The 67,966-nt window shown below is 34.3% G+C and overlaps 2 protein-coding genes across 4 annotated transcripts; both read left to right on the top strand.

Annotated features, from left to right (window-relative positions):
- The first annotated feature begins 19,041 nt into the window (after nt 1–19,041).
- LOC131800377 (uncharacterized) lies at nt 19,042–53,611 on the top strand. 3 transcript variants are annotated; one of them, XM_059121409.1, is made up of 8 exons: nt 19,042–19,208; nt 28,621–29,294; nt 42,426–42,795; nt 45,077–45,486; nt 48,858–48,979; nt 49,071–49,186; nt 49,275–49,392; nt 51,343–53,611. In XM_059121409.1, exons 2-8 carry the CDS (start codon nt 29,063–29,065, stop codon nt 51,826–51,828), a joined length of 1,854 nt encoding a protein of 617 aa, XP_058977392.1. In that variant the 5' UTR covers nt 19,042–19,208; nt 28,621–29,062; the 3' UTR covers nt 51,829–53,611. The 3 variants fall into 3 exon arrangements, with proteins under 3 accessions (XP_058977392.1, XP_058977394.1, XP_058977393.1); XM_059121411.1 differs by lacking the exon at nt 19,042–19,208 and adding an exon at nt 19,317–19,449; XM_059121410.1 differs by lacking the exon at nt 19,042–19,208 and adding an exon at nt 19,388–19,512.
- Nucleotides 53,612–57,628: 4,017 nt separating this feature from the next.
- Nucleotides 57,629–59,604, top strand: LOC131802073 (PITH domain-containing protein GA19395-like). Its single transcript, XM_059121428.1, has 5 exons — nt 57,629–57,897; nt 57,962–58,083; nt 58,255–58,359; nt 58,592–58,677; nt 58,735–59,604. The coding sequence occupies exons 1-5, from the start codon at nt 57,700–57,702 to the stop codon at nt 58,857–58,859; spliced, it is 636 nt and encodes a 211-aa protein (XP_058977411.1). The 5' UTR covers nt 57,629–57,699; the 3' UTR covers nt 58,860–59,604.
- Nucleotides 59,605–67,966: the final 8,362 nt, after the last annotated feature.

Consider the following 67,966-nt stretch of genomic DNA (forward strand, 5'->3'; position numbering starts at 1 on the left):
TGAAAAAATTCTGTTACAATTTTAAAAATACCGAAGATAGTAGTTATATTGTGGTGTATACGACGTGGACCTACATGGGCATTGTTTGCCATTAGCCATTACCTTCAATATGGTAATTCGAACTTGAAATAAACGGTCAACAATGTAGCTAAAATAATCAAAATATCGTATATAGAGAGGTACCGTTATATCGGAGCTGTGCGAAGACCTGGACCAACATAGACAATTTTCTGTCACAGGTTGTAGCATCCATTACGAACTTCAAATACAACATCTCAAACAATTTCAGTGAGTATTGTACCTAAAATCGTCGAAATACCGAATATACGGAGGTACTGATATATGAGGCCTATACGAAGACCTGGACCTGCATAGACAATTTTCTGTAACAGACTGAAGTTCCCATTACGAACTCTAAATACGTAATTTGAAACAATTCTGGTGAATAATGACGCTAAAATTATCAAAATGCCGAATATTGGGAGGTACCGTTATCTGGGGGCTATATGGAGACGTGGACCTGCACAGACAATTTTCTGTCATAGGCTGTAGAATCCATTACGAACTTCAAATACCAAATTTGAAACAATTCCGGTTAATAATGTCGCTAAAATCATCTAAATGTCGAATATAGGGAGGTACCGTTATATGGGGGCTATACGAAGACGTGGACCTACACACACAATTTTCTGTCTTAGGCTGTGGTATCCGTTTCGAATTTCAAATACCAAATTTTAAACAATTCCGTTGAATAATGTCGCTAAAATCATCAAAATACAGAATATCGGGAGGTACCGTTATATGGGGACGTGGACCTACATGGCCCATTTACGAACTATACCTGCCTACTGGAAAAATAATGCCAAATTTTAGCATTCTATCTCAATTCGTTCGAAAGATAGCGTGATTACAACAGACAGACAGACAGACAGACGGACATCTCTAAATCGACAGTCTGCACAGGATCTGATAAAATATGTTCGCTCGACAACAAGCCTGAAGGTGGTGTCACATTATCATCATTAAGTGAAATATTTGAGTTTTCAGGAGGTAAGGACTGAAGACCCATAGCAGGGGAGCAATTATCACTGATTGGAGATTTTAGGCGGTCAAGGTGCTTTTTTATGGTGGTCAAACACCAATGGTATGCAATAAATGCATTATCGTATTTATCCTCAACGACATCAAAATGGTCAGCCTGTGCAGTCTCGGATGACGTGAGATAGTTTTTTCACTCAGTGTAAGTGTTCAGAACCTTTTCGCACAAATCTCGAATTTCCGAATGCCGAATTTATAGGCCGTGAAATGTGTGACATCAATTTGTTCAAAATAATCTATACTCTTCAGGAAAATGTCAACGGCTCTATTAAACATTACATAGCTATATCGTCTCAGCTCGGCGAGATAGGAATATACACACATACTTTCTTATGTGGGAAACCAATATTTCGAGGTGTTACATAATTTTTGGCCCAATCAAATTTGTAATACCCCCCAATATATAGTGTAGGTATAAATATGTATCGAAGCCAAGTTTCACCAACATTCACTTCACTCTATTTGGGCTGATATTAGTCATTATTTGCCCAATAAACCTGAAATCGGATTAAGGATATGTATGGAAGCTATATTCAAATCTTAGCCGATCTCGATAACATCTGACAAAGAAATTTCCGAGGTCTATAAGATATCTGGTACCAAATATCATTGTTGTAGTATGCATATTACGAATGTTATGGACATGAAAACCAAAGAGGATGAAACATATGTATGGGAGATAAAGCTATATCTGAACCGATTTTCTCCAAATTTTATGTATTTTTTCAAATTTTCGATTTTTACCAAATTTCATATAATTGTTTCTAGATTGAATCCCATTGGATGTACCAAAACTTAGGTCATTTGGATTAATATTGGCCTTTTAGTGCACAATTAACCCGAAATCTGTTTAAGATATATATGAAACCTATATCTAAATTTGAACCGATTCTCACGGCTGGAAACCCACAAGTGGCTATCGTTAGAGCACTCCAGCATTTAAATGTGAAAAAATCGTATGTGTCTCGTACCATTGCTCGTTACCATGATACTGGTAGCGTAGCCCGACGTCAAGGAAGTGGACGGAAGAAAACAGCGGAAATGGTTCGAAAAGTAAAGAAGCGACTTGATCGAAGCCCGAGTCGCAGTGGCCGAAAAATGGCTCGCAATATTCCATTCGGCAAACATTGAAAAATGAGCTCGGGGTAAAGCCTTTGAAATTCCAAAAAGTGCAAGAACTTACACCGCAACAGAAAGAAAATAGACTCAAAAGAGCTAAAGAGCTGCTTCGCTTGGCCGAAAATGGTGAACTACCAAATTTGTTTTTTTCCGATGAGAAAACATTTGTTGTCCAGCGGTTTGTAAACAAACAAAATGATCGTGTTTACTTGCCAAAGTGATCTGCTGAAAATATGCACCTTCGGTTGGCCACCAAAACTCAAGCGCCGGCCATGGTAATGGCGTGGGCCGCCATAACAGCCGATGGCCGCTCTCCGACCGTGGCATCATAATTATTGCGGAATATTATCGCGAAAATATTCTGGAGGGTGTATTAAAGCCTTGGGCATGCAAATATTTTGGCCCCAGACCTTGGACATTCCAACAGGACTCAGCACCATCGCCCTCAGCACCCGCCACCCAGGAATAGTTACAAAATGAGATTCCTCGCTTCATTTCCAACACACAATGGCCACCAAAATCTCCGGATACCAATCCGTTGGACTATTGTGTCTGGAGTATTTTGGAAAGCAAGTGTCGATCTCCTCAAGCAAGCGCTTCGTTTCGGGAATGGGCCAAAATACCGCAGAGCAACATTCGGGCAGAGTGTGACGGTTTCATTGGTCGTTTGAAGGCTATAATTTGTGCCATAGGCAACCAATTCGAACAAATCTAAACTTATTCGAAAATTTGATGCTATTTCCGGCTTTTTTTCATTCAAAAAAAATTAAAAAAAAAATAAAAATTATGAGGTTTGACTTTGCTGCAGTTTTTTTATCTCACCCTTAATAATTTTTTTTATATTTTTATTTTTATAATAGGACTACAATTTAAAAAGGTGAGAAGAAAGATATGTTATGAAATTCATACTCTGATTTCGAGCAAACGGACAGAATTGAAATTTCTGTAAATAAATAGTAATAATAGCAGGAAAATTTGGAAATTAATGCCCAATTTTCTAAGGTCAAGAGCAAACATTTGGTACCCTTTCTACAAAATATGACGTTTTAAAAAATCATTACTCTCATAAAAACAGAGCACTTATATTTTAGTTCTCTTAAAAAAATCGCTCAATTTAATATTTGTACTAATTGGTTTAATTGCCACCTTACACATTTCCTACCTCCAAAACACTGTGCTTTTCTTAATTGAAACACCCAATATGTTTATTAAAACAACAGACCCCCATAATAATTTAACCTGAACACACCTCAGAACAAACTCGAAGCGACAAGGAATGGCGGGTATTTCCTGTTGTTTCCTTTTTTTCTTCAATTCCTTAACTTTTTAATGAAGACATACACTTGAAGTTACCACAGCCAACCTGAACAAATGGTCTTCAAGTTCAGATAGTGAGTAAATATTGTAAACACTACGGAAACAATATGGCAATTTACATTGCACCGGAAACGAAGATAATTCTCATGTCTTAGAATATTATCGTCCATGACCAGCAGTTAAGGAAGGGGTACGGGGAAATATACATAAAATTTGTTGGCTTCGTCTAAACGACTGAATTCGGATACAATGACAATTTGTAACAACTGTGGCCAAATTTGAGTTACTAAAATTCGAAATCTATGGACTTCTCTACCTTTTGGGTGGGTTAAGTATCTTAGGAAATTTTAAGTTTGGAAGTCATGGTAAAAAACAAAATATGAAGAAGTATGACAGTTATCTTTTGCAAAAAATTTAAATACAACAAAAAATATTTCCACTTACTATGCCTTCTTGACAGCTCGCACAATCTGCAAAAATATAAGGGTGCAATATTAGTATTTAAATATTAAGAAAAATAATTTAAATCATGATTTGATATCCTCTCAAAAAAAATCCTCATCTTTGGGAGCTGATGGTCCGTTAATGAAATATTCTTAAAAATTCAATTATCTCAAAAATTTACGAGCTTGAAAGATTTAAAAAAAATATTTTTTAAAAATCCACGTTTCTGCCGGTCCTTGAAAAAATGTTTTTTAAAAATCCACACTTCTGTTGGTTCTTGAAAAAATATTTAAAAAAATCCTCGCTTCTGTTGGTACTTGAAAAAATATTAAAAAAAAAACGTTTCCGTTGATCTTTGAAAAAATATTTAAAAAAAAAATCCACGTTTCTGCTGGTCCTTGAAAAAATATTTAAACAAAATCCACGCTAATTTTGGTTCTTGAAAAAATATTTACAAAAAATCCACGTTTCTGTTGGTCCTTGAAAAAATATTTAAAAAAATCCTCGCTTCTGTTGGTACTTGAAAAAATATTAAAAAAAAAAACCTTTCCGTTGATCCTTGAAAAAATATTTAAAAAAAAATCCACGCTTCTCTTGGTCCTAAAAAAATATATTTTAAAAAAAATGCACGCATCTGTTGGTCCTTGAAAAAAATATTTAAAAAAACGCTTCTGTTGGTCCTTGAAAAAATATTTTTTAAAAATCCACGTTTTTTTTGGCCCTTGAAAAAATATTTTTTAAAAATCCACGTTTTTGTTGGCCCTTGAAAAAAATATTTAAAAAAACGCCTGTTGGTCCTTGAAAAAATATTTTTTAAAAATCCACGTTTTTTTTGGCCCTTGAAAAAATATTTTTTAAAAATCCACGTTTTTGTTGGCCCTTGAAAAAATCTTTTTTAAAAATCCACGTTTTTGTTAGTCTTTGAAAAAATATTCTTTAAACATGAACGTTTCTGTTGGTCTTTGAAAAAATATTTTTTTAAAAAATCCAAGTTTCTGTTGGTCCTTGAAAAAATATTTTTTAAAAAATCCAAGTTTCTGTTGGTCCTTGAAAAAATCTTTTTTAAAAATCCACGTTTTTGTTAGTCTTTGAAAAAATATTCTTTAAACATGAACGTTTCTGTTGGTCTTTGAAAAAATATTTTTTAAAAGTCCACGTTTCTGTTATCCTTGAAAAAATATTTTTTAAAAATCCACATTTTTGTTGGCCCTTGAAAAAATATTTTCAAAGAATCCATGTTTCTGTTGGTCCTTGAAAAAATATTTTTAAAAAATCCACGTTTCTGTTGGTCCTTGAAAAAATATTTTTTAAAAAATCCACGTTTCTGTTGGCTTTTGATTTTTTATTTTAATTTTCCTCCTTTCCACTACAACAGTTCTGAATTAATTGTCATGCATTTGTAAGTGCATCGGTGTGTTTCATATCTTTACTTCATGAGAACAACTTTTTAGAAGAAAATTTTTGTGTGTGTATGTCTATGTGGCTTTTCTATGCACTTCTTTGTCATAGTAATTCTCTGAAATTCAAAGAACGCACGATTTTAAGTAATTCACGTACTTGTAGTTTGCGGCAGCAACCAGATTTTTGATTTTTGATTTTTCAAATACCAAACGGATATTAACTTAAGGAAGAGCAAAGTGAGAACTATCTTTGAGCTATTTGTGTTTGGGAACAAAGTTAAAATATGAAAAGACAATGATGGTATGCGTTTCAAATTGATATGAAAATGCAAGTTTGGAAGATATTTATGAACAAACGAAGAGATAATACAGGAGTGCGATCAAAAAATGTATTGAAGAAAGGTAGTTTACATAGGTTTTTAATTCAATCAATATTTTTTAAGGCTGGTATGAAGAAAGAAAACAGAATTTTCTATTTTTTTAATTATTTTATATAATTATTATTATTTATTTATTTATTATTATTATTTATTTATTTATTTATTTTTTATTATTATTATTATTTTTTTTTTTTTTTTTTTTTTTTTTTTTTTTGACTTGAATTACACGCAACAGTTGTAGGTAGGTTTCTTGTTAATTCACTGTCGTAACGCCACATAGAAACTTTTTTTGTACTTAAATTTCTCAAAAAGTAGTTAAATTTATCCTTTGTTGTTTGCAGGGTGATTCCGTTTTCTGGTGATGTACGGGTGGAATCTATGCTATCCATAATACAAAGTATTAAAACACCCTGCAATGTGGTTAGAGTTTCACAACAAAGGAGGTTTGATTTTTCCTCTTTAAGGTTTATGTATGAACTTTCGGTGCTTAGCAAGCTTTGTGAAAGCTTGTAGGCAAACGAATTTAGAGTCACGCAATAAAAATATTAAATACTGGGAAACTTATGTTAATTTAAAGATTTTTTTGGCTTTCTATTGAAACCACAATCTGACCCAATTTATTCAATGTAGAGATTTGAAATTGGCAAAAAAAAACTTTACATTACGGCCAGGATGTTTCCAATAGAAAATACATAGTACGGTTTAGATATAGCCCGTATTTAAGAGTACCTCTGATTTTTTTGTAAATTAAGTTTTCAGACCAAACCTTCAACCAAATCAGATGTATGATCTCCATACCCGTTTCCAAATTTATTCTTCATAAAAAATATTTAAGAAAAAAATATACGTTGGTGGAATCTTAAATATATTTAGAAATCCCTGAAACCTACGTTTGTGGAAAAATGGGTTCGGTGGAGTCCATAAAATATTCACGTTTGTAGGTGGCTGAAAAAAAATTAATAACATCCGCGGGTTTATTTAAAGAATCCTAGTTTATGAAGACCTTGAAACATATGTTTAAAAACAAATATTTAAAAAACCAATGTTAGTTGGGTCCTTGAAAATAATAAAATATAAAATAATATAAATGAAATAATATTAAAAATACAAAAAAAAATCAGGATTCATTCCTTTTAGAAAATATATAAAAAAATCGTGATTGTCAAATCCTTGAAAAATATTTTTAAAAATTCAAGCTTGAAAAAGTATTAAAAAATTGAGCTTATGGTATCCTTGAAATAATATTATTTTAAAAAACGGCGTTTGTGTGGTCGCTGAAAAAAAACTCCTTGTTTAAAATTTTGTTTTAAAAAATCCATGTCTTTGAGGTCCTTGAAAAAATATTATAAAAAATCCTTGTTTGAAGGATCTTTGAAATTTTATTTTTAAAAATCCACGTTTGTGTGATCGTTCCCGAGTGAAAACGAGAAAAACTGTGGTCTGATATAAAAACACACAGTTTTTCTTGCTTTCACTCGGGAATGAAACTTGCTCACGAGAGAGAGTTTTATGTGGAGTTTAATCTTCACTTTTTTTGAAGTCGGGGCGCTCCCAAGGCGCTCCTGTTTAAAAGTTTATAGTGGGAGCCGAATCTCTCGAAATAGAGTTAAAAAAAATAATATTTTTGTTGTTTCGTTCATTTAAAACGAAAGCATAACAAGTGGAGACAGATGAAAATGTTTACAAGTGCAGTTGTAAGATTTAGAAGATTTTCGAAAAGTATTCTAGTTTTTTTTAAAGTGTTTTATCATAGAAGTTATTTTTAAAATAACTTCTGGATAGAATATCCCAGACAAAGAACCAAGGGAACTGATGAAGATTGGTGGCACTTTCCGAAACCTAGGTATTCCCTACCTTACCCCCTGGTAAACATTACCATCATTCTAATAAACAAACGTTGTTTTCATAAAAACAACAATAAAGGGATAAAGTCTGACCAAATTTCAGAGAGACTAGACCGGATGGCAGATCGTCTGAGATTTATTTTCTTATCATGAATATACAAACTTTATGTGGTTGGAAATTTTATTTAATTTAATTAATTTAACCCACTAAATATTTCTGCTCTGTTCCAAACTCTGATCATATATTAAATTACTCATCAGCAGCAAAATCAGAAAAAATGGTCCTCTTTGACACCTTAATTTTCTGCGAACACCAAAAAACAGTAGGCTTCTTTTCTAAACCTAACCCTTACTCCATGCAAAATTTCATGATCATCGGGCCATAATTGTGAGCTTTAGAATGATTACCAATTAATCCCTAATAGCTAGATCAAATCATCTCATCGGAACAGGAGTATCGATATTCTACATGGAGGGTCTGGGACCAATATTTGGAGGTGTTACAAACTTTCGGACCCTATCAAATGTGTAATAGTCTTGTAGTTTATAAAGTTTCCATAATGGAGGAAAAAATATAATCGAAATATAGCCTTATAAACTCCGATTTTTTTCATAAAGGCTCTTACTTTAAAGTAATCATACTTTTATTCCAGAAAGTTCCACAATATGTTGTCCAAAATACCCAAATTTCACCTCAAATAATTAGTCAAACAATTAGCCTCACATATTTTATTCAGGGATTATAACTCGAAATATACACGACAATAACCACCAAAAGTTAATCTAACAATTAGCCTCACATATTTTATTCAGAGATTATAACTCGAAATATACACGACAATAACCACATTCGGAACTCTGGAAAATCAGTGCCTTCAGGTCATGTTCATTATTTTTTTTTTCAAATTTGTAGCAATGAACGAATCTCAAGGTCAAAATGGGAATATACTAGTACCCACCATTTTGGTCTGAAATTTACCAAAATATTTTTAAACAGATGGCAAGTATGTAGTTGCCAAATTTTGTTTGTACAGTTTGATGCTACTTATTGTTGACACAAACCCTAATTCCAAAAGCTTATAATTTCCTTCTGCACAGTTGCTTTATACCGCCTAAAAATATGCTACAACATATACGAAAAATAAAAACAAAGATTAACCATTTCCACACAGTTGCTCCGGATGAGTAGTGTCATTTGTAATGTGTACATTTATTGAGTGCAAAAATTGATTGTTCGTTTTCCTGCAACGCAAATTAATACAATTAGCAAATAAATTCAATAAATTATTAAATAAAAGTGAGGGAAATCAGTGAAAATAGTTTGTGTCTATTGGAAAATCGTTAAACAATTCATAAAAAGTTAATTTGAGGGCAAAAAACACGTCCCCAAGGCATGACCATTACGCCGCTGAGACCTCATCATGTCTCGTGGAATGAAGAAAAGCTTTTTTAATTTGTTGTAAATTTTCCGGCATAACAGACGTAAATTCGTCCTCTGTAAACGTGCAAAGCGACAGAAAACAAAAAAAAAATATAGTCACAGCTCTTGAGACAAATGAGAAGAAAATGAAAGAACAATCACAAAAACAAAACAAATAATTAAAGTCGGAAAAGGAAAACGCAAACACAAAAAGGAAGTGAGTTTTCTTCATTGGAAAAAAGTGTGTGAAATAATAATTAATAAAATAACAAGTTGTGAATAATTTAATATTTCAACAACCTTACGAATCTAAATGCTTCTGAGATTAAATTATAAAAATCATTCGAATTTCCGAACATCCAATCCAGCAAATTTACATTGTGAAGGTATACATTTTTTTTCCTTCATTGCCACCATCAATATTACATTGACTAGCTACTCCGGGTGTTGTGTCCCCCATCATTCTCATTCCATCTAGTCAGTATCATCCAGCAACAACCACTCACCAGCCCTCCAAGAAACACATCCCAACTAATATCTATCTATCTACGCTACCTCTATGGCGTCGTAAGGGGGAAGGAAGATTATGGATTTTCTTTTTCCAGAGATACATACGATTTAACTAACAACCGAGTGTTGTTTTTCTATTTTCCTGCAAAACCCTTGCACCCGGCCAGGAGCCCCGTTGACGTTCCATGAAATTCCATCCATAAATCTACTAGATAAATGACAACAACAACACAAACATTTCTGTAGATTTAAATCAATTTACGAATCTACTTCGTAAGTGAATGTATTGGACCACGAATTTACGAGCAGATGCCGGAGCTATAAATGGCGGGACAGACTGGTGCTGCTGCATATTTCTATTTGACGAGTAGTATTCTGGGTAGATTTGTGTGAGTGTGTGTATGCCAGTCTATGTTTATTTGATTTGTTTTTGCCTACCGGCATTTTTGCTTCATTTCTGTGCATGGTTAACTGACAACAAATTGTATTTGCTTCGCAGAGGTTTTGCTAAGTTTTTGCTTCAAGAAGCTGGGTGGGAAATTTTTTGTCGTTCCTATAACTTGGAAAACCTGAGAAGGTCCCGGCGACCACTTGTTTATGTAAGGTTAGGCGGGTGTACCAAAAGGTCGGACCTATATATCCAACTTTACATACGATCATGTTGGCACAAAAATTGCAATGTGTGAAATCTAAAGCTTTCCCATTTGAAATATGACGGGTTTGAAGAAAACTTGAAACTGATTTCACTGGTTCTAAAAGTTTTTAACCTTTTGAGAAGAGGTACAAGAAGCATTGTGGCAATATATACCATTATCGCTCCTAACCTAATGTTGATAAATAACATTTTTATGGACCAAATTCGGACTATATCTTGAAATTTCGCATGTGTGTCAATGGTGGTGTGTAGGAATCATCTTTGAAAATTTCGAACTATAAGTGTACTAAAAGTACTTAAAGGTACAAAAAATGTAATACTATATTTTTTATAACAAGTTATAAAGTTTCAGTCGGTTTTGCCGACAGGTGCATACCCTCAACCAAAGTTTGATTTAAATATATTTAGACTTCTGTTATTATACCCTCCACCAAAAAAGGTATGGAGGGTATATTAAGTTCGTCATTCTGTTTGTAACTCATCGAAATAATCATTTTAGACCCAACAAAGTATATATATTCTTGATCAGCGTAAAATTCTAAGACGATTTAGCCCTGTCCGTACGTCTGTCTGTCTGTTGTAGTCACGCTACAGTCTAAACGAATTAAGATAGGAAGCTAAAATTTTGCACAGATCTCTCTTCTGTCTGCAGGCAGGTCAAGTTCGAAGATGGAGTATATCGGTCCACGATATCGTATAGCCCCCATATAACGGTACCCCCGATATTCGGTATTTTGATGATGTTAGCCACATTTTTCAACGGAATTGTCTGAAAATCCACACAAGGAGTTCCTTGTGGGTACTTTATACCTCGGCAGAGAATTATCTATATAGGTCCACGATATCGTATAGCCCCCATATAACGGTACCCCCGGTATTCGGTATTTTGATGATTTTACCCACATTTTTCAACGGAATTGTCTGAAAATCCACACAAGGAGTTCCTTGTGGGTACTTTATACCTCCGCAGAGAATTATCTATATAGGTCCACGATATCGTATAGCCCCCATATAACGGTACCCCTGATATTTGGTATTTTGATTATTTTATCCACATTTTTCAATGAAATTGTCTGAAATTCCACAAAAGGAGTCCCTTGTGGGCATTTTACCCCCTCAAAAAGAATTGTCTATATAGGTCCACGATATCGTATATCCCCCATATAACTGTACCCCCCGATATTTGGTATTTTGATGATGTTAGCCACATTTTTCAATGGAATTGTCTTAAAATCCACACAAGTAGTTCCTTGTGAGTACTTTACCCCCTGAGAGAGAATTGTCTATACAGGCCCACGAAATCTTATATCCCCCATATAACGGTACCCCCGATAATCGGTATTTTGATGATTTTACCCACATTTTTCAACGGAATTGTCTGAATTCACACAAGGAGTTCCTTGTGGGTACTTTATACCTAGGCAGAGAGAGAGAATTGTCTATACAGGTCAACGATATCGTATATCCCCCATATAACGGTACCCCCGATATTCGGTATTTTGATGATTTTACCCACATTTTTCATCGGAATTGTCTGAAAATCCACACAAGGAGTTCCTTGTGGGTACTTTATACCTCGGCAGAGAATTATCTATAAAGGTCCACGATATCGTATAGCCCTCATATAACGGTACCCTTGATATTTGGTATTTTGATTATTTTATCCACATTTTTCAATGAAATTGTCTGAAATTCCACAAAAGGAGTCCCTTGTGGGCATTTTACCCCCTCAAAAAGAATTGTCTATATAGGTCCACAATATCGTATATCCCCACATATCGGCTACTTCTTATATTAGATATTTTAAAGATTTTAAAAGAATTTTTAATGGATTTTATTTTATTTATTTATTATTTTTTTTTTTTTTTTTTGAAAATTTTCTAATTCGTTCCAAATTCAAATTCAATTCAAAGTTCGGCCCGGCCGAACTTACTGCTTTTTTACTTGTTAAATCTTGAGTCCTATGTGGGGGAGATAAAAGAAAATATGGTCCGATCTCTGCCATCTTTATAACAGATCTTGTGCTCATAGGAATATTGAGATGTGCTACATCTGAATGGAATCGGATGTAAATTTAGTGTTTTATGAGCTTCATGGATATTCAAAATTTTGACCCTTTGTGCGGGAGGTATCAGAAGGGGTGGACCGATCTCTACAATTTTAATAACAAATCTTGTGTTGATGGAAATATTGGGATGTGCCAATGTTTAATTCGGTTCGGATGTTAATTTCTCGTTTCATGTTTATTCAAATTGTTGACCCTTTGTGGGGGAGTTACCAGAAGAAGTGGCCCGATATATTCCATCTTCATACCAGACCTTGGATTAGTAAAAAATATTGTAATGTGTGTAATTTGAAGACAATCGGACCCTTACATCACATTTTATAAGGGTTAAAATTGGACCGATATTGTCCATTTTCGCACCTGGCCTAGAACTGAAGTAAATATTTGGATTTTCAAAGTTGAAGCAAAATCGGATTATATTCCTCTATAAGGGTAAAATGTACTAAAAATTGAATATTTTCTATTGAAAAAAAGAATAAGCTAGAATTTTGAATTGAATTTTTGAATCAGAGTCAACGATGGAGTGCAGAATAGATGTACCAATGGGTTTTCGGGAAATTTGACTTTAAAGGTTCCGAAAAGTTCTTAAATGGTACTAAACTTCTAAAATGGTACCATTTGGTACTATGTGTATAGATATAACTAAAAACTTAAAACTTGTTATGAGAATCAAGGTTGGAAAGTAAATTTGATATATGAAGGTGGTTTTGGAAATGTATGCTAAGTGTCCGAACTATACTTAATGGTACTAAATTTGGAGCAGTTTGGTTTAGTGTGAACGGATGAAGCTAAAATTTTCTTTTGGTGTACCTCTTGATGGTAGGTTTGTGATGAAGGGGTGGTTTTGGAATGTGTACAACAATTTACGAAAAGTACAAAATAGTACTATATTTGGTACAATTTGGTATTGGCTGAAAAGATAGTGCTTCAAATCTGAAATTTAGTATTAGTGTCGCTGTTCATGTGTAGCCTGGATATAACGAGAAAATGTGTATAATAATTGTATGAAGAGTGCTAAATGGTACTATATTTGGTATTGAGTAAAGGGATAGACGAAAATTCTACAATTTGATGTTTAAGTTACTGATGGTATCTGTATTTGAGACTTGGCTTTTGTTTAGAAATACATCCTATGTTTGTTCGAAAAGTACTAAATGGTACTAAATTTGGTATTGGGTGAAAGGATAAGGCTGAAATTTTATATAGAGGTCACTGTTGATTTTAAGGGTTTACAAATAGAGACAATAATAAAGTTTTGGACAGAACATTTAGATGTAAGACCATTGTGCTTAGGTTTTAATATCAAATATTGCGAGGTACCTATACGAAAACGTGAACCTGCATACGAATTTTTTTATTTTATTTTTTTTTTTTATTTTAAATTTGTACAGTAATTTAGCCCTTAGGGCCATGGGCGGTTCCAAAAACTTCTACAGGCTGTAGTACCCCTTACGAACTTTAAATACGAAATTTATTACAAATTCTAAAATCATGAAAATAACAAGTATCTGGAGGTACCGTCCTGGATACGACATTTCTTAAATAGGTTGTAGTACACATTAAGATATTCCAATACGGAATTTGAAACGATATACGAAGACGTGGATCTGCATACAAAATTGTTTCCATAGGTTGCAGTACCCATTAAGATCTTCCAATACGAAATTTAAAACGATTTAGGTGCTGAAGTCATCAAAATACCGAATATCTTGATGTACCGTTATATGGGGGCTATACGAAGAGGAGGACCTGCATACAAACATTTTTGTCATAGGCTGTAGTACCCATTACGAACTTTAAATACGAATTTTGAAATAATACGTTCGAAAGATGATTACAACAGACAGACAGACGGACATCGCTATATCGTCTTAGAATTTTATGCTGATCCAGAATATATATACTTTGTAGGTTCTATTATGAATATTCCGATGAGTTACAAACGGAATGAAAAAGCTAATATACCCTCCATAGAATGGTGGAGGGTATAAAAAGTCCTAACGCGAACTGATGGACCGAATCTGCAATTTTAAGGTGGACTCTAGTCTATATTCATATGAATATAAATTAGTATAAAGTGGATACTGTATGTCTCGGTCGATTCAATTTTACATAATTATAAAGTCTCACCCTCACTTTCTGTTTTCATTAAAATGTCATTCCATGCTTTGAGTTATTGCATCTGCATATGGTCATCTGCATTCCCTACAAATGCACAGCGTGAGCGATGACAAACCCACCATTTGCTACGCATTCTCTTCCGTCGTTTATCTCAAACGGTATTTACACAGACTTGACTATCTCTTCTTTCATTCAAGCTCCATGAAAGCGTTCTGATTTAATGACTGGCTGAGAAAATTATTTATTGATTTTATGGGATTTTTCGCGCGAAATTAATATTCCAAATGTGTGTCGCTTGCTTGCTCTGCGACGACAGTGACGGACGGAGCGAATGAGCTAAATCAATCAGTTAGTCAGGCAGGCAGTCAGTCAGTTATTTTTAGTTGTGATTCTAAATGCATCCTAGAAATTCTTGGCCGATGAATAACGTTGAGAGATGGGTTTCATTCCAAATTGGAATGCGGGTTTTTGATGTTGTGAGTTTGCTGCTGATGCTACTCGGATTGATAGCTTTTATTTTGTCACACCGTCACCACCACCAGGCATGACATGTATGGGCGCGCAAGTGATGTCAGTTCCAACAATGTATTGCGTTTTGGCACGTTGGAACGGCCAACCCATTTCAGGTGGATTTATTAGCTTGATTTATATGTATAGCATTAATTGACATATATTTTGTGAGAGAATCCCGGAACTGTTTGGGTCTTTTGGTATTAAGTTGAATGAATGGTAAGAAGTAATTTTTTAATTATAATAAATGTTTTATTAATTCAGAAAGACCTATGTAAAAGTATGATTAGATTTTATTTTTGAGGAATCGAGGATTTCGATTTAATTTATTATGTCTTACTTAGAATAAATTGAGTTTAAATTAAAAATATTAAAATAAATATTATTAAGTACCTTAGTATTTTTGTCAAGCAAAATTACCAAAAAGTGTAATATTTTCAAGATTATACACTTCCTATACAGGGTGAGATAAAAAAACTATAACAAAGTAATTTTTATATTTGTACCCTACAACACTATGTGTTGAGGGTATTTTAAGTTTGACTGGGCCAAAAATTATGTAACACCTCGAAATATTGGTTTCCCACATAGAAAAGTGTATATGGATCTTCCTATCTCGCCGAGCTGAGTCGATCTAGCTCTGTATGTCGATCCGTCCGTCTGTTCATGTTAATTTGTAATCACTCTACAGGTCGCAATTATGGCCCGAAATTTAGAATGAAGGTGGGACTAGGGCCAGAATAGAAGCCCATTGTTTATGGAGATGATCGCATAATATTTAGATGTTGAAATGGACCAAAAACTGAAAATTTTCCTGATTTAGACCAATCGACGCGAATGATAGCATGAGGCTAGAGCTTAGAGCAGGGCAGAAGTCTTTCAATTTTGATGGTTGTGATGGTTTGCGATTTTTTTTTTGTCCCGGCGAAATCACAAATAGGACGAACAGGTCGATTCTGACCGTTTCTTAGATGCTGATAGTAAATATATCAGATATATATATAGCGAAATATATACAATGTATGCATGCAAAGGAAGGGGATGTTAGCAAATTTTGTCAATTCAGAATGCCCTCTAGACATAAAAGAATAATAGCCAATAATGATGTTAATATAGATTTTGTAGTATTTTGTGACATTTTTTATTTTTTCATATTTTTATCGCATGCGATTTTTTCAATTTGACATACAACATTGAAGTGTATATTTTGTAATATTTTTTCACCTTACAACACAGGTTGGGGTTTTAATATACATATTGCAGTTATCGTCCGATCCTCACGAAAATTGTCACAAGGGTAGGGTTAGACTCAGAAGGGCTATACCTATTGGCTTCAAAGATGTCCAAAATATATTTAGGGGTTGAAATTGACCAACAACCGTTGCAAAGGTCACAAATAGAAACCAAAAGAACACGAAATCTCGCATGTGTGTGAAAAAATACCAACATTTCCATACTACCGAAACGCTGAATAAAACTTACAGGCGATATTCAAAAAGTCAAACTTCCGTCTATTTATGCTGATTTCTTTGACGAATATAGCCAAATATCGTAGACAACCAAATCATATAGATGAGTCCAAATTTAGAGATACAGAGGCGCATCTTGCTTTTGGAGATGATCGACACGCCTGAGAAGAGGTTAACGACTAGGAAGAATTCTAGCATTTTGGAAGATCATTGGATTATACTTAGCTGTAAAATGGGCCATAACAACTAAGTGCGTAAATATTGGGCAAATGTCCTTAGTCAAAATGCTAAGGGACATCATTTCAAAAGCGAAATCTTCCAAAATGGATTTAGACATAAGATGGCTTCTAATATATTGTAGTGTTGTAGGGTATCAAATGGTCGGCCCCGCACGACTATAGCCTCTACTTGTTTTTTTTTTTTTAATTTTATCGAATTAACGCAAAAATGTTGGAAATAACAACAAATTTTAGCATAAGCTTAGATTTGTTCGAATTGGCCACCTTTGGTACCAATTATGGCCTACCAACGGTCAATGAAAACGTCACACACTAACCGAATGTAGCTCTGCGGTATTTTGGCCCATTCCCGACGAAGCGCTTGCTTGAGGTGGTCGACATTTGGTACTTTTTAGTACCAACCTTGCTTTCCAAAATACTCCAAACTCAATGCGGTGGAAATGAAGCGAGGAACCTCATTTTGTAACAATTTTTGGGTGGCTCGTGCTGAGTACGATGGTGCTGAGTTCTATTGGAATGTCCAAGTTCTGCGGCCAAAATGTTTGCATGCCCAAGGCTTCAATACACCCTCCAGAATATTTTCGCGATAGCGTTCGGCATTTATTCTGATGCCACGGCCGATTGATACGGGCGGAAAGCGACCATCGGCTGTTATGGCGGTCCACACCATCACCATGGCCGGCGCTTGAGTTCTGGTGGCCAACCGAAGGTGCACATTTTCAGCTGACCTCTCTGGCAAGTAAACACGATCATTTTGTTTGTTTACAAACTGCTCGACAACGAATCTTTTCTCATCGGAGAAAACCAAATTCGGCAATTACCCACTTTCAACCAAGCGAAGCAACTCTTTAGCTCTTTTGAGTCTATTTTCTTTCTGTTGCGGTGTAAGTTATTGCACTTTTTGTAATTTCAATGGCTTTACCCCAAGCTCATTTTTAAATATTTGCCGAATGGAATATTGCGATATGTTCAGCTCACGAGCCATTTTTCGGCCAATGCGACGCTTGTTTCGATCAAGTCGCTTCTTTACTTTTCGAACCTTTTCTGCAAATGTTGCTGTTTTCTTCCGTCCACTTCATTGACGTCGGGCTATGCTACCAGTATTACGGTAACGAGCGATGGTACGAGACACAAACGATTTATTCATATTTAAATGCTGGAGTGCTCTAACGATAGCCACTTGTGGCTTTCCAGCCAAATACAAACAAATCTCACTATCCGCTTGAATTCCATCACTAATAACTTTCGTTCTGGAAAATTCTCACCAAAATGTTTTTGTACGCTTGTAAGCAATATAATGAGCTGTCACTGGAATAATTTTAACAACCGTCGGGCGAGTGGCTTGGAAATGACAGCAGTCTGAAGTCGGTTGCAGTTTTTTCATCTCACCCTGTATATCCTCTGCGGCCTTAAAGCTTTTGAGGTTTAAAGCAGAAACTTTGAATGTCCTCCCTATATGGAGGGAATTTTCAAAAAAAAAGTCCTTTGAAAAATATTGAAAATTGGGATTACCATAATCTTAAGGTCTTTAGGCAGACTTGGACCTATATATGCAATTTTGGTCATAGCCCATTACGAATCTTAAAGCAATTCCGCTAAATAATGTCGCTAAAATCATAAACAGTTATATTGGGGCCGTACCAAAATTTAGACCTATATTGACAGGATGGATGTTTTCTTACATATTAGAAACCCATTTGCAGGAAATTTATGTTACATTTGTGATCAAAATACAAAAAAAATTAAATCTGTCGGTACAGTTACATGGGGGCTATAGCTAAATGTAGACCAATATAGCCCTTTTTGAAAACCAAGAGTCATGTAGACCTAACACATATGAGTAAAATTTTATCAACCTACTTAATTTCGTTCGGAAGCTAGAGTGATTTCCACAGGCAGACGGACATCGCTAATTCGTGATAGAATTTTCAGCTGATCAAAAATATGTACATTATGTGGGGCCTACAATTTTTATTTCGAGGTGTTACAAACGGAATGGCAAACTTAATATGCCATTCCGTGATGGAGGGTATAAAAAATAGTAAAATTATAATTTTACGATCAGTTGGCAATACTCTTCATACACTGACAGGCAAAATTTAAGTCGGTTGTATTTAGATATGTACCAGCACCGTGTACCCCCAAGCAAAACAATCAGACAGTTATAAAAACCGAATAAACACAAACATAAAAATCACAATATCCATCGTCCATCGTCAACATTGCCGCCTTCTACATCAAAACAGAAGAAAATCGCAATCATCATCATCATCGGCAACAGAATCAGCAGCACCAACACCATTGCTATCGTCGTCGTCATCATCAACATCGCCTCCATCACCATCACTACTACTACAACTACAATCCCAACAGCACACCGCACCAGCAGTACTCAGTACTGTAGTTGTGGTGGCCAATTACCACCGGACAGGAGTTTGCAACACAATTCGTAATTTTATTTCAGTACGAAACGGGAATTCAACGAGAGCGGTTGTTCAATACGGCTGACGACAGCGACAACCCAAGTGCCAAGTAGTTCAGCGCGACACAACAAATCAAGAAGTCATAAAAATAATAATAACAACAACAACAACAAAAAATAAACTAAAATAATTCGGTAAATTGAGTAGCGAACAAAAAAAAAAGAAATCAGAGAAAAAAACACCAACTAAAGAATTGATTTTTTTTTTTTTTGAAAAGAAGAAACCGAAAAAAGAAAAAATCCCAACTAAATTGAAAAGAATAAAAGTGACACAAGCAGCAAGCAAAAGCGAATGAACACAGAAGACGCTCGCTCAGTCCAAGCGACAAATCCCAGTAACTGATGAAGAAAGAAATCACTTCCATTCTTTCGTTTGGTATCTTCTCTTGCTATCTCCCTGCCGGCCAGCCAGCCAGCCAGCCTGCCTGCCGGGCTATCTGTATGTCATCTCGGCGTGTGTGTGTGTGTATGGCTGTGTGCGTGTGTTGCAATTTTAAATCAAGATAAATTAAAGTCATTCAATTGTAATTGGTGCTGATGCGGCTGTTGCCACAGCCAGTCAGCCAGCCAGCCACAGTAGTACCAGCAGCAGCACCTCCACACCAGCTGTTCCCCTCCGGCCGGCTGTTGTTACAACTACTACGAATAAACTACTGCTGCTGTTCATAACGATAATGGTGATGGCGATGGTGATGATGATGACGACCAAAATGATTATTGCTATAATGGCTTATGGCCACCAAAGCAAGCGACGAACGAACGAACGAACATACCAATCTAAACTGAATTGAACTTGTGCAAAAATAACAACAAATTTTCGGAAATTGACTATGAACGACAGCTGAAAGAAATCATTGATGCTAAAATGACATTTTATTGCTACCAAACAAGAAAATAATAATTCAGGGTGAAGAAGAGTAAAGTTTGGATTTGAGTGAACACAGGTTTCCTTCAGTGCTTTCTGTATTGGTGTCAATAGCCTCAAAATGTCACACAGGTTGCATTCAACTCTACGCATGTGGCCCATAAAAAAAAGTTGACATTTTGAAAAAATTTTCTGTAGACTCTTCATATCTCTTATTCAAATTTTTGCTTCGTAAGAGAAGATTTCTCAAAAATAATATGTAAGGCACAGAAGCTGTGTGAAAGATTTATAAAATCTCTCCAAATAATAAGATCTCTGTTAATATATACATATTTATGCCCCCCTACGGCATAATTTTCTGAAAATCCTTAATATCTTTTCAGTGGTAAACGCCGGTTACTTATATGAACAAAACTTTTTAAAATTTAGTATTTTTTGACCCCGGGTATTTTCTCAGTACCAAGTATTTTCTCAGTTCTAGGTAGGACTCAACCACGCTGAGGCGTTTACACAACCGTGACCTACATGTCCAATAAGTTTTAGCATCGTTTTAGCACCCTACTTTTATTGGGAAAATTTAAACTGCATCGTACGGAAATAGTACAATTTTCGAAATTATTTACGCCTTTTGTTTGGTATAATACAAAACAGCGTCCGCGATCCAAAAACACTTACTCTTCGCTAATTTAAATTCTAAAGCCTCCACATCATTTTAATTTTCGCAAAGGAAATCAAATTTTGGTAAACATATCCATACTCTCTCCCTTTTAACAAATGCCAAACTTCCGAATTATAGATTTGCTCTATGATTATAGTAATTTTGGTACTATTGCAAACAATACAAAATTTTGGACTTTTAGAACAACCTACAGTCACATCAAGTTCGACTTGTGAAATATCATGTTTGAGTTTCGTTAGACAAAACTACCTACCAATATTCTCCTCCGAGAAGGTTTTTATACCCTCAGTCATATGGCTGCAGAGGGTATATATAAATTTATAAGGCCAAAACGTGCCTAGTCGAAATAACGGTTTTAGACCCTAGGTCTCTTTGTACCAAATCCGTTTCACAACATTTGGAATCGATCTAGCGATGTCCGCCAGTCCGACCGTCTGTCTGTCTGGCTGGATGGTGCGCACGATAACTCTCGAAGGGAGTATCCGATTTAGTCCAAACTTGGTACTTCCTAATATTTTGATCAAACTTAGATCGAGTTCGGAGATGGGCAATATCGGTCCACTCCTAATGGTATCTCCCCCACAAATTATCGAAAATTTTCAAAAAAATTTATTTTCTCCACAGAAAGAGAAATGATAAGCCGATTTGGAATAATTACAGCTCCTATAAAATGTGATATAAGAGTCCGATTGTCTTTAAATTTCACACATCCCAATATTTTTATGAACCCAAGATCTTTTGCTAAGGTGGAATACAGGGACCACTTCTTCTGTTACCTCCCCCACAAATGGTCGAAATTTTCAAAAAAAAATTATATTTTCTGCACAGAAGGAGAAACGATAATCCGATTTTGCCCCAAATCCTAATATTTGCGTCAGTGCTAGGTCAGGTGTGAAAGTGAACAATATCGGTCCACTCAATCAAATACCTCCCCCACAAAGGGTCAAAATTTGGAATAATTACAACTTTTATAAAATGTGATGTAAGAGTCCGATTGTCTTCAAATTTCACACATCCTAATATTTATATTAACCCAAGATATGTTGTTAATATTGAATATATCGGTCCACTTCTTCTGGTACCTCCCCCACAAAAAAAGGTGGAAATTTTCAAAAAATATATATATTTTGCACAGAAAGAGAAACAATAATCCGATTTTGCTCAAACTTTGCAAATCTTAATATTTGCGTTGAAGCTAGGTCAGGTGTGAAAATGGACAATATCGGTCCACTCCATCAATTACCTCCCCCACAAAGGGTCAAAATTTGGAAAATTTACAACTCCTATAAAATGTGATGTATGAGTCCGATTGTCTTTAAATTTCAAACATCCCAATATTTTTATGAACCCAAGATCTGTTGCTAAGATGGAATATATCGGTCCACTTCTTCTGTTACCTCCCCCACAAATGGTGGCGAAATTTTCAAAAAATTATATTTTCTGCACAGAAGGAGAAACGATAAACCGATTTTGCCCCAAATCCTAATATTTGCGTCAGTGCTAGGTCAGGTGTGAAAATGAACAATATCGGTCCACTCCACCAGGTACCTCCCCCACAAAGGTTCAAAATTTGGAATAATTACAACTTTTAAAAAAAGCAGCCGATTGTCTTAAAATTTCACACATCTCAATATTTTTTAAACCCAAGATCTGCCATTAAGATGGAACATATCGGTCCACTCCTTCTGGTACCTCCCCCACAAAAGGTCGAAATTTTGAATAACCATTAAGCTCATAAAACGCGAAATTAACATCGGATTTCATTTAGACTTGGCACATCTGAATATTTCTGCCGACACAGGATCTGTTAAAAAAAAACGGTAGACATCGGACCATTCTTTCTGGTACCTCCCCAACAAAGGGTCAAAGTTTTGAATAACCAAAACGTTTATAAAATCCGAAATAAGCATTATTTCCACAAACAAAAGATCCAATGTGATGATTTTGAAATTGGTATCCAATTCCATTCGAGACTTGGTACATCCCAATATTTCCTTCAACACAACACAGTCCAAACCCGGCACGTCGCAATTTTTATGTCGTATTTATTTAGGTCCGATACGAAATGGTCTATATTGGCCCATTCCTTCGGAACCTACTCCATAAGGGGTTAAACATTTAAATAATCATAACAGAAGTCAAAATATTTTTAAATAATTGAACATTTGTCAGCAAAACCGACCGATACTTTGTTACTTGTTCTATACATAAAATAAGTTTTATCTCCAATGAAGGTGCTTTCCATACCTTCAAGTCATCATATATTCAGACGGGTAGACGAATAAACTTGACAATATCAACTGTAAAGTTTCTAAAATATTTTTATGTATGTATATATAAAAATGTTTTGTTAATGAGTAGCATTCTTTGCCGTTTCAAATTACTAAGTAACAATGTTAAATTCATAAATGTTTTCTATTTTTTTTTTTTTTTTTTTTTTTTTTTTGAAAATGTGTTTTGTGCTTAAAAATCGGCTAATTTTGTGACCACAAATGGTCATACATTGTCATTTGAATTTCTGGAAAAGTGATCATACGCATCTGAGAACAGTATAGCATTGCGTATGATTAATCACTGAAGATTGTGTTATTTATAAAATATATAATTAATTCATTGAAGGCTAAAATAAGCAATTCGTTTCATTTTTGTCAGAAGCTAGATAGAGCATTTATCACCCATACTCATTGTCATACGAATGAAAGACGTACTCTTCTCATCGATTATAAATAAATAAAATTTTCCAAATAAATTTATTATTGAAATTGCATTAATAAAATACATTTCCACTACAAACCAATTACTCAAAGAAATCTATTTTTATCATTCCCCCTCTCTCTTTGTACTTATTCCGGATATAAAATGCAAAAGATTCACTTTATTCTTGCGTACTGACAGAACTTTCACCCAAAAAACCAAACATCGCAATAAAATTCTGCGGTGGTCGTAATAAAAATATCGTAAATTTCATTGAATGACTGGCTGACTGACTGGGGAGGGGCAGAAATGACTGAATAACCACATCATAATGTCCACACATATGTATGTTTGTACATATGTCCGTCTGTTTGACATACAACAGATTAATTGAAAACTAGACTTAGTTGTCATACTCGTACACGTCTGTGTGTGACATACGCAGCAGGGCGACTGTTGGAGGGGTTAATTGACCCCTGCACTTAAATCTGATCGCATACAAGGCTGTTTCGGGGTCTTTTGCTTTATTGTCAACGTGTGCGTGTGTGTGTGTATGACCAAAAAGATATATCTGCAGAGAAAAATAAACCTCGTTTTTTTAGAAAAGAGAATGCAAAAGAAAGACTAGAATAGGTATAAACAAACAAACAGATAAGAAATAAACAAGAGTGACCGCAGTTGCTCGTGTTTTTCACACATCCACTAACCAGCGTTAGACAAATTAATTTCAATTAAATGCGCTGAGACGACAACGTCTAAAAGTGAATACCTTTAAAGTAGGGTGTTTAAGTGCGGATTAATAAATACACATTACAATATTTTTTCGAACTGTAAACAACATTTGTAAAGTATTTTCAGGAAAAAATACATTTTACACCTTGAAGATCCTTCGATAGTATAAGAAATATACAATATTACAAATTGGACATTTGGGTCGAGATTCAATGAAAGGTACACTTCTTGAAAAAAATATAATTAAATAAAAGATTAAATGGAGCTATAGGAAAACGAAACCCTACATAAACAATGTTTTCTCAGCGGATGCAGAACCCATTATGAACTAAAAATACCGAATTGAAACCAATCCATTAAAAACCGTGTAGAACCCATTACAAGCTTTAAACGCCAAATTTTTAATAATTCCGATAAAAATGTAGCTGAATTCCGTTGTATAGGGGTTATTGGAAAACTTGGTTCCTTATAGACAATATTTTTCTTCAAAAAGTAGAATCCATGCCAAACTCTTAATACCGAAGTTTTAACAATTCCGGTATAAAACGTCTCAATCATCAAAATACCGAATATTGGGAGGTAACGTTACATGACGGATACTCGATATGATGGACCGATATTGCACATCTTCAAACTTGATCCGCCTGCAGACCAAAACACCTCTGTGCCAAATCTAAGCGTTATATCACCAGTCGTTTGACTTCCAGCGCGATTTCAACAGACAGACGGATAGGACTGGATCAATTTAGACTAGTTAGGCTTTAAAAAATTATTTCGATAAGTTACATCGGAATGACAAATTTAGTACAACCTCCATACATACATAACACAAACACTTTTGCCAACATGCTCGATATTGTCAATTTTGTTACCTGACAAATGTTTGATACTAATGTAACGAGGTTCGAGATTAACATCCGATTCCATTCAGACATGGTACATCTTAATATTTCCAACATCAAAAGATCGATTTTAAAGATGGTAGAGATCGAACCATTTCTTCTGTTACCTCAACCACAAAAGGTCAAAATTTTGAATAACCAAAATGATCCTAAAACCCGAAATAAGCACCCCATTCTCTACAAATGTCACACGTGTCATTATTTTCACTATCACAAGATCTGCTGTGAAAATGCAATGTATCAGGGCACTCCTTCTGGTACCTCTCCCACAAAGGATTAAAATTTTGAATATCCACGAAGCTAATAAAACGCGAAATTAACATCCGATTACACTCAGACTTGGTACATCTCAATATTCGATCGATTCGATTCGATCGGACCAAATCTTCTGGTACTTCCCCCACAAAACCGACTCATACTATTTAAATTGTTTCTTATCATTTTCATAATAATTAATTAAAAATACTAATTTAAAAATGAAAGTAACTGCCATAGTATTCCCTTTGTTATTAATTAATTTTAAGTCTCAAAGGAGTTGTAATTTCAATTAAATTTAGCACTTTCGTTAATTTTATTGTCCCACTTTAGTTTATCTCAAATATCCATACATTTATCTCTTTCTGGCCGAGTATAAATTAAGGATATTAAATAAATAGTTGGCTATGGGAACAAGTAACTTAATTGCATGGCTTATGGCGTATGTTTATAAAATAATATAATAAAATAATGTGGAAGTTTATTGAATCTTTACGTCGAATGAAGCTATTCAAAACCAATTTTATAAATTTTCTCTTGATTTTTTAATAAAATGTTTATATTCTCAGCCTTCGGGCCAAATTATGTCTGCTTCAAGTAATAAGTTTAGACCCCATTCCTGTTTAGACGAAATCCGATTCATGACATTTAAGTCGATTTAGCCATATCTGTCTATCTGTCCCTCCGACAATAACACTCGAAGCAGCATCAAATTTGAATGAGACTTCTTATCTTAATACTTCTGTCAAACTTGTATCAAGCTTAAAGATGGACAATATCAATCTTCTAATTCTGTTACCAATACTGGCATGAAAATGGAAATTATCTGTGCACATATTACCTCTCCACTACGTTCACGGCGTAAGGTCAACATTTTAAAGAATAATAACTCTATATGTGTGAAATAAGTGACCATTTCTTCGTACAGGGTTGCCCATATTCGACGGACCCATCTGGCAACGCCATAACTTTTGACAGAGATGTCACATCGCTTAATGACATACCGCGTTTGAAGCGTCAGTCCAAGCAGATTTTTACCATGAACCAATACACGCTCTGAATAGTTGAAATTTACATTCAACAGAAGAAGTCAATTGTGAAAACTCAACGTGCTTTTAAAACATTAAAAAATGTGAGAAGTGCGCCTTCTAAGAACACCATTAAGCGTTTATACGAAAAATTTTCGACTGTTAAGGCTCTTTCTAATCCGAAGAGGCCATATAAAAGTCGACCAAGGTGATCGGCCGAGCATATAGCTGCCGTACGAGCCAGTGTTGAGAGGTCCCCAAGAACATTCCAAAAACGCAGTTCTCAGCAGTTGGGTATGGCTCGGTCCACTTTACAACGGATTATTCGCATTGATTTGCATTTGTTCCCGTACAAAATTCAATTGACGCAAAGAATGTTGCCTGCGGACAAGCCTCGTGGATTGGAATGGGCCCAAAGAGTCATCGAAATGGCCGAAGATGACGAGCATTTTTGGACATAATTATCATGTCCGATGAAGCCCATTTCACATTGAATGGGACCGTAAATAAGCAAAATTGCCGTTTTTTACGCCACTGAAAATACTCAGGAGATTCAAGAAGTGCCTCTTCATGTCGAAGTAGTCACAGTTTAGTGCGACGTTAGTGCGAAAATGGTCATTGGGCCGTTTTTCTTCCAAAATGAAAATGGCCATGCTGTTACCATGATGACCAATTTTGTGATGCCAATTATTCGTCGAAAGCGTATGAGGCAGTTCTGGTTTCAACAAGACGGCGCTCCACCGCACACCGCAAGTCGCATAACAATCGATTTTCTGAAGAACTTGTTTCCAGGCCGTTTGATGTCGAAAATTGGTGATTTGGACTGGACACCGCGTTCGCCCGATTTGACGCCGCCTGACTTCTTCTTGTGGGGATATTTGAAGTCAAAGATTTACGTTAGCAAGCCAAGGACCGTAGAAGAGCTCAAGGACAACATTCGTGAAGAAATAGCCGCTATTCCGGCCGAAATGTTGGCAAAAACGATGGAAAATGCAGCAAAAAGGGCACAATACGTCATCAACGCCAGAGGCGGCCATTTGAGAGATATCATATTCAAAAATTGATGTAAACAAATCTATTTGGAACAAATTAAATGATTAACATTGCCAACCGCCAAATTTTATTTAAAGTTATATATGAAACCCATTTTCAACAAGTTGTACATTTTCCTGGAAAATTGGTTTGTACCAAATTTCATCCTATCTAGGTTGATATTACGCATTTGGAACAAAATAAACATGAAAGCGGATAAAGATATATATTTGGTTAGCTATATCAAAATTGGAACCGATCTCATTAATTTGCGAGGCTACATCTATGCTGTATTTGATATTTGTATAAGTGTATACTACCGCTTTGGGGGACTTGAATATCAGATGAAGGATATATATTGGGGCTATAACTATATCTAAATCGATTTTCGCCAAATTTAGCCTTCTTGCTTATAGCCTTCCGCATGTTACAAAGAACTGCACAAAGATGCAATAACTTGTACTTTAGTGTGGTGTAGGATATAAAAATTCCTGTTCCAAATTTGATTTAGGGAAAAGTGATTACGCGTTACGTATAAACATTGTTCAACCCTCACATACCCGGCTAAGCAGTTTTTCCTATTTTAAGTTTCACTTCGTTTTTTATTTAGTTTTTCCGATTGTTGTTCGTTATGCAGTTTATTTATTTATTTTTTTTTTTGTCTTTTTTTTTCAAATTCCGATTGCACAACATTAGCTGTTGCATCACGTCAACATTGTCATAACCACAGTTGTCACTTTGAAAACCAAAAACAGAAAAACAATTGCTAAACATTTATGGCTAAAACAAGCCTAAAAACATAGTTTTGAATGGGAGCATTCAACCCGCTGCTCTCTGGCGTTGGTTGTCAGCTATAATTAGAAGAGAAAAAAAACTTGTTTTTTTTTTAAACGACATAACAATATTTTTACATTTTCTGGAAATTACAAAAATGCAGTTTACAATATCTAATGTGGATGGAGGAAAGGGGGAGAGGGTGAGGGTGTTATTTGAAAATTGTGTAATTAGATAAAATGGTAGAAAAAAACTGGGGAAAATAAATATAGACCAAATGTGTAATTCCTAGTGACCCAATTACTCTTTATAAAATACAATGTAATACACCTGCTAAGAGCTTGATTTGATTTCCTTTGTTACAAGCTCAAGGTGTGGGATATGTTATGACTCCAACCGTAAGCTTTCTCCCTCTCCACTGGTTTCAATAAGATTCCATAACGAAGTGGATTTTCCAATCACGGATATAACACAAGCCATTGCGCCACACACACGCGCAGGGAGATCAAGATAACCAGGTGAAATTGCCAATCGATCAATGGGTTATTTAATCAAAAAAATATTTATTGATATTTTATAATTACAGCTTGCAGTTAACAAACAATTCGTGGCAATATAGAAAAAGTGTAAAACTCCAACAACAACAACAAATATAATGTAAATACTTGAAGACAACCACAACAACAACAAAAGAAAAGATAATCAGCCAATTTAACAAACAAAAGCAATCTACTAAACGATCTCCGTCTTTAAAACAAAAGCAAAAGCGACAAGTGAAACAATTAAATAAAAAAAAAATACTAAACAATGTTTATTAACAAATAATCGACATAATTATACAACAATTACAATAATAACTAAAAATATTTAAACAAAAGTCGTGCCATCAAAATTGCATTTTTTAAATTGAGATTCGTTTTCGTGCAGTTTGACGAACTTATCGCAACCCATTGCAAAAGGGTTAGAAACGCCCTAAGAGATTTTTAAAAAATTTTTAGAAATATTTTTTCTTGACTTTCATAGACAAAATGTGGCTCCAGTGGTCTTTGCTTGTGATCTCGGTGGCCTCGGCCTCAGTTCTACAAATCGATCAGAATCTCAAAAATATCAAATTAATTGAAAGTAAATTTATACCGGATGTTAATGTTCTGCCAGCAGATCAGTCTATAAATATAAACGATGAAAACTGGCAACAGGTTCGACGTTTCATGGAGGATGGCTTGCCAGTGTTGGAGATTTATGGCTATAAGCCGCAGAGAGGTAAGAAAAAAAATATTTAAAAAAATTATTTTAAGATTATTTTTTGGGGGCATTAGGGCGGATTGTTAAGAATATATTCTTCATGGGTTAGTTTTTAACAAAAAAAAAAAGTGTTTTTCAAAGAGAAACAAATTTTTTAAATAATATTTTTAAAAAATATTTTTTTAAGGACCAATGGATTTTTAATAAGGCATACATTTTTTTTAATTTTTAAAAACACATTTTGATTACCAAAAAAAATAAATTTAAAAAATTACATAAATTTTGGACGACCAAAAAGTGAATTTTTTAAAATATATTTTTATTTATTTAAAAAAAAATATTTTTTTAAATATTTTAAAATATTTTTTTGTATTTTATATATATTAATAAAAGAATAAAAGTAACGATTCATCAACGCTCAGACTAAACGGCTAAGGCTAGAATCTTGAAATTTTGGGTAAGGGGTACTCTTGGTCCGAAGGGATCAGATAAGGCTGGATTTTCAGGAATTCGTACTAGAACGAAACGAAATGCATTAAAAGATACTACATATGGTATCCTTTGTATTTGAGAAAGCAGTGGAGCTAGAACTCTTAAATTTGGAAAGAGGGTCTCTGGTGGTGTATGACGAATGTATGAAATGGTTTTTGGAAATTCGCACTCTAATTGGGCGAAAAATCCTAAAATGTATTACATTTAGTACCATTTCGTATCATGTGAACGGTTAGAGCTAAAAACTTGAAATTTGTAAAGGTTGAAATTTTGGGTGAGGGTGACTCTTGGTCCGAAAGGGTCAGATAAGGCTGGATTTTCAGAAATTCGTACTAGAACGAAACGAAATGCATAAAAAGGTACTACATATGGTACCCTTTGTATTTGAGGAAGCAATGGAGCTAGAACTTTTAAATTTGGAAAGAGTGTCTCTGATGATGTATGACGGATGTATGAAATGGTTTTTGAAAATTCGCACTCTAAGTGTACGAAAAATCCTAAAATGTATTACATTTGGTACCATTTCGTATCATGTGAACGGTTAGAGCTAAAAACTTGAAATTTGGAATGGGAATCAAGGTTGATATTTTGGGTGATGGTCACCCTTGGTCCGAAGGAATCAGATAATGCTGGTTTTTTCGAAAAGAGTACAAAAAGTATTAAACGGTATAAAATATGGTACCAAGAGCTAGAACTCTTAAGTTTGGAATGAGGGTCACTGATGAAGTGTATGATGGATGTACCAAAGGGTTTTTGGAAATTCGCGCTAAAAGTGTACTAAAAGTACTAAAATGTACTAAATTTGGTACCAAAAAACGTGAAATTTGGAATGTGAATCAAGGTTGAGGAGTAGAGTAGATGTAAAGACGTAGGTTTGGAAGTGTTGACTCACGTATACGACTAGTACTAAACGGTACTAAATTTGGGGCAATTTGAATTTGGAGGAACTGATGGATCTGGAATCCTGAAATTTGAAATAAACATAATTGGTCGAGTGTAGAATTGATATATAGGAAGTTTCCAATATTTGTACATGTGTGCTCGAAAAGTACTAAATGGTAGTAAATTTTGTACAATTTCGATTCGGGTGAACCGATAGAGCTAAAAAGCTGAAATTTGGAAAAACAGTTACTATTGCAATGTAGGACTGAGATACGGAGATAATTTTAGAAATGCGTACTTATGTGTACTAAATGGTACCAAATTTGGAACAACGTAAATTTTGGAATTCTGAAATTTGGAAAAAAGATAACTGTTACATTGTAGAATTGGATTATGTAGGGAATTTTGGAAATCCGTACTTATGAGTACTCAGTGGTACTAAATTTGGTACAATTTCCCATTGAGTGAACCGATAGAGTTGAAATTCTGACAATTGAAAATAATGTTGCTATTGAAATGTAGGACGGAGGTATGTAGGTAATTTTGGAAATTGTGTACTAAATGGTACTTAATTTGGTACAATCTAAATTTTGGGACAACCGGAAATTTGTATTTATGTGTGCTAAATGGTACTAAAATAGAGCTGGTATCCTGAAATTTTGAAAGAAGAATACTCTCGGAGTGTTGGATTGCGATTTGGAAGTATTCGAAATTTATACTTATAGTACTAAAGCGTACTAAATTTATTCACTTGAGATTTGGGTGCACCAATAGAGCTGGTATCTGGAAATTTGCACATGGGCACACATAATTACGAATTGCCAATTTGGATTCGGGTAAACCGATCCTTGGTAAATAAAATTTCTATTGGATTGTATGATGCAGGTTGCTATGGAAATTTGTACTTATGCGTATTAAAATATTAAAAATTAGAATAGAACCAATAGAGCTGGTATCTGTAGTTAAGATATGGAGATGATTTTTGAAATGTGTAATATAATTGTTCGGAAAATACTATGTGGTACTAAATTTGGTGAAGCCATAGAGCTGGAACCCCGAAATTTTATATTGAGGACCTGTAGGTATTTGGGATTGAGATATGAAGATGGTTTTGGAAATGTGTACTACAATTGTTCGGTACTAAATTGGTTATTGAGTGAAGGGATAGAGATGAAATTCGATATGGATGTCACTGTAGGTCTCTGGTATTGAGATATGGAGGTGGTTTTAGAAATGTGTACTATAGTTCCTTTTGATTATCTTCATATAATCATATTCTGAGTCGATTTATGCAAGAACGTAGACAAAGTACAGTTGGCATTTATTATCCGATAGAGGTGAAATTTTCCATTTATTTGGCCCAAAGACGAGCCCTATTGAAATTGATGAGAATCGGTCTAAATTCAGATATAGCTCCCATATATATATTCGTCCTATTTCAAGTGTATTGTGCGCCATGTGTATAATATTCATTCAAATAGGATGTATTTCGACACGTACGACCGAATTCAGCCTAGAAACAGGTACTTCATATTTTGTAAAAATCTGCTATAGCTATAGCTCCCATACATATATTTCATCCAATTTGGTGTTATACTTCGTCCCATTCATAATGAGCACACCAAAACAAAAGTATTTGGTACGAGATATCTCATACGGCTCAGAAATACTTCTGGCAAATTTTATAGAAGATCGGTTTAGAATTGTAAATAGCTTTCGTAAAGATTTTTATCCGATTTTACTTTTATTGTGCACTGAATGGTTAATATCAGGACAAATGGAGTGAATTTGGCACATACGACCGAATTCAGCCTAGAAGCAAATACTTTAAATGTGCTGAAAATCGGTTCAGATATAGCTATAGCTCCCATAGATATGTTTCATCCGATTTGTTGTTTATCACTTACTCACTTTCGCAGAATGATATTTGATACCAGATATCAGATACAGATGAGAAATAACTGTGACAAGTGTAGTCGAGTTCGGTTGGAATTTGGATATAGCTCCCATATATATCGTTTTCCGAGTTCAGGTTTTTTTGTGTATCAAAATGTAATGTAAGGCCAATTCGGATGATTTTTTTTTTTTTGCATTCAACCGATTTTTTTGCCGGTTGCCATATATCCATGGCTCCGATAATTTTTTTAATAGAATCCTTCTCTAATCATATCATGCACTCTACAGCAATGTAATTTGGTACGAGAGGTACAAATGCCTCCGTCAAATTTGATGGAAAACGATTCAGAGTTGGATATACCTCCCATATGTTAGTTCCCTCTGATTCCAAATTATAACTGTCATAAAGCTATAATACGCATTCAAAAAAGCTTCAAGGTTGGTATGATCAACTTCAGATAAATTTCCAACATAAACGTTTATTTGTAACGGGTAGCTATGCATAGTGCGGTAGGGTATCATATTGTCAGACCCGCCCTACTTGGGACCTTTTTTATTTTGACTAAATTTTCAAGCACCAAACTAGGATTTGTTATGATTATTTTTTCAAGAAACGCGATGTTTCAAGCACCAATCGTGGACTTTTTTGGTTTATCTTTTTTTCCAAGGATGACCAACTCCAAAAGACATGAATTTTTAAAATTTAAAAATTTTTGTGAATTTTTTTAAAATTAAAGGACCAATTGGGAATTTTCATGATTAAATGAATTTTTAGGTTTTTTAGTGGGATTTTAATAAAATTATTTTTAAGGTACTTCATGTCAAATTTTTAAAATTAAAGGACCAAAAACATTTTTTTATGTGTTTGTTTCTCTTTCGAGGCGAGCTTATTGATCTGAATTTTTTGTTTTGATTTTTCCATGGATTTTCAGGTTTATGCCCAAAAATTTTTCTTCCTAAAACTTAAGCTCTAGAAACTCTAATTTTAGCTGGACTTTTAAAATTCATAATTTGTCCTGTTTTTGCATTTGCCCATTCACCAATTACAAATTACCACCTTTTAGTAGCCCTCCTTCGACTGCAATTCCATGCCAATTTTGCAATGTTTGCCCTCATGCAAACTCTAAGAAATGTCTATGAATAATGGAGAAAACCTTGGAATCAGATAATGTGCCAGACTAGAAACTATTCATGTTTTGATTCATGACTTTGTGTGTGTGACTCTCAGAACGACAATAAGGAAGGAAACATAAAAAACCCCTACATAACCTTTCACATTTTACCTTAAAAATTCAATTATTGTGCAATGAATCACATTTGAGAAATCCTCCTACTGTCTTCATTATTCTTCACAAAGAAGAAATGAAAGCGAAGAAGAAGAAGAAAGGATTTGTCTTTGGCATGGTTACAGGAAATATTCTCAGAGAGAGAGGGAAGGGGATGAAGACTGCGAAACGAATGCATTCTTTCTTTGCAGGTGAAAGGATGAATGTCAGTTGTTGGCAATTTGATGTTGTTGTTGTTGGCCATGATATTTTCCCGAATGTCTGAATGTCTTTGTTGTCATTCAATTCTAATTAATGGTTAAAATTGGAACACAAATGGGGCAAGAGTGACAAAGGCTAAGACTGCAAGTAGAAGAAGAAGGAGAATTGTTGGAAAATTGTAAAATAAATAGGAAACGGTGCGTATAAAGTGGATAATTCTTGGATTTTACTTTGAAAAAATACAAACGAAAACCATAAAAGAAAGGACAAATGTCAAGCGGGACGACCATATTATACCCTGCAACACTATACATATTTAGTATACGTACAAATAAAAGTTTATATTGGGAATTTATGATAAGTAGAGTAGATCATAGTATAGTAGATCATACCAACTATGAATCTTATGATGGCTTTAGAGCAGTGGTAATTTGGAATCAGGGGTAACCTATATCCAACTATAAGTCAATTTATACTAATTATGACGGACCAATTTCGTACCAAATAGCATTGCTATAGAGTGCATGACATGACTTCGAGAAGAATTGTATTAAAAAACATCTATCGGGCCAAGAGGTATATGGAAAAATGAAAAAATTCGGCTGAATATGCAAAAAATCAATCCAATTTGGGCGGAGGTATTTCTGAGCTGTATCTGATATCTGGTTCAAAATTTGAAGTACTCAACCTAGAAGCTGAATGCAGTCGTATGTTCCAAAATCCACTCCATTTGAGCTGATATTAACCATTTGGTGTATAATAAACCTGAAACCGGTATATATGACAGCTATATCCAAATCTAAACTGATCTTGACAAAATTTGAAACAGTTATTGCTGGGCTGTATCTGATATATGGTACCAAATATTATTATTGTGGAGTGTATATTACGAATGGCAGGAAATTAAACACCGAATGAAACATATATATGGATCTACAGGGTGAGAAAAAAAATTGCAACAAAGTCTAAGGTCATAATTTTTACATTTTTTTTTAAATTTTGAACGAAAGCAAGAAATGTCGGAAATAGCATCAATTTTTAAAATAAATTTAGATTTGTTCGAATTGGTCACCTTTGGCACGAAATATGACTTTCAAACGGCCAGTCAAACCATCACACGCTGCCCAAATGTTACTCTGTGGTATTTCGGTCCATTCCCGGCGAAGCGCTTGCTTGTCCAACGGATTGGTATCCGGAGATTTTGGTGGCCACTGTGCGCTGGAAATGAAGCGAAGAACCTAATTTTGTAACCATTCTTGGGTGACGCGTGCAGAGTGCGATGGTGCAGAGTGAGTCCTGTTGAAATGTCCAAGGCCCTCCAGAATATTTTCGCGATAATATTCAGCATTTATTCTGATGCCACGGTCGATTAATACGAGCGGAGAGCGACCATCGGCTGTTATGGCGGCCCACATCATCACCATGGCCGGCGCTTGAGTTCTGGTGGCCAACCGAAGGTGTACATTTTCAGCTGACCTCTTTGGCAAGTAAACACGATCATTTTGTTTGTTTACAAACTGCTGGACATCGAATGTTTTCTCATCGTACGAGATACAAAACGAGACACAAAAGATTTATTCACATTTAAATACTGGAGTGCTCTAATATATATTTCACGATCAAATTTAAATCGGACGGAGGTATTTATGGGAGCTCTATTTAAGTTTGTCCGATTCTCACACATTTCCAAAGAAGTTCGTCCTTGGACCAAACAAATGATTCGTGGAAAGTTTTTTCTCAATCGGACAATAAATGCTACCCATACTTTGTTTACAAAAATACATTGACGGATGGAATATGATTCTATGAAGATCATCAAAAGGAACCATAGGTCTATTTTGTCTCCTTCTACATCTCGTAAACAAATGCAGAAAGTCATAAAAAAGGCGTAGGGATACATTGAAAAGATCGATTGGGTTCTCAGAATTTAAGTTTTTCAAATTTGTTGTTGACGGACTCTTACGTTTGTGGAAATTCAAACTAAAGGTGTACTAATTGTACTAAATGGTACTTTTTGTCAAATACAATCGCATTTTTTGAAATCCCCTTCCCCTCCTAATTTTACAAAAACAAGCAATAGAAGAGAAAATTTCCACAAAATGTGAAAAGAGAGGTAAAATTTACCACAAGCTCGTTAGTTACAGGTTAAAATGTGTACATTATAAATAAGGAGGACGGACATCGCTAGATCGACTCCAAATGTCCTAAAACGGATTTGGCCGTATCAAATGATACATATCCTCTCTCGCCATATGGCTGGGGTACAATAACGACTTATATCAGAAGGAAGGGAAAGTTTTGGAAATATATGTTTATGGTTTCTGGCCAGAGAGATTTGATAAATATGCAAACATTAAAAAATAAATTTTTGGCAGGGAAATTCTTGAAATATATTAAAAATTATAAAAACAAAACTAATAAAAAGCTGTAAGTTCCACCATTTGGCCGGCACCATGTAGCCGTTATTTTAAAATATAAAGGACGACGAATATTGGGAGGTATCGTTATATGAGGGCTATACGAAGACGTGGACCTGCACAGACAATTTTCTCTCACAGGTAGTAGTATCCATTGCGAACTTCAAATATCAAAATTGAAACATATCCGGTGAATGATGTAGCGTTAATCACCAAAGTACCGAAAATAGGGAGGTACCATTATTTGGGGGCTATACGAAGACGTGGACCTGGCACACACAATTTTTCTGTCATAGGCTACGAACTTCAAATACCAAAATTGAAACAATTCCGGTGAATAATGTCGCTAAAATCACCAAAATACCGAACCTACGGAGGTACAATTATATGGAGGCTATACAAAAACGTGGCCCATTTTCTATACCAAAAGTCCTGCAGACAAAATATAGATTTGAGTAAAATTTTATCAATCTGCTTCATTTCTTTCGGAAGCTAGAGCGATTTCCACAGACGGACGGACATCGCTAAATCGACATCGAATTTTATGCTGATCAAGAATATATACACTTATACAAAAAAATTAGATTTTCGTTCAAAGTTTTGGGTTTTTTTTTTTTTTGCAAAAAAAAAATTATTCTACTATGCTCGCATACCCCGCATGTGATATGAATTTCAATTTCAAACAATCTTCAACAAACGACAGGTACTACCACCCATCCAAACGAAAAACAATTGAAAGCGAACATAAATGTTTTGCGAATTTTAGTTTGTTCTTATTGTTAATGCCAATTCTTTTTTTTATAATTTTTTTTTTGGATCATAGCCGAATGATATAACCAAAAAATTTAATAGAGAATGGAATGTTTATGGAAAAGCCCAAACCACAGCTCAACACAGACACACACTCCCATACACACACACACAGACGTTAGAGAAAGAATGTATTTTATATTAGAACACACCTGAAATGTGTGGTGTGAATTATAATTAATTAAAGTTTTGAAAAGACTGAGAAGCAGCCAGCAAAGACCATCACAGCAATGCCTCCTCCAACCGCAATTAAATTGGCCTAATCCTCATGTGGCACGTACTTCTATTATGGATGGGGTGTGAGTTTGGGCAGCTAATAGTTGTTGTTGACCGTAAGGCAATCAGACATTATGTTATCATTTAAATGTAATGTTGGCGGACGACGGTATTATGCGATCATAATGATGATGATGATGATAATGGGTGTTGTTATGAAGAATTAAATGTTGGGCCAGTTGAATATTAAATTGCCCAATCATGCAATTGTGCAAGGATGTGACAGCAAAAAGTGACCACAACCAATGAAAATTCTTTACAAAAATATAAGGGTTGGGTGTATTTATAAAAAAATATAATGAATGAATTTCAATAATTGATTTGAATAAACATTTATTTTTATCACGTAGTTATTGTAAAATTGTCTCAGAGAATTTTTTTTTTTTTTTTTTTTTTTTTTTTTTGAAGAATTAAATCAAGCAACCGGATTTTTTGCATGATTTGGCAAATGGTAGCCTTCGAGTCATAAAAATTATATTTTTACAACCCCATCATTTAAAATTTCATTTTATTATTACCACACATATGTTTGCGGTTTCGTATAGGGATATGAGTAATTTAAAAATGCCTAACCCAATTTGAGATTTCACATGATTCAGCTTATAATTTCAAAGCACTAATAAAAAGTAGCCTGACTTATACATTTGACAGATCAATTCTTTTTAAAGAGCAAAAATATTTACTACAGAAATAGCAATAACCAATAAGGAAAGGTCAAAAGTCGGGCGGGATCGACCATATGATACCCCACTCCACTATGCGTATTTAGTAAAGCTTCCGTAATAAAATAGTTTATATTGAGAATTTATGTGAAGTAGATCATACCAACTATGAACCAAATAACATTGCTGTATAGTACATGATATGACCTCGATAAGGATTAAATTAAAAAATATTTATTGGAGCAATTGATATACCGGACGGAGTTTCACCAAATGATAAAATTCGGTTGAATATGAAAAAATCTATTCAATTCAGGCTGATATTACATATATGGTGAGCAATAACCATAAAATCGGATGAAGATGTATATCGAAGCCTTACAAAAATCTGAACCAATCTCGATAAAATCTGGCAGAGGCATTTTCGAGCAATATCTGATGACCTGTGTCAAACAACATTGTTGTAGAATGCATGTTACGCATGTGAGGGACTTCTACCCAAAATCGGATGAAACATATATATGAGAACTATAGCTATATCTGCACCGATTTTAACCAAAAGTTTAAGCACTTGCTTTTAGGCTGAATTCCAACGGAAGTGTCAAAATGCAGTCCATTTGGAATCAAATTGTTTTTGGCAGTATATCCTTGAAAAAAGGATGTCATTGTAAAGTAGAAAAAACTACCAAAAAAATAAAAAAAAAATCTCGACTTTTATATATACTGGCATTTTCAGAACCGATTTATTTTACCAGAATATGGGCATTCTTAAACTTCTTAAAAAATTTAAGATTTTGTTGGCCACCAGATGATCAAATTTTTTCGGAATATCCGATAAAAGAAAAATTTAGACGTTCCTGATTTTTAACAAGGATGTCCTTTTAATAATTCCGAAAAAATCGGAAATTCAAGACTATTATTTTTTTTTATAATCAAAGATTTAGACCCGGCAGTCCTCAATAAATATTTTTGAAAATCCCGTGATTAAATAAAATTACGGAATATTTATGCAAAATTCATAACAAAAGAAAAAATCAATGGCTTTAACAGGGCGGGGTCGGCCATGGGATACCCTACAACGGAAATATCATCAAATTTTAGAAAAAGTCTAGATTTTTTCGAATTGGTCACCTTTGGCACGATGTAAGACCTTCAAACGGCCAATGAAACCGTCACACGCTGCCCGAATGTTGCTCTGCGGTATTTTGGCCCATTCCCGGCAATGCCCTTGCTTGAGGTGATCGACACTTTGGTATTTTTAGTCCCAACCTTGCTTTCCAAAATACTCCAGATACAATAGTCCAACGGATTGGTATTCGGAAATTTTGGAAATGAAGCGAGAAACGTCATTTTGTAACTATTCTTGGGTGGCGCGTGCTGAGTGCCATGATGCTGAGTCCTGTTGGAATGTCCAAGGTCTGCGGCCAAAATGTTTGCGTGCCCAAGGCTTTAGCACACCCTCCACAATATTTTCCCGATAATATTCGGTATTTATTCTAATGCCACGGTCGATTAATACGAGCGGAGAGCGACCATCGGCTGTTATGGCGGCCCACACCATCACCATGGCCGGCGCTTGAGTTCTGGTGGCCGGCCACCCGAATGTGCACATTTTCAGCTGACCTCTTTGGCAAGTAAACACGATCATTTTGTTTGGTTACAAACTGCTGGACAACGAATGTTCTCTCATCGGAGAAAACCAAATTCGGCAGTTCACCACCTTCAGCCAAGCGAAACAACTCTTTAGGTCTTTTGAGTCTATTTTCTTTCTGTTGCGATGTAAGTTCTTGCATTTTTTGGAATTTTAATGACTTACCCCGAGCTCATCTTTCAATATTTGCCGAATGGAATATGGCGATATGTTCAGCTCACGAGACATTTTTCGATCAAGTCGCTACTCTACTTTTCAAACCATTTCTGTTGATGTTGCTGTTTTCTTCCATCCACACCCTTGACGTCGGGCTACGCTACCAGTATCACGGTAACGAGCGATGGTACGAGACACAAAAGATTTATTCACATTTAAATGCTGGAGTGCTCTAACGATAGCCACTTGTGGTTTTCCAGCCAAATATAAAAAATCACACTATACGCTTGAATTCCATCACGAATAACTTTTTTCTGGAAAATTGTCACCAAAATGCTTTTGTACGCTTGTAAACAATATAATGAGCGGCCATTGGAATAATTTTAACAGTTGTCGGTCGAGTGGCTTAGAAATGACAGCAGTTTGAAGTTGGTTGCAGTTTTTTCATCTCACCCTGTATGTATTTAGAATTCAACGATTTATATAGTCCATAACATTGATTGATGATTTTTGGGCAAGGTTCTTGGCCAGAAAGAAGTTATCAAAGTCATTGACAAATATTAAAAATGTGCGATTCTTGGCTTGGAAATAATTAAAAAATATCATAATTCTTGGCCGGGGAGTCCTTGCGAAATATTTTTAGAAAATCGGTCGACTTGGTCAGAGAGTCGTAGACAAATATTTGAAAAAAACCTTTGATTCTTGGCCAAAATCAAAGATACTTGGTCAGGAAATCCCTGAAAAATGTTTAAAAATCCACGATTCTTGGTCAGGGTGTCCTCGACAAATATTTAAAAAATATCCTAGATTTATTTCCAGAAAGTCATTTAAGATAGCTTTAAAGAATCCTCGATTCATTGCAAAGATGTCTTTCTTAATAAATTAAAAAAAGAAAACAAGTAAAAAAATCAGCTAAGTTCGGCCACGCCGAAATTGTAATACCCTGCACCATTTTGAAGAAACTTGAAATTTTTCAAAAAAAAAAACGTAGAAAAATACTTTTCAAATGATAACCCTTATATGGGGGCTATACGAAGTCGTATTCTTTTATAAGTAATTTTTTTGCCACAGGCTGTAGTACACATTACGAACTTCGAGTACAAAATTTGAAACAATTCCAGTAAAAATGTCGCTAAAATTATCAAAATACCGTTATATGGGGCTACAGCACACGTTGATTTTGAACGTTGAAATTTAAAACATTTCGGTTAATTATGTCGCTAAAATTATCAAAATACCGTATAATGGAAGGGATCGTTATGTAGGAGCTATACGAAGACGTTGATCTGCTTACCACAAGACAATTCCAAATTCGTTGTTGTGGGAATTCGAAACAAAATTTGAAAATTTAGATTCATTTGCATACATTGCTATATCTTCGATTTTAGACTATATAAGCCTACGAAACCAGCATTAATTAAAAGGTCAGATGTGCCACTTGTGATTTCGTCGGAAGTTGATTTCGGTATAAAAATATTCGCGGTAGGATCCAAAAATTATGGTCCTTTTCTCCCGGTATATAATGATGACAGGCTTCTGCTCTGCCTTAAACTGTAACCTTGCGAACAATTATGCAACGATCGGTCTATAGTTGTGACAAATTAGAACGACTGCAAAATCAAAAAAAATAACGGTTTCCATGTCATTCACCTAATATTCTGCGATCATCTCCGCCTTGGCTTCTATTCTGACCCTAACCTAGCTCCATGCAAAATTTCATAGGGATCAGACTATAATTGGATCTGTAACATTTTACATGGACAGACGGGCTCATTTGGCTAGGAAGCCAGATAGGAAGATCTAGATATAACATGGTGGATCTAGGACCACTATTTCGAGGTGTTACAATATTTTTGACCCAATCAAACTTATACTATACTAATACCCCTAACGCATGGGTATTAGGGTATAAAAAAGAGAGACAAACAGTGAGTCCCATGATCCTTGATCTCACTAATTTATTTCGGTAGATAGATAAGAATTTGTCGATAGCCTCTAATTATACGAATTAAGAGACAGCTAACATAGCTTCCTCAAATATTAATCAACTTCCTAGACAATCATGAGTACCTGAATAAATATAAGCCCATCGAATGTATGTTTGTTGAAGAACTTCAAAATTAATATATTTTTACTGGAATGTAAATAATGGGATTTCGTTAAAAAAGTACAAATTAATAACTTATTAGGAAAATAAAATCACTCCTTAAGAACGCAATTACATTTAATAAAAATTGATTATTATTTCCATCATTCATTAAGGAAAAAAGCTCGAAACTCATTTAAGAGCGAAATTAATTTCCAATTAGCTTTTCTTAAGTGCAATTGTCCACTTCATTGTCCAACAATAAGGACGATGACAAGGATAATGAGTAGCATAATGATGTAATTTCCTTTTTCTCTTTCTCTCTTCTTTCCAGATATACCATTTACTTTAATTATACCAAAAATTGATGTACGCACCATTGAGAAGCCACGTCTCAAAGAGTTCATGCTGGAACATATGGTACCGGGTCGGGCATTCGATAATTATGCCGACGAAGATTCAGCAGCGGCATCATCATCGTCGTCGTCGTCGTCCTCATCGTCATACGGCAATGGTAATGGCCATAAGATTGTCTTTCGCAAATTGGAAAAATCACCAAACAATGTGGTCTGGCTGTTGAATGGCTTCCAGATATTGCATCGTGTCCGCATCAATGATAATTTAATTGCATTGGCCATCGATGGGTATTTGGGCGATCGAAAGTCACCGTATTCGAAGCGGAACATCCAGGAGGGCAGTAGTAGGTAAGTGTGGGTGTAATTTATTTGTTGTTTGTTTGTTATATGTAGGAGGTTTGTTATAGAAATGTTAAAGAAAACCAATAAAAAAACACAACTTTTTGGGGGAATTGAAGAGAAGTTTTTTGCAGTTTTTTTGTGGGGGTGTTTTATGGCAATTTTTTGACCCAATTTGTTGTTATGGCTAGAGGTTCATTTGCAATAGTACGACAAGAAGTGCTCGATACAACATATTTCTCATGAAAGACATACAGTCTCCCAATAGCTAACCTATCGGGGTTCCTTTTTGAAGACTAGTAAATATTCCTCTGGATGATTAACCAAGCTTCTTAAAGAAGATCTACAGGTGTCCAACCGGCCTTTCATTACCCCTGGAGGTTTCATGATAAGATCAATGTTACCTCCAATAGGGAAAGGGGATCTCAAGTTGTCTGTAAACAGACGTTCATCAGGTCAGACATAAGACCTTTTTCCAGTCTTCTTCAAGTACTAAGGTCTTCTGAAGACAGAATGTCTCCTTCAGTTCTTCTGAAGACAGAATATCTTCTTCAGTTCTTCTGAAAGACAGAAAACCTTCCCCGGATCTTCTGAAGACGGAATACCTTATTCAGGTCTTCTTCAAGACAGTAGACCTTATACAATTCTGCCGGAAGACATTTTTCCAGTTTTCCATAGATGGAACCCATTCTTCAGGTCTTCTAAGACAGAAAACCTTTTTCAGGGCTTCTAGGGACAAAATATCTTTTCCAGGTCTTCTATAAACGGAAAATCTTCTACAGGTGCTATAGAAAGAATGCCTTCTTCAGGCCTTCTATAGACAGAAGACATTTTCAGGGCTTTTTCAAAACAAAAAACCTTATACAGTTCTGCCAGAAGACTTTCTTCCAATCTTCCATAGATGGAACACCTTATAAAGGTCTCCTATAGATAGAAGATGTTCTTCAGGGTTTCTAGAGACCAATTTTTTTTCACGTATTCTATAAATGGAAATTTTTCTTCTTCAGATCTTTTACAGACAGAAGACCTTCTCAGGTCTTCTATAAGCGAAAAATCTCTACAGGTTCTGGAATACCTTCTTTTGGTATTCTACAAAGGGAAAATCTTCTAAATCTTATAGACGAAATACCTTCTTCAGCTATTTAATAGAAGGAATACCTTCCCCATGTCTTCTACAGACAGAAGACATTCCTCAGGTCTTCTACAGAAATAAGACCTTCCTCAGGTCTTCTATAGACAGAAGACCTTCTTCAGAACTTCTAGAGAGAGAAGACCTTCTTCAGGTCCTCTATAGACGAAATGCATTCTTCAAGTCTTTTTTAGATGGATTCCCTACTTTAGGTCTTCTATTGTAAAACGTTCTTCAGGTATTCTTTTAAAGGAAGACTCTCTTCAGATCCTCTTTAGACAGAAGTCATTCCTCAGGTCTTCTAAAGACAGAAGACCTTCTATAGACAGAAGACCTTCTTCAGGTCTTCGATAAACAGGAGAATTTAGACTGGGTCTTCTATAGCTAGAAGGGCCTTCTTTAGATGGAACCCCTTCTTTAGGTCTTCTATTGTAAAAATATATTCAGGTCTTCTTTTAAAACAAGACTATCTTCAGGTCTCTTTAGACAGAAGTCTTTCTTCAGGTCTTCTTTAAACAGAAGACCTTCTTCAGGTCTTCTATATACAGAAGTTCTTCAGGTCTTCAAGAGATACAATATATTTTACAGTCCTTCTAAAGACAAAAGACCTTATTTAAAACTTCTATGGACAGAAGACCTTCTTCAGTCATTTGACCGGGTCTTCTATAGGTAGAAGACATATTTTAGATCTTCTGTGGGCAAAGGGTTATTCTTCGGACTTACATGGATCGAAGACCTTCTTCAGGTATTTCAATAAAAGATTGTCAGTGTGTCTTTACTATTTCGTCCAAACGAAACTGCCTCAATTTCAACCGAATTTGACTTAACTTTAATACCTCGATTTGTAATCTTTCGTGAAGGGTTAAACATTTCGTTCTAGTTGATCAAAACTCTGCCCTTAAAAGTTTAAACACTGTGGTCTTTTAAAACTTCCCAGAAAACTGCAAAACGGAAAAACAAACAAATACTCGAACCATAAATAAACTGTCTTCTCCTCAGGCAACTACTTTAAACTTCCGTATTTTTATCTAGAATAAGTTTCTCAACTCAATTCCTTTCAAGTAGCTGCCGGGTGGGTGGCGAAAGTCACCAACTTGGATACCTATTGTGTACTAAAATGTCTAACTTCTTTCGTTTTCTTTTTTGTCCGCTCTCTTACAGCCGTTACAATGAACCACAACGTTTGGAGATGCGCAACTCCACCGGCAACATTGCCCACACCAAAAACGAACCGATCCTTAAGGAGTCAAAGGCCAGCCCACTAATGTCATTTCTTGGCAGCATGAAAAGTGGCACAAAAGTTTTCCAGCATTTCCTTTCGAAAAGTAATCTCACCCAAATAATGGACGATGGCTCGTTCACCATTCTCATACCCACCGACAATGCCTTTCAACGTTGGCACCCCATCGATTGGGGCTTCTATCCGTTCAGTGTGCAGGAGTTTACGGAGAGTGTGCTGCGCAATCATTTCCTACCGATGCAGAAACCGTTGCGTATGGCCGATGTAAAGAATATGGATCAAATGGCGGTGCGCACCATGGGCGGAGAGAGTGTGGTGTTTAGGGGACAACGTAAGTATTTTAAAGTAGGGGTTAGAAAAGTTTTAACATTGAAGGAAAGTTTTAACATGGAGGAGGTGAATCTGTGCACAGTGGTTCAAGGGCTTAGAGAAGAAACGGTTTTATATGAAGCAAGAAATAACTTAAACAATTTGCTGTCAAAGAAGAGGAAAATTTTCAAATTTTAATACTGGTAGATATGGACCTATGTGAAGCACATAATCTTTGGCACGGATAGTGTGTTTATATTTCTCACAAAGGGTGCCTCGATGTGAGGCTTCAATGAAATGTGGGTCGACAGTTGAACCTGGGGCATTATTTTTTTCTGGCGAAATATGTGGGCATATACTGACAATTTGTTAGAAGGTGGTGCCCTTAGAAAAGTTTAATTCATATTGGAATTTTAAAGGTGGAAGCCCGGATCTGTTTTAGCAACACTTTTCCAGTATGCTGCACTCACGGGGGGCTACAGCAAAACGGGAACCCAAATCAACAATATTTCTGAAGAAGTGTACTATTTTGTATAAGAGCTACGGTAAAACATGGGCAAATTTGAGTATTTTTCGCCAGAAGACAAACCGTGAACCAATATTAAAAATTTCTTAAGGAGATTTTTTCATCTGCTTTTGAAGGATACTACCTTCATATTGAGATATTTTGAAAGATAGTGCCTTAAATGGTACTACAGCGAAACGTGGACCTATATTGATAATTTTTCGAAACGAGACTTCCTTCAGCTACAACAAAACGTAGACTTGTATAGAAAATATTTCTGAAGGAGAATGCCTTCTAATCGGGCCACAGAAGACTGCCTACACATGGGGACTACCAAAACGTTGACCTATATTGACAGTTGTTTTGAATAAGATATACGGCACTACAGCAAAATACAGCGCTGCAATAAAATATTGACTTATGTAGACAATTTTGCTGAAGGATACTTCCTTCCTATGGGACCTGTGCAAAACATGGTCCTAAATTCATTTTTTCTGAAGGAGACTGCTTTCTTTAGAGGCTACAGCAAAACGTGGACTTATATTGTTAAATTTTCTGAAGAAGAATATCTTCATATGCTGCTGCCGCAAAACATGGTATACGTCATTTTTAACGAGGCTTCCTTCACAAACAAATTTTCTCAAAAAGGTTGTATTTGCGTAGAGCTATAGTGAGACGAAAACCTAATTAAAGCAACTTGGACCTGTACAGGTAAAAGATCTATATCAAAGATTTTCATCAAATTGGGGGGGCTTTAGTGAGTATTCGTAATTTTTACTAAAAATTGACCTGTACATCTAAAAGATCTATATTGAAAATGTTTTTGCATATGGGACCTTAAAAGGGACCATTGAAAATGGGGTCCTTTTTGGAAATTTTCATAATTTTAATGGCCTGCAGCAAATCATGGACCTGTGCTCCCATATAATCTTTATAACCTATTTAAAAAATAAATAAATAAAAAATAGAATCCGCTATACGAAGACCTGGAAGTGCATAGACAATTTTCTGTCGTAGGCCGTAGTACCCATTAGGCATTTCAAATACGACATTTAAAACCATTCCGGTGAATAATGTTTCTGAAATCAGCAAAATACCGAATATGAAGAGGTACCGATATTTAGGGACTATCTGAAGACCTGGACCTGCATAAGCAATTTTCTATCGTAGGTTGTAGTACTCATTACGAACTTAAAATACGAAATTTTAAACAATTCGGGTTATTAATGTCGCCAATATCATCAAAATACCGAATATAAAGAGGTACCGATATTTAAGGGATATCCGAAGACCTGGACCTTCATAGGCAATTTTTCTATCGTAGGCTGAAGAACCCATTAGGAACTTAAAATACGAAATTTGAAAAAAATTCCGTAGAATAATGTGTATAAAATTACCAAAAACCGAATATGGGGAGATACAGTCATATGGGGGCCATACGAAGACCTGGATCTGAATAGCCAATTTGTTGCCGCAGGCTGTAGTACCCATTGCCAACTATTATTACGAAATTTGAAACAATTCAGGAGAAAAATGTCGCTAAAATCATCAAAGTACCGAATATAAGGAGGTACTCTTATGTGGGGGCTATAGCTAAACGTGGACATATATAACCCATTTTCAATACCAAAAATCCTGCAGACCAAACATACATTTATGTGAAATTTTATAAACCTACTTCAATTCGTTCGGAAGACAGATATACGGACGGTCATCGTTGAATCGACATAGAATTTTATGCTGATACAGAATATGTACATTGTGGGTTCTAAAATGTATATTTCGAGGTGTTATAAATGGAATGACAACCTTATAATACCCTCCAAACTATGCTGGAGGGTATAAAAATGGGGACATTTATATTGGGCTTCAACAGTATGTTAACCTGCAATGTCAACGGATCATGGACACATATTTGTAATATTTCCTTAAAACTTCGAATTTAATATAGGCATTATAGCAAAACCTGGACCTGTACTTCAAATGGATTTATTTTGACAATTTTTCCTAAAAATATACGCCTGTAGCATATAAGCCTATTGCAAAACGTGGAGCAGAACGGCAATGAAACTATATTTGTAATTTATACCAAAAATTAGAATGCATATAGGGTAAGTGTGCCTAAGTTCGGCATGTCCCAGTAGTCGGCACTTTTTATTTTAAGCCCAAATAAATGAAACTTTTATACCTAAATATATTTTGTTTACTTAAAATATATTGTCAGCTATCTTTGTGTACAATTTCGCTAAGAAAAGATGATTTATTCTAATAAAAATTAAATTTCTGTATGTGAAAGTCCTCAACAATCCATATTCTTAAGAAAAGTACAGTAAAGACGTCGAATCAGTTTAACTAAACAAAAATATTATATTTTTATGAATTAATTTATTATTATCATTAATTATTCTTACAAAAAAATTGGTATGCCGACTGTTGCAACATGCCATACAGACAATTGGCAAGTGGTGCCGACTACTGGCAAAAAAGCATTGTTTTAATAAAACTACAAATTTATGAAATTTAATAAAAGGTTATTAAAACTTTATTTATTATTGCAAAAACTATACAAAATTTCAAATCTGAATAAATTAACTTTGTAATAATTGAAAAGTTCCACTCAGAATGGTGAGCGATTACAAACACGAAAATCCTAAAAGTGCCGACTACTGGTACACTTACCCTATGAGAGGCTTTTTTTTCTCAGAGGTCATAGGTCAAACTCAGATCAAATTTTCCCATTTTTACTATATTTTAATTTTTTCTTATTTTGAAACACTGTGCAAAACTTTCAATCTCCACCTTGTACTCACATTTCTTCTTCCATTATTTGCTCAAAAAACAAAAACGGTAACTCTAATCCTTAATTTATTACCCCCTCTAATTTTTAGCTGCACCGAATGTCAACAATGTTTCCATAATGTCCGATTACACATTGTCCAATGGCAATCAAGTGTTTATCATAACCGAAGTTTTGTTTGTCTCCGAAGCGGTAGTCTCCAAACTACATCAGGTAAATGGTGTGTGAGCATTACAAATGGTGTGGCAAAGATTAATGCTGTAAATGTATTTGTTTCGTTTTTATTTTTGTTCGCTCTACACAGATGCACAAGGACAAAGAGACACCACCGCTGTTGGCTTTCCCTTGGTTTGGGGCACAATTTTTGTCACATTCTTTCCTGGCGCTGGAACGAGATCCTAGATTTACACAAATTACAAGGTAGGCATTTGTTTGGTTGGTTATTTTGCTATGCCTATTGGGTTTGTACTTCGCTTTGATTTATGACTTTCACTCTGTTTGTTTACAGGTTTTTAAACAATGCTGAAATTGCACCACATGTATCCGGAGCCAATTACACATTCTTTGTTCCAGACGATAAAGCCTTTGAGAGATTGGGCTTCGATAAGCTGAGTGATGATGTTATGGTAAGATAAATGTCTCAATTTCAAAATGTAAAACATTGGAATACGTTTCAATAGAGAAGGAAAAAAATCTACGTTTCTGGTGGTCCTTGAAATTTTTTTCTTTAAAAAACCTACGTTTCTGGTAGACTTTCAAAATGTTTTCATTAAAAAATCTATGTTTCAGGTGGTCCTTGAAATTTTTTCTTTAAAAAAGTGGTGGTCTTTCAAAATGTTTTTTTTTTTAAATCTATGTTTCAGGTGGTCCTTGAAATTTTTTTTTTTTAAAAACTGATGGTCTTTTAAAATGTTTTCTTAAAAAATCTACGTTACTGTTGATCCTTGAAAATTTTTATGGTTGTCCTTGAAAAAAATATTCTTTAAAAATCTACGTTTCTGGTTGTCCTTTTCAAAAATATTCTCTAAAAAATCCACGTTTCTGTTGGTCCTTAAAAAAATATTTTTAAAAAATATCCACGTTTCCGTTGGTCCTTGAAAACATATTCTTTAAAAAATCCAAGTTTCTGTTGGTCCATGAAAAAATATTCTTTAAAAAATCCACGTTCCTGTTGGTTTTTGGAAAAATATTCATTAAAAAATTCACTTTTCTGTTGGTCCTTGAAAAAATATTCTTTAAAAATATCCACGTTTCCGTTGGTCCTTGAAAACATATTCTTTAAAAAATCCAAGTTTCTGTTGGTCCTTGGAAAAATATTCTTTAAAAAATTCAAATACTCTTTAAAAAAATGCATGTTTCTGTTGGTCCTTGAAAAATAATTCCTTAAAAAATCCACGTTTATGTTGGTCCTTGAAAAATTATTCTTTAAAAAATCGACGTTTCTGTAAGTCTTAAAATTATATTCTTTAAAAAATCCACGTTTCTGTTGGTCCTTTTCAAAAATATTCTTTAAAAAATCCACGTTTCTGTTGGTCCTTTTCAAAAATATTCTTTAAAAAATCCACGTTTCTGTTGGTCCTTTTCAAAAATATTCTTTAAAAAATCCACGTTTCTGTTGGTCCTTTTCAAAATATTCTTTAAAAAAAAAATCCACCTTTCTATTGGTCCTTTTCAAAAATATTCTTTAAAAAATCCACGTTTCTGTTGGTCCTTTTCAAAAATATTCTTTAAAAAATCCACGTTTCTGTTGGTCCTTTTCAAAAATATTCTTTAAAAAAAAAATCCACGTTTCTGTTGGTCCTTTTCAAAAATATTCTTTAAAAAATCCACGTTTCTGTTGGTCCTTTTCAAAAATATTCTTTAACAAATCCACGTTTCTGTTGGTCCTTGAAAAAAATATTCTTTAAAAAATCCACGTTTCTGTTGGTCCTTTTCAAAATAATTCTTTAAAAAAATCCACGTTTCTGTTGGTCCTTTTCAAAAAAATTCTTTAAAAAATCCACATTTCTGTTGGACCTTTTCAAAAAAATTCTTTAAAAAAATACACGTTTCTGTTGGCCCTTTTCAAAAATATTCATTAACAAATCCAAGTTTCTGTTGGTCCTTTTCAAAAATATTCTTTAAAAAATCCACGTTTGTCTGTTGGTCCTTGAAACCATATTCTTCAAAGAAGTCCACGTTTCTATTTATCCTTGAAAAAATATTCCTTAAAAAGCCATGTTTCTGTTAGTCCCTGAAAATATATTCTTTAAAAAATCCACGTTTGTCTGTTGGTCCTTGAAAAAATATTCTTCAAAGAAATCCACGTTTCTATTTATCCTTGAAAAAAATTCCTTAAAAAGCCATGTTTCTGTTAGTCCTTGAAAAACTATTATTTAAAAAATTCACATTTCTGTTGTTCTTTAAAAAAATTATGTTTCTGTTGTTCCTTGGACAAAAAAAAATATTTTTAAAAAATCCACTTTTTTGTCCTTGGAAAAAATATATATTTTTTTAATCTTGAAAAAAAATCTGCAATTGTTGCTCCCTGAAAAAAAAAATATATCGCTAACAATTCCTTTATCTTATATTCGCAGGCCTCCCAACGAGGTGTTAAAATGCTGCTGAATCATTTTGTCAAGGGACGTCTGTACAATCGTGATCTGAAGGATAATGAAGTCTTCGAGACGATAGGTGGTGGCCATATTAAAATAACACGAAATCCTGGAAGTAATGCGACCAGTGTTAACAATGCCAAAATAATCGAAAGTGAGGTATTCGTTTATAATTTGGGCACAATGTTCTATATCGACGATATACTCTACTCGCATTTGCTGCGCGAATATGTCATCAAACATAAGTCGCGGACAAATTATGCCGGTGGCAATAACAATGGACGTTCATCGACATTGGGCACACCCACCGATGTTGAAATTGTACCCAATGAATTCGAACAGAGCGGTGGTACCAATAACGGTGGCGGAGGAGGTGGTGGCGATTATTCCATACATGATGAAGACTTCGATGATGAAATTATCACACCCAAAGCGCTTCCCGTCCAATTTTATGAACTACCCAAGTAAGCGAGTGAACACTGAAACACCAGACAGCCAGCCAAGTGAATGTGAATGTGTGAGGAGTATGAAGTCCAAGTTTGAAATTTGGAGACAGAACAAAACAAAAACATTGGAAATTAAAAAGCAACATTTTTGATAAAATATCAAAAGAAAAAAACAAACAAACAAATCGTAAACCCAAACAAATTAGAGTGAAAATTTTGAAAAGAAAAATCTGAGAAAAAAATAATTTTTTTATTCGAGACGGCGATGATGATCTACATACATAAATAAAGAAAAATACATACAGTATAATTTGATTATATTTTTTTAAGAATAACCGAATTCCCAATAAAGGAAAATAAAATCGAAAGAGTCCCCCTCCCCCAATATGGAGAAAAACAAAAACCCAAAACATAAATGGAGAGATTGTTAGAAGGCTTCAAGCTTTTTTTGTGTATAGTTTAGAGATTATTTTAATAATTGTATGCATTTTTAAGTAAACAATACAAAAACAAAAAAACAAACAAACGAAACCAATACGTATACATACATAAAATATTATTATACATATATATATATATATATTATATATAAATATATTTAATGTTAATTTTTTGTGTAGATTTAACAAAAAGAAGAATGTGAAAACATCAATTAGGTTTATTATTATTTTCAATAATTTTTAGATTTAGAGAAACTAAACAAAAGAGAAACCAACAACAAATATTCCGAAATAAAAACAAAAAACAAACCTAAAATATATGTATATCAATCCAGTCTCTTGTAGGTGGTTTACAGAAAAAGAATTGGTCCCAAAAATGAGTTTGGAAATCCCTAAATTTCGAAAAGGTGATGTATATTATGTTCACTTAAAACTCACTGAACTGAAAAAACAGCAGCACTTCTTTACTCAAATTACTGATAGGTCATCTCGTATTCAAAACTTCTATATATAATTTTTGTTGAAAACTAAAAAAAGAAAATGGCTACTTTATGTATTTATAACGACAGATTAAACAATTGATTCATTCTAATTTTAATAAAAGGACATTTTTGTGCAAAGACGTACTAAATGTTTCTTTTAAAATAGATCGATCCACAATTACTTTTACTGGGCAAAAGTTTAAGTTGGGCTATCCCCAACAAATTTTGAAAAAACGTTTTATAATTTAAGTCTCTAAAGTCTTTAGGTAACTATAAGCTTAATCATCTATTTGAAATCCTACTTCTTGTTGGGACCAATTTAATTTAATGTAAACCAGAATTGTGTGTATTGGCACATATCTTTAAAAAAAACTACTAGCAATTGGAAAAAGAATTGTATCTAAACGAGCCATAATTTAAAGGAAACAAAAGATAAAATGATCAAAGGAATCAGCTTTTGTCGCAGCATTATTAACATGATATATGTTTGCTAGGTGATCAAAAATTAAACGGGACTTGAAACTTATATAAGCTGGACCTAGACATTGCAACAATTGTGTCAATGATTCTACGACCCCTTAAAGCATATTGATGGCATTGGTCTCAAACCTAAAGTCTTTATAAAGAAACTCATTGAAGAAATAAAAACAAGTAAATTAATAATATTACCTTAAAGGTCGTACGGAAAGCAAGAAAATACGCGAACTAATTAAGAATTTTTGTATCCAAAACTGAAGAATTGAAGAGAGAGAGAGAGAAATTATAGTAAGCAAAGATCAGAAAACAAAAATAAAAATAAAAAATTCCACATTTCAAAAATTTGTTAAATGAACTAAAGTAACAAAAACCACAACAACAACAATAAACTAGTGAAATAAAATCATGTACGCTGTGTTTTTAATCCAAGGATATTTAGGTTTGTGCGTATGTTAAAAATAGCAAATTGTCCTGGGAAAATATTTAAACATACACATATAATTCCTAATAGTATTCGCAAATTTGAGAGCTTATGAGATTGCACGCAAATATAAGCAAAAAATGTCTTACCTGTTTTAAATCCTGTAAAGAAAGATAAAAATAAGAAAGTTAATTGGTATGATTGTAATTTATAAATTAACGCACTGACCTGTCTTTTCACATGTATGCATCCGTATTGCAACGTCCAATTTCGAAGACAGAAAATTATTCATTTACTCTTACTATGAGAACTCCTTTTGCTATTTTCTTATTTAAAATTTAAAATGGAAATTTTCTCTTATCCCTCGACATCATAAGGATCCAATTGAAACAAAAATGTATAGATCGATAAGAAGGTTCCTGTTTCATCGAACTCCATTTTTTATATACCCGAAAACTGTAGCTGTTGTTTTCTAACATAATTCTACATATTCATGAGAGAAATCCAAACGTTTACCGATTGGAGAGTAGGCTCATTCTTGATCCATTCTTATGAGGAGCATTGTTAAAATTAATCTGGTGATTCGATATACAGAATCCAATTGAAATCAACTTCATTTTAGTATGGACGTTAAACTATGATGATGGAATAATCCAATTGGAATTCATGTCGATGAGGAGTTTTCAGTTATAACTCGCCATAATTTGTATTGCCGAAAAAGTAAATCTTTTGTTTTCCAACACGATTGTACATATTCACGACGAAAGTTCAAACGTTTATGGCTTTAAAAAATATGCTTTAAAGATCACAATTCTTATGCGGAGCTTGTAAATTTTTATGTTGAAGTTTTTTTGTGATGTCATTAGTGTTTTTGAGAAGCAAGGTCTTGTGAGCAGCCTTCAATATGTAATTGTTTACATTGTTGAAATTCATATTTAAATTCGATTTTCCAGGGATTGTTACGATTAGAAAATATACTTATTGATCATGGTCCATTCTTATGAGATTTTAATTTTGTTTGAGGTTTCTTGTGACGTCATTAGAAGTTTTGAATGGGATTCAAATATACAATGTCTACCTTGTTAAAATTAATTTTTTCCATTTTGATGGGAACTTAATCTGATGATTCAGTTTATAGACAAGAAATTTAAATTATGACTTGACACCAACTCACCGAAGCCTTTTCCATGCAGAAGGAAATTACTCTTTAACGAAATTTGCAAGAATTTATATTATAGTTTTTTTGTATCAGAGACTTTGTAGAAATCGTCCATTGTAGCTCGGCCCCTAACTAAGGAAAAAAAGCAAAATTAGTTCTTCAAGCCAACTTAACAAACTAGGTTAGAGTAATAAACTTACCTTTTTTATTTAGTTTTTTGTCCGATGAGAACACGAAATAAACGCGACACTACGAAAATAACCGAACGCGAAATAGGCACACACGCTTAACATTTTGATACGAACGTAAAGGAATATCGTGAGTATTTTAAGATTTGTTGACATTTTGCAAAGATTAAGATCAGTTCTATTACGATTATATTAGTACATTTGCTTTCGATAAGGAAGCACTTACTTCCTTAACTGATTGTTAATATTTTAAGGACATTTAAATTTATGATCGATTTTGCAGAGAACTAGATTCAGTTTCTTCATAGTCTTTAAATGTTGACTTGGCACCAATCCACCGAATACTTTTTGATGCACACGAAAATTGCTCTTGCAGGATAACTATTGGAATTTACTTCATAGCTCTTATTTATCCAAGACTGGCTGAATGTTGGTTTCAACCATTGTAGCCTTGCCCCTAAAAGAAAAGAGAAAAATTAGTTTTTGAAGTCAAGTGAATAAATTAGACAAGGTTAATGATCTTACCTTCCTCTTTGATTTCCATGGAGATTTGATCAGTTTCTCCAAATCATATTGCATATTTTTAGTCGAATAATCTAATACCAAGCAACGTCGAACGAAACCGACACCACGGAAATAACTTAACACAAAACAGATACAAACTCAATATTTCGGCACGACCATAAAGGAATTTCGCCAAATATCCAATTGGATTCAGATTCATCTTCTTAATGGAATTTATACGACGACTTGACACCAATCCACTCGAGCCTTTTTGATGCACAAGGCAATTGGAATTTAGTTCATAGTTCTTATTTTTTAGAGACTGTTATTGACAGTTTGTTGGTTGAAACAAATATAGTCCAGCTCCTAAGCCATAATAGAAACAAAATTAGTTTTTCAAGTGAACTGAACAAATTTAGGTTAGGTATATAAAATTACCTTCTTACTTGTTTTTTGTGCAAATTTGATCACTTTCACTCATCGCTTTGTTGCATTTTTTGAGGCACCCGCACGCGACCTCGAACGACAACCATATAAACGCGATACCGCGGAAATAACCGAACACAAAATAGGCACACATTTAATGTTTCGACACGGGCGTAAAGGAATATATTTGTTACCGTTTGCTGTCATAAGGTTAAAGATTCCTTCTGTATAAGAACGCCGATTCCTATACCTACACGCTTTTTTAACCGAGTTCACATTAATTTGTAGGATTTTGCGGCCATTCTATTGTGATATTCCATCCAAAACCCATTGTGGCTAATGACAATTCATTCATAGCTAATCCGTTTTCATTTTTTTCTTCTCTGCAACCGAGTTTTTGTGCCTTTTCCGGTAAATATTAATTCAATTTTTTTCTTAACAGACCGTTTCCGTTTTTTCGCATTTAAACCCGCCAAAATTTCACAATCGACTAACGAACAGAAGCCAAAATCAGCTGTTTTCATTTCCAATTGTCATACATTTGCGTTACCGCCGCTACTAATCGATAATAACAATTCACAAGAGTGAACAAAATTGGCGCCGTCTTTAATTTTGACCGGCCTTGTGACAAATATGTTGTTGGTTTTCTTCGTGTCTCTTTCGTAAACAGAAGATCTTATAGTTTTCTTAAAATTCCTAAACAAATAGCTGGTAATTTTGCTTTTTTGAATGTCGACGTCATTTCTTCGAAATGTATTGTCCAATTATCATTATAGCTTTCTTATAATATGTTTACATTAGAGTATTTGCCGGGTTAACCTCCTTTATGAGGAACAGAAACGGTAAAATTCTTTAAATTTGGCATAAATATTTGTAACGTAAAGGCAAAACTTAAAAGTACCAATCAACGGCCCGTTCAACGGTACATACCGTTTGGAAATATATTTTAGGGTTCCGGTTCATTTTCAACAAATCAGTTGTAATTTGATATTCTAGGTTTCTAATCGGCATTATTGTCTAATATTTAGTATTTCGAAGAGATGAGGCACAGTTTTTATCAGAATTTGTTCATTTTTGACTAAGTTCTTATTAGGTAAATTTGTACGTAGCCGGCCCTGGGTATATTCCAGAGAAAAAAAGTCAGAGCGCTAAAATCCTGCCGTCGTTATCCATTATAACTCGACATTAATATGTCTAGCCTTGACTTCAAGCCTTTTATGTACTTGCACCCTTAGGTTCGCGTAGCCAGCTTAGCCCCACAGGAAGATATCTCAAGAACCATCTGGTAACTATTAAATTATAAAATTTAGAAACACTTTGGTATGCGTAGCCGGCGTTGGCCATACTGTAGTCAAGGCAGAAGCTGGCTACTTAAAAAAGTATCAAACTTAAAAAAACATTCGACTCATATTACTGGATTCGGGAAACATATTGACTGCTATAATTTAACATATATTTTGTAAAATACGATAACGAGAATGTTTTGCTTTCATAAGACATGTGACCACCTGTTAGAAAAATACTTTCATAAGCTTTAATATGCATATATTCATTTATATTCCTGCAGATACGGTAAAAGTATATTTGGTTCAAATATCCGGATAGAAAAGAATATGTTTTTCCGATGTCAAGAAAATATTCGACAATTTCCAAAACTTTTAAATCTTTCTAATGAAATATTCCCATGCCTGGCATTGAATGCACCAAATGACTGAAACAACTAGAACTAGCTCTCACGGTCTCTTTTGGTGAATAGTACTATTGAACTTGCTCGTTCTGGAAAGACTCAACTCAAAATGTCCGGTCATTCTCATAACCATGGTCATGGATGTGGCCACGAAGCCACCGATGTCGATCATGCCCTTGAAATGGGTATTGAATATAGTCTATATCAAAAAATTGATATGGAAAATTTGGAATGCCTAAATGAGGAAAGTGATGGTGATGGCAAAAAAGTTTTCAAATCCTACGAGGAACGTTTGGATGTGACAAAGGTAAACATTGCAATTTTGAATATCGTATTGAAAAATAATAGACATATTGTTTTCATATTTGCAGTTTGTCAAAAGTGATTGTGATGAGGAGCTACTGTTCAACATACCCTTTACCGGCAACATTAAGCTGAAGGGTATTATTGTGGCTGGAGCCAATGATGATTCACATCCCAATAAGATGAGGCTGTAAGTAAGGACGATCCACTTTTTTGCAATCTATTGTTATAAAACTAAATTTTTGTGGTATCGACGTCTTTGAAACCAATCTAACTTATGGCCTTAAACCCTTAAAAATTGTCATTAAATATGAGTTTGATAAATAGAGTATTTATATTTGTTTTGTTATATCCTTTCTAGTTTCAAAAATCGTGAAAAAATGACATTTGATGATGCCCAAGCTAAAGCGGATCAGGAATTCGAATTGACACGAGATTGTCGGGGTGAAGTTGAGTATTCTCCAAAGTAAGTACCCAGCAAAATGTTTAATGCAAAAGAAGTATTTGAATCATGGGTTCATGTTATTTCGAACTATTTCCTTTGAATTAAAAAAAAACAATGGTGAAAAAGTCGCATTCTTATCTTACTTTTGCAAGGCTCCTTGAAAATCTATGGAATTTTGAAGTTGCAGAAATGGGATTCCTTTGGAAATTTTATGAACTTGCTATAATTCAAACTTGTCCTCTTTTTCTTACAGAGTTGTAACATTTTCCTCAGTACACCACCTGTCCATACACTTCGCTTCCAATTTTGGTGATGATAATACAAAAATCTATTATATTGGTAAGTTTTATATTTATTTCTAATAAGAAAAAATAATTCAATATATTTTTTCCATAGGCCTTCGTGGAGAATTTAGTGAGGCGCATCATCATGGTGTAACTATATGCAGTTATGAAGCAAGACCCAATGTCAGCGATCATAAAAATGAAGCTTTTGATTCTGTTACACGAACTATACAATAATCGATTTGATATTGACGAAAGTCAATAAATTATTCCAGCCGGAATTGATGTCGAAATTATTTCCTAATTATGTGAACTCTTAAAAAGTGGAATGAATAACTTATATACTATTTATAGCATGTTTCCATTGGAAACCGAACAACGTTGTTCGCTCTCAGAATTAGGTACACGAATTAACCCGTTCATACGGCACGATTCGTAATTCATAGTAAAATAATTCCTTTTTTTCAAAATTTTGTTTGTTGATTTTAATGGGAATTTATACTAAAATACATTAAATTCTCACTAATATGGATAGAAGAAATGATTATTTTTCTCCCAAAGATTTATTAAAACATTAATTTTATAATATTCATTCACGTTTCCAACTTTTTGTGTAAATGTTGACATTTTGAACATATTTTTGTATTTTTCTATTTTTAAATTCTGCTGGAGAGACACTTGTCAAACATTTTTTCTGCCGATACAAACATTTTAAAAATATTGCCTCTTTTGTTTCCTGTTTTCTGTGGTAATTTCAACTCGTGGACAAAATGCGTACCTCGGATGAGAGAGAAAACAAAATTTACTTTCGTTTGAATGTACATACGCTATTCTACATTGTAGTTTTCATTCATAAATTTCAGTCTTCCCAAAATTTTTCAAAATTTCATTAAATTTTTCTATTTTCAATTTTTAAATGTCATAATTAATTTTTTCGATAAATGCTCTCATTTGTTAGGGATGGGACATATTTTTTCGTTGTTCTGAGAGTGATTTGATTTGAACAATGTACAAATATGAGTTGTGTTCCAGTACTTTTTTAGTAGTAAAACTAGCAGAAGAGAGAACAGTTCGAAATGTCATTCTTATTTAGGTTTGCTCAAAAAATAAGGGAACGGAAAATTAGCAGAAATGCGATAAAATGTCAAAATTCAAAATTCCAAAAGTAAACAGCCTAAATGGGACTTGTGAAACCTTACTGAAAAGAGCGCCAACAAATTAAAAACATGAATATTGAAGACGATAAGTTAAAATTAATAATTTATAATAATAATTAATAATCTGATTCCTCATTCAGCCAGTCCTCTTCACTGCTGGAATCATCCAAAAGTGAATACATCAGTTGCTCCATATTTTCTCTCTTTGTTTTTTGCACGACAAATATTAGTTTTTCCTTTAGTTTTCAAGTTGATCATTTTCTTTATTGAAATGTATCAATACATTTTTCAACCTTGTTAGCCATGCCAATTAAATGTCAAATTTACAATATGCACATTTCTGCTCAGCCAAATTCATGTAGCTAAAACAAGCAGAAATGTGCACCACTCAGCGCCATTTTTTTCTCGAGAGAGCTGCAAGTTTTGCTAGTTTTTGGAGTATGGGAACGCGTTGTAGTAGAATTAGTGCTAATTAGTACTAATTTGCAGGTTCTGGAACACAACTATGATTGTTCGCTCAGGAAATTTTGTGTGAAGAATTAAGTAGTTTTTTCATAGTTAAGGGTCAAACAACGAATAGAGAGCGAATCAAGTGCAGTGGAAACGCCATATTAAATAAAAGTAAATTATTTTTTGTATTGTATTTTTCGAAAATGTTTTGGCAGTGACTGATCATTCCATGTAAAAAAAAGGTGCAGGTGGAAATAAAATGAAAAAGAAATAAGTGGGTAGTTAAATTGTTAAAATCTGCCTATTCATGAACCAATATTTTCGAAAAATTCTCCTATATGGCATATTTTCAGAAGCGGGATTTTTTCAAAATTTTTATGTATTTATAAAAAAATGATTAGAAAAGTAAATTTATTAGCCAAAAAGGGAGAAAGGGGAAATCTTAAAATTTGGAGTTGGGGATTGTTTAGAAGGGAATTAAAGGTAAAATGAACTCGACTTAAGTCAATATCTTGATGTAAGTCCAACTTCTCATACCCTCACATTTTGTACCAGAGCTAAGTATTACAGGGTGCGATTTTTTACATTTTTTTTAAGTTTATTGAATGAAAGCAAAAAATTTCGGACATAGCATCAAATTTCAGAATAAGTTTAGATTTATTCGAATTGGTCAACTTTGGCACGAATTATGGTCTTCAAACGGCGAATGAAATCGTCACACGCTGCCCGAATGTTACTCTGCGGTATTTTGACCCATTCCCGGCGAAGCGCTTGCTTGAGGTGATCGACACTTTGGTATTTACTCCAGACACAATATTCCAACTGATTGGTATCCGGAGATTTTGGTGGCAATTGTGCGCTGGAAATGAAGCGAGGAACCTCATTTTGTAACCATTTTTGGGAGTCGCGTGCTGAGTCATGTTGGAAATGCCGTGAAAAACCATAGCCTTAAGCCTTCAGAGGATATATATTCATTGATTCATCCAAAATGTGACCCATAGAAATAATGGTTTCGTCGATATAACTATGTGTTCCATCAGTCTTTCTGGTAACCCTTGTAGAGATTAGCCGATTTAGTCAAAACTGCACATGCAGTCATTTTTACCCAAAATAACATCGAAGTTTCCACCGAGGAGGTTAACCCGGCAAATACTCTAATGTAAATATATTATAAGAAAGCTCTAATGATAATTGGAAAATACATTTCACAGAAATGCCGTGCCTGACCTATCGACTTAAAAAAAAAAAAAACAAAATGACCAGCCAGACACTATTTATTTTGTTTACGAATTTAAAGAAAAGAATAAGAGCCGTATCTTCTGTTTACGAAAGAGACACGAAGAAAACCAGCAACATATTTGTCACAAAGCCGGTCAAAATTAACGACGGCGCCAATTTTGTTCACTATTGTGAATTATTATTATCGATTAGTAGCGGCGGTAACGCAAATGTATGGCAATTGGAAATGAAAACAGCTGATGTTGGCTTCTGTTCGTTAGTTGATTGTGAAATTTTGGCGGGTTTAAATGTAAAAAAACGGAAACGGTCGGTTAAGAAATGAAGTGAATTTTTATATTTACCGGAGAAGACACAAAAAATCGGTTGTAAAGATGAAAAAAAAGAAAACGGATTGACTATGAATGAACTGCAATTAGCCACAATGGGTTGTGGATTGAATATCACAATATAATGGCCACAAAATCCTACAAATTCATGTGGACTCGGTTAAGAAAGCGAGTTGGCGCAGGAAAAGGCGTTCTTCTACAGAAGGAATACGTAAACCTTATGACAGCAAACTAACTGATGTTGGTTATAAACAGTTCTAAGTCCAATCTCTGCAAAAACGTTTTAAAATTGAAGTTCCTTCACGGTCGTGTCGAAATATTAAATGTGTGCCTATTTGGTGTTCGGTTATTTCCGTGGTGTCGCGTTTATATCGTCGTTCGAAGTCGCGTGCGGGTGCCTGAAAAATGCAGCAATGAAAGTGATGAAATTTAGACAAAAACCAAGTAAGAAGGTAATTTTATACACCTAACCTAAATTTGTCCAGTTGACTTGAAAAACTAATTTTGTTTCTTATTTGCTTTAGGAGCTGGACTACAATGGTTGAAACCAACAAACAATCAGTAACAGTCTCTAATAAATATGAACTAAATCGCAATTTCCTTGTGTATCAAAAAGGCTCCATTGGATTGTTGTCAAGTCATCGTTTAAAGTCCATGAATAAGATGAATCCGAATCCAATTGGATATTTCGAGATATTCCCTTATGGTCGTTTTTTTGTTCGGTTATTTTCGTGGTGTCGCGTTCGTTCAACGTTGCTTGGTATAACACTATTAGACTAAAAATATGCAATATGAAGTGGAGAAACTGATCAAATCTGGATGAAACTCAGAAAAGGAAGGTAAGTTCATTAGACTAACCTTAATTGTTCGGTTTGCATGAAGAACTAATTTGGTTTCTGCTTTGATTTAGGAGCAGGACTACAATGGTTGAAACCAACAAACGGCCATTAAACACTCCTGATAAATACAAACAATGATGTGAATTCCAGTCATTATCTTTCAAGAGCTATCGCCTTGTGCATGAAAAAGTCTTCGGGGAATAAGTGTCCAGTCATCTTTTAAAGTTCACGCAAAAATTTATCAGAATCCAATTGGATCAATCAACATAGAATTCATGGTTGAACTTCAGCTGAACTGACAAATATTGGAGCCTTCTCAAAAGCATATGTGACGTCTCAACAATCTGCTAAACAAAAAAATTACAAGCTTCAAATAAGAAAAAAAAAAAAAAAACAAACAAAACGTTCACAAATCTCAAAATATTCGCGAACTTTGCAGTCCGGTCGAAATAATATATTTGTGTCAATTTTGTGTTCGGTTATTTCCGTGGTGTCGCGTTTATTTCGTGTTCTAATTCTATTTCGTGTTCTATAAATGTGTTCAAAAAGAAAAATGACTCTCATTAGAATTGAAACCTTCTAATTGATGGTATAAATACCAATTCGAATGGAATTTTGGCTTGAAGTCCAATCAAAAATCTATCTGAAGGCCAATCAAAAATCTTAATGAAGTCACAACAAACTTCAACACCAAAAACTATAAAGTCCGCAAAGATAAATCATGATCATTAATGCCTATTGTTGTTCTGGACTTCATGATTCTGTATAGTTGTGATCGAAAACAAACATAAAAATAGAATGATCTTCATTGAAACTAAACTGCAATTGGATCCAACATAAAATTAAATAAATTCGGACAAGAATATTAAATGAGAAAGTAGTTGAAAGTATGATTTCATATTTCGTGTTCGCTTGGATAAGGAAACCATCTGTAGTTTAATGTATCATCATAAGCTGTCAATTTTTAAATTGCGAAAGAAAGGTAAGTACTTGTAATTATAAATAGAAATCATTCCAACTAAATGTTCTTGTTTTTCTTTTTCTTTACAGGATTTAAAGGAGGTAAGTGTCTTACTAATCGTCCACAAATATTCAAAATTGGTATTGTAAACGAGGTGATGATATTATTTTGATATTTAGAGTTTGTAATGAGACCTCTTGCGACAAACTGTTATCTATTTAGGTCCACGTTTTATTATAGTACCGATTAAACGTTAATGACTCATACTCAAAAATTTTACGATTTAAGTCACATTTTCTAACGGATTTGTTTAGAATTCGATATTTGTAGCTTCTGTGGTGGAACATTGTACACAGTGTGAGATAAAAAAAAATGCAACAAAGTCAAACGCCATAATTTTCACATTTTTTTTTTTAATTTTATTCAATAAAAGCAAAATTTTATTTTTTTGGATGAAAAAAAAGTAATAACATCAAATTTTAGAAAAAGTTCAGATTTGTTCGAATTGGTCACCTTTGGCACGAATTATAGCCTTCAAACGGCCAATGAAACCATCACACACTGCCTGAATGTTGCTCTACGGTATATTGGCCCATTCCCGACGAAGCGATTACTTGAGATGATCGGCATTTTGGTATTTTTTAGTGCCAACCTTGCTTTCCAAAATACTCCAGACACAATAGTCCAACGGATTGGTATACGGAGATTTTGGTGTCCACTGTACGCTGGAAATGAATCGAGGAACCATTCTTGGATGGCGTGTGTGCTGAGTGTGATGGTGTTGAGTCCTGCTGGAATGTCCAAGGTCTGCGGCCAAAATGTTAGCGTGCCCAAGGCTTTAATACACCCTCCAGAATTTTTTCGCAATAATATTCGGCATTTATTTTGATGAAACGGTCGATTAATACGAGCGGAGAGCGACCATCGGCTGTTATGGCGGCCCACACCATCACCATGGCCGGCGCTTGCATTCTGGCAAGTAAACATGACCAAACTGCTGAACAACGAATGTTTTCTCATCGGGGAAAACCAAATTCGGCAGTTCACCACTTTCGGCCAAGCGAAGCAACTCTTTAGCTCTTTTGAGCTGCACTTTTTGAAATTTCAATGGCTTTACCCAGAGCTCATTTTTCAATATTTGCCGAATGAAATATTGCGATATGTTCAGCTCACGAGCCATTTTTCGGCCACTGCGACGCGGGTTTCCATCAAGTCGCTTCTTTTCTTCTCTTTCCTTCCGTCCACTTCCTTAACGTCGGGCTATCACGGCAACGAGCGATCGTACGAGACAAGAAATATTTATTCACATTTAAATGCTGGAGTTCTCTAACGATAGACATTTGTGGTTTTCCAGGCAAATCTAAAGAAATCACACTATCACGTTTGGATTCTATCACAAATAATTTTTTTATCTGGAAAATTCCCACCAAAATGCTTTTGTACGCTTGTAAACAATATGAAGAGCTGTCACTGGAATAATTTTATCAGCTGTCAGATGAGTGGCTTGGAAATGACAGCAGTCACCCTGTATATGAATTAAGAACAAATTTAATAAACTTAAAAGGGAAAATGGTAAAGATACCAGCATAGAATATTTAATTATTGAAAACTTTAAATTTGGTGCTGCGGACTTTTTAGAAGGACCTTAAAGGTAAAATAGAACCAAATAAAAAGGGTATAGATACCAGCATGGAATATTTAATTATTGAAAGCTTTAAAATTGGTGCTGTCGACTTTTTAGAAGGACCTTAAAGGTAAATAGAAACAGATACAATCAATATCTTGATATAAGTCGAACTTTTTATGCCCCAATAATTTGTAATAAAAATATTTAAGTCTCTTTGCGAGATGTGAGCTGATTGCTGGTACTATACGTGTTGAAATTTTGTAGCATAACAGACAAAATATGAAGCTTTGCATATATAAAGTTAAAAAAATGTCTAAAAATATCTGTTTGGGATGGCGGGAACGGGTAAAACTTCCTAATTATCGGCTTATAGGGAGAACTGGTTGTTGAAAAGCGTTTCGAAAAGCCATAATACCCCTGGATACTTCGGCATTTCTAGTTATCTAAAAATAAAACACCACGAAAAATTTTTTATAATTTTTTTTGTAATATTTTTAAATTTTTATTGTGTTTTTCGTCTTTGTTATTATTTTATTTCTTCATATGAAATATCATCATCATTATTTATTTTATTTATTTATTTTTTTCTTGGTTTATTTGGTAACGTTTTTTCTCTTTTGGGTTTTTTGTTGTTGTTGTGGTGTTGGGTTTTGTTTTCTTTGTAGTAAATTTTTGGGAATAGTTTTTTGTTAGGTTTTCTTTTTCGGGGTTGTTTTATAAGAAAATTGTGAGATTTGTTATTTTTTTTTTTTGTTTTGTTTTAGTTTGGTTTTTTGGTAAAAGGGGAAATAGGTTTGTTTGTTAAGGTATTGGTTTTCGTTTTCACCTTCTTCGGGTTGTTTGTTGTTGCTTGCTGCTGATAAAAAGATCATTTTCTTTTTTCATATAGTTTTTGGTTTCTGATTTGTTTAAGAATAATAATAATAATAAATTTGTTTATAACAAAATTGACAAGAGTGTGTAGAAAAAATGTGTTTGTGTTCGTGTGTGTTCGTAATGTAATAGTATCTAATGTCGTATATAAATTTATTTTCGAGTGTTTTTTGTTCTTGTTGTGTTATTTTATGAAAGTTATGTGAATGCATGGGACAATGGTGTGGTATAATGTTGGAATCTGTGATGATATTGTGTTAAGAATTATGAAAACAAAACAAAAAATGGCAAACGATAGAAGATTTGAAACTTTTTTTCAAAGGAATTTGTAGGTTGATTTGATATTTATATTAGAAAAATATTAATGAACCAGGAGAATCAAAATTTTAACACTATTTTTTCCCGGAAAAAAATCAATATAATAACCAATAATTAGGAATATCACTAAAACGCAATCCCAGCGTTAGAATTTCTTTCCTGAAACTATTATTTGTACCCAAAATTAATCCAAGTAAATAAAAAATTAAATCCTTTGTCCAAATGTTCCTACATCAAGCTTCAAAACAGTGAGTTAAATAATAAAAAACAAAAGCGTGATTTATATTTTTGTTTTCTTTAATTTATTATTTTTTGTAATAAAAATGATGTTAGTTAGTGTTAATTATTATTTTTTCTTTTCGATTTTTGTTAATGATGATAATGCTGTAACAAGCTTCTTGCGTCTTCTTCTTCCATTTCTGTTCTATATGAGTTTAATTAATAAAATTTAATTTAAACAAATTATTTGTTTTTGGGTTTTTATTGATTCTTTATTTGTTTGTTTTGGTTTATTTATGCATAATGTATTGTGAGATTTTTTATTAATTTTATTTTTAGTACAAACTTAACAATGTTTTCTTTCATTTATTTTTATTTTAGTTAAATGATTTTGTTTTAATTTATCTATATTTTGTTTTTCTGTTTTCTTTGAATTTCTGCAAATGGTGATGGTAGCTTCGGCATCGGTTATATATAACTGATTTTTTTTGTTATTTTTAATGAAGGAAATATTCAGGGAAGTGGGGGAGATGAAGAGGGTGGCAATGTTAAAATTTAATGCATTTATGCAGTGTTTAAGGGGAAGGAAGGTGATGACTTTAATTTTTCGTTTTTATTATTAAATCAGTTTAGAATTGTCTTTATGATAATTTCCACACAATAACACTGTGCAACAGAAAAATTTCTATTTTTGTGATGGGATAAAATGGAAATGAGAAAATTCTTTTTTGGTAAAACAAAAACAAGGATCAAATTTGGAAGTTAAGGGAGTGAAGGTCAGAGTACAATCGCAATCATTGGCGTGGAACGTAAAGTCGTCGGAAAAATAGAAGCCGTCGACCCGTTTGAAAAATCTATTTCATAAAAATCCAAAAAAAAAAAAGACCAAACAACCCTAAAATGGAAAGCTTGTGAGTCAGGCCTGCAAAAAGTTGTAGTGGCACTAAGGTTGGGGCAACTCGCACAGCTGGCTAGTGAAGTTTAAAAAACAACCAAATAAAAAATTACAGACAAATGAGTCTGGTGAGGCGTTGATTTTTTGTTCATCGAAAGGGGAAAAAGCAAAAATTTTGAGGAATGTGAGGATTGGAATCTAGTACCCAAAAATCGCACTTCTTGTTCCTGAACTCCACGTGCGCCTGGCATCCACTCATATGATTGATTATGTAGCGTTTCAGAGTTGATCGGAGGTTAGTTGACTGTATCAAACGCCTTTCATAGATCAAGGGCTGTCAAACCAATTCTATGACATGGCCTGTTGTGGTTTAATCCTCGACTGATATGTGTGGATATGGCGTGCAATGCTGTTGTGAACGGAAAACGGATCCCGGAATG

The sequence above is a fragment of the Musca domestica genome, unplaced genomic scaffold (assembly GCF_030504385.1).
Source record: "Musca domestica strain aabys unplaced genomic scaffold, Musca_domestica.polishedcontigs.V.1.1 190, whole genome shotgun sequence".
NCBI lineage: Eukaryota > Metazoa > Arthropoda > Insecta > Diptera > Muscidae > Musca > Musca domestica.

Excerpts from the sequence above, each read along its gene's own strand:
- LOC131800377 (XM_059121409.1), top strand. The coding sequence starts at position 29,063 with ATGTGGCTCCAGTGGTCTTTGCTTGTGATCTCGGTGGCCTCGGCCTCA. Across the intron at positions 48,980-49,070 it reads TAGTCTCCAAACTACATCAG|ATGCACAAGGACAAAGAGAC; the intron begins GTAAATGGTGTG and ends CGCTCTACACAG. Across the intron at positions 49,393-51,342 it reads AGCTGAGTGATGATGTTATG|GCCTCCCAACGAGGTGTTAA; the intron begins GTAAGATAAATG and ends TTATATTCGCAG.
- LOC131802073 (XM_059121428.1), top strand. The coding sequence starts at position 57,700 with ATGTCCGGTCATTCTCATAACCATGGTCATGGATGTGGCCACGAAGCC. Across the intron at positions 57,898-57,961 it reads AACGTTTGGATGTGACAAAG|TTTGTCAAAAGTGATTGTGA; the intron begins GTAAACATTGCA and ends TCATATTTGCAG. Across the intron at positions 58,360-58,591 it reads GAAGTTGAGTATTCTCCAAA|AGTTGTAACATTTTCCTCAG; the intron begins GTAAGTACCCAG and ends TTTTTCTTACAG.